Source organism: Haliotis cracherodii, unplaced genomic scaffold (genome assembly GCF_022045235.1).
Source record: "Haliotis cracherodii isolate W230 unplaced genomic scaffold, xgHalCrac1.p SCAF_11, whole genome shotgun sequence".
Lineage (NCBI taxonomy): Eukaryota > Metazoa > Mollusca > Gastropoda > Lepetellida > Haliotidae > Haliotis > Haliotis cracherodii.
In genome coordinates this window covers 20392021-20464109 of record NW_027266266.1, presented here as the reverse complement: position 1 = coordinate 20464109, position 72089 = coordinate 20392021, and the positions used below count along the sequence as shown (strand labels likewise).

The following is a 72089-nucleotide window of genomic DNA, read 5'->3' as shown; positions in this document are numbered from 1 at the left end:
CCAAGGGACGTAACTCTGCACAGCGAATCGCGACGCCTTAGATGACTGGGCCACCCGTGCCCCCTGTTACTCTGGAGGAGTCCTCAGATGTTGATGCAGGGAAGTATGGTATCGGAGATAAGGATGATATGGCTGGATGTCTATCTGGGCGACTGCTGTACAGACAGATCAATATGTCCTTGTACTCTCCCCTGCCCTGATGGTTTCTCACGAACTAGCCATTAATGAAAACATCTACAAATATGGTCATTGTTGACTGTAGCAAGCAGGCCCATCCTCATCAATATCAGGTCCTGACCGGGGGGAACTGTACTGTGTGGTTAGTATTGGGCGTGGTGTTGGGTGTGTGAGTTGAAGTCAGCGTTGATTGATAGGAGTATTGATGGGAGTGTAAATTAGGAGCGTGATTGTGAGTGTTGGGTGTGAGTGTTGGTGTGAGTGTTGGGTGTGAGTGTTTGGTGTGAGTGTTGGTGTGAGTGTTGGTGTGAGTGTTGGGTGTGAGTGTTTGGTGTGAGTGTTGGTGTGAGTGTTGGGTGTGAGTGTTGGGTGTGAGTGTTTGGTGTGAGTGTTGGCGTGAGTGTTGGGTGTGAGTGTTGGGTGTGAGTGTTGGATGTGAGTGTTGGGTGTGAGTGTTGGTGTGAGTGTTGGTGTGAGTGTTGGTGTGAGTGTTGGTGTGAGTGTTGGTGTGAGTGTTGGGTGTGAGTGTTGGTGTGAGTGTTGGGTGTGAGTGTTGGTGTGAGTGTTGGGTGTGAGTGTTGGTGTGAGTGTTGGATGTGAGTGTTGGTGTGAGTGTTGGGTGTGAGTGTTGGTGTGAGTGTTGGGTGTGAGTGTTGGATGTGAGTGTTGGTGTGAGTGTTGGGTGTGAGTGTTGGGTGTGAGTGTTGGTGTGAGTGTTGGGTGTGAGTGTTGGTGTGAGTGTTGGGTGTGAGTGTTGGTGTGAGTGTTGGGTGTGAGTGTTGGTGTGAGTGTTGGTGTGAGTGTTGGGTGTGAGTGTTGGTGTGAGTGTTGGGTGTGAGTGTTGGTGTGAGTGTTGGGTGTGAGTGTTGGGTGTGAGTGTTGGTGTGAGTGTTGGTGTGAGTGTTGGGTGTGAGTGTTGGTGTGAGTGTTGGTGTGAGTGTTGGGTGTGAGTGTTGGTGTGAGTGTTGGGTGTGAGTGTTGGTGTGAGTGTTGGATGGGAGTGTTGGTGTGAGTGTTGGGTGTGAGCGTTGGGTGTGAGCGTTGGGTGTGAGCGTTGGGTGTGAGTGTTGGTGTGAGTGTTGGTGTGAGTGTTGGTGTGATTGTTGGGTGTGAGTGTTGGTGTGAGTGTTGGGTGTGAGTGTTGGGTGTGAGTGTTGGTGTGAGTGTTGGTGTGAGTGTTGGGTGTGAGTGTTGGGTGTGAGTGTTGGGTGCGAGTGTTGGATGCGAGTGTTGGTGTGAGTGTTTGGTGTGAGTGTTGGTGTGAGTGTTGGTGTGAGTGTTGGTGTGAGCGTTGGTGTGAGTGTTGGGTGTGAGTGTTGGTGTGAGTGTTGGTGTGAGTGTTGTTGGTGTGAGTGTTGGTGTGAGCGTTGGGTGTGAGTGTTGGGTGTGAGTGTTGGTGTGAGTGTTGGTGTGAGTGTTGTTGGTGTGAGTGTTGGTGTGAGCGTTGGTGTGAGCGTTGGGTGTGAGTGTTGGTGTGAGTGTTGATGTGAGTATTGGTGTGAGTGTTGTTGGTGTGAGTGTTGGGTGTGAGTGTTGGTGTGAGTGTTGGGTGTGAGCGTTGGGTGTGAGTGTTGGTGTGAGTGTTGGGTGTGAGTGTTGGTGTGAGTGTTGGTGTGAGTGTTTGGTGTGAGTGTTTGGTGTGAGTGTTGGGTGTGAGTGTTGTTGGTGTGAGTGTTGGATGTGAGTGTTGGTGTGAGTGTTGGGTGTGAGTGTTGGTGTGAGTGTTGGTGTGAGTGTTTGGTGTGAGTGTTTGGTGTGAGTGTTGGGTGTGAGTGTTGTTGGTGTGAGTGTTGGGTGTGAGTGTTGGTGTGAGTGTTGGATGTGAGTATTGATAGGAGTGCGGATAGGAGTGTTGATAATAAAATGACATTTTCACTTAAACAGTTAAAGTTACATTGATATTTTCCCTAAAACAATACAGTTACATTGACATTGTGACTAAAACAGTTAAAGTTACATTGACATTTTGGCTAAAACAATACAGTTACATTGACATTTTCACTATAACAATACAGTTACATTGACATTTTCACTAAAACAATAGTTACATTGACATTTTCACTAAAACAATACAGTTACATTGACATTTTCACTTTAACAATACTGTTACATTGACCTTTTCACTGAAACAATACAGTTACACTGACATTTTCACTATAACAACGCTGTTACATTGACCTTTTAACTGAAACAATACATTTACATTGACATTTTGACTAAAGCAATACAGTTATATTGACATTTTGACTGAAGCAATACAGTTATATTGACATTTTGACTAAAGCAATACAGTTATATTGACATTTTGACTAAAGCAATACAGTTACATTGACATTTTGACTAAAGCAATACAGTTATATTGACATTTTGACTAAAGCAATACAGTTACATTGACATTTTGACTAAATCAATACAGTTACATTGACATTTTGACTAAAGCAATACAGTTATATTGACATTTTGACTAAAGCAATACAGTTATATTTACATTTTCACTGAAACAATACAGTTATACATTGACATTTTGACTAAAACAATACAGTAAGATTAACATTTTGACTAAAGCAATACAGTTACATTGACGTTTTGACTAAAGCAATACAGTTACATTGATGTTTTGACTGTGTTTGTTCCCTCCAACGTAGACTTCACCTGAAGTTAAAGGATATACCAAAACAAATTCCCTTCTGCCTTCAGGTATTTGGGGGATAATAATTGATAAAACAATTCATTATATTGATCAGTCCTAATGGACTTAGAATGTCTGTGGTCCTCTTAGTACCACTTGAATCATACATTTGTTTTGGGTCCCTGAAATTAGACAGAAGATAAAAACAACTTTTTAAAATCAAAAATTGGTCTGACTCTGTTTTACAATAAGGTGAAAAGAAGAAAAACCATGAGATTTTATCACTGCTGTTGATAAGAAATGTGGGATAATATACATGTATATTGAAATCTTGATTCTAACAAAAAAAAGATCAGTTATATTTTGGTATTGTTTCACAATCATACGAGGTTTTTTTTCATTATTTATTTTATTTGACAGTACTATTCTGAAAGTTAAATTTTGTAAACAAAATCTGACCATCTACATTTGATATTAGTCCAAATGTTTTATAATCCAGCTAATGAAAAATAAAGGCCATCTAAAAGGCGTATTCATGCTTATGATGTCACAACTAATGTTAGCACTTAACAACTAACAAACACAATAGACACAATAGACACCCCTGAACTCTGAATGGACTCACCCACTTGTTACCTATTTTACCGAGAGTAAACTGCCGATTCCATCCCTTTTTCCAATAATTTCGATGATGGATGATGCATTCAGTCAGGCAGAGAGGTCTTCGTAAACCAATCAATACGGTTTTGACAAGCAATATATGAGTCGAGCTTTGTGAAATGGATGTGTCTGTAAAGGAAATGGAGAAAAAGTTATCAAAAAGATTATCACCTTACAGGTAAATGACTTAAATAATTATATGGTTCAAGGTTATTATGTTCCAATAATGGTGTAATTGTTTACGATGTGTCTTCAAAGCTTACAAATCTCTGTTACAAATCTGTAATTATCAACATGCTATGTACGACTCGCACGTCCTGAAATGAACATGTTTGAATAAGAAACAGACAACACATAATCAGGTTAATACCTGTACCATATTTTCTTGAGAATTGGGCAAACCTTTCTTTTAAAAAAACACAGCTGTGTTGACAGGGGCGGCATAATACACGCCTACAATGACTTTTGATGTTTTTTCCCCCCAACGCAAATAAATTACTGTGAACGCGTAACACCGGAAATACCATGTCAACAAATCCATAATGTTTTGATGATGTCATTTAGGGTTTTATACCAATTAGTATATAGTTACAAGGTTTAGTATATCTGATGAGTCTTCAACACGAGCAAGTTTTAATTTAGTTTGTGTTATTTAAGTTGTATTATTAAATCTATATTATTTTGAATTAGTTACAGAAATTTGATAAGGTGAAGAAAAATGTATAGTACCTATGCTATATATAAGCTTTCAATTGTTTTTGCAATCAATCTTAGAATATTGTCATCTTCTAGCCCAGCTGGAGCCAGCTTGTAACAATTATCACCAGCTGTCACTCACCACTGGCCAAGCCAAACAGTGGAATGCCCTCCTGCTGAGTCCAAAGAAAACTCACATCACTTTTGAGAAAATCTTTTACCCTGTTCTCCATAATATTTAGTGGAAACAAACTACTTTATCTTGATTTGACATACAATTTAAACTAGTATGTGGCCCTATGAAATTGACACTCTATGGACAGTGCATGTCATTGAGATTTGTTTTCATGAATGCAGATAGGTTTGTTTGTAAGTGAGATTTATCATTTTGATTTTTAAATTGTAAAATAATACAATCTATTATTACAGTACACTTCTCAAACCTGGTGGAGTTAGAACTTGTTATTAATTTGCTTCCAGTAATACCGTATTCAACATAATAAGCGCCCTGCTCTAATAAGTGCCCAAGGCAATATTTACTAATATATTGGCTAGTGAACAATCCCAGTTAGCATCCCTTCCTAATGATCAATGTACCCAAGTCTTCTTTATATGTGTATAACACGCTACCCTTGAAGATTCCGGGGTAGAATAGGTCTTCAGCAACCCATACTTGCTGTTAAAGGCGACTATGCGTGTCGTAAAAGGTGACTAACGGGATAGGGTGGGCAGGCTCGCTGACTTTGTTGGTTCATTTCATCGATCCCAATTGCATGGATCGATGCTCATCATGTCAATCACTGGATTGTCTGGTCCAGACTCGATTATTTCACAGACCGCCGTCATATAGCTGGAATATTGCTGAGTGCAACACAAACAAACAAACAAGTATAACAGGCACTCGTGTGTTATATGCACCCTTAATTATGGGCTTTTAAATTCTGGAAACATATATCTGTTGTACATAAGGTACATACAGGAGGTCAGCATAAAGCACGAAATTTAACTTTTGCCATTGTTTTTTTTTCACCAAAATAATATTCCGATAAGAAACCCATATTTCTCATTTTGAGAGTGCCCTGGGCGCTCATTACGTCGAATACAGTAATTGTTGTCAGTACATTATTTTGATGAGCTTAGTAATTTGTATCCACAAGAATCAGTTAAAATATTTTGATTGAGGTTCGAGGATGATACAAAGTATATTGTATTTTAGTGACTTGGGACTCATATCTAGGTTCGAGATATTATGTGCATGTGAATCTTAAATTGTGAGATATATGTACAAATTTAATGAGAATTATATAAGGAAACATTTGAGACTTTAGGTTGGGTTTGTACTTATATGATAGTTTAACAAACAAGTGTGATTTTTATCACTATAATTAATAATATTTGCAAATAGTTTTATTGTTATTTCACTTATGCAGTCAATACACATATGTTTATTTAACAAATAAGTGTTGGAGGTGTTTGTGAGTTGTTCTATCATAGGATGTAAAACAGGTAAAAGGAGATTGACAACACAATTGTGACAGTTGCTGACAATTTGGTGATAAATAATGGATTTAATCTATAATACTGAATAATGCAACTTTTACCCTGATCAAACAAAAGAACAGTAAACTCTCACCCTGGAAGCCGGTTATGAAATGGTTAAATCTAGGTCTAGGTCTCAAAGGCTAGTTGTCATGGTAACTTCAATAACAGGATTGTCTGCATCAGTTATCAATGCTGTATGTGGAAACATTGATCATTTGATGGGCAAGTACTGAACAAACATCTTGTATTGGAAGGAAAGTGATTACTCGTCCCATGTTTGTTTGGCTTGGGATAATGTTTCACTTCACCCATGTTTGGTTTGTTTGTTATGATACACTAAGTCTTCATCAGCAGACCTCCAGTGAAGGGGCAGTATTTGTCCTGAGGTTGACGCATTAGGAAACACTAGAACTGATGTTACAGTCAACTCATGGATCTTAGGCCCCAGCTTGAAGCTTGGTCTACACAAAGTTTTCTTAGAGAGAGTGAGCTCAGGCAGAACTCTTGTCCTGGAAACTGTTAGTTAATACCTCCTCATTCTGGGCTTGTAGACATTCCTTAGGAGACTTTAGGCTTGGACTTGACTTACTGAGAGAGACTCTGAAGCAGGACAAACATTTCAAGAGAGACTTTGAAGCAAGACAAACATTTTGAGAGAGACTCTGAAGAAAGACAAACATTTTGAGAGAGACTCTGGAGCAATACAAACATTTTGAGAGAGACTCTGAAGCAAGACAAACATTTTGAGAGAGACTCTGAAGCAAGACAAACATTTTGAGAGAGACTCTGAAGCAAGACAAACATTTTGAGAGAGACTCTGAAGCAAGACAAACATTTTGAGAGACTCTCTGAAGCAAGACAAACATTTTGAGAGAGACTCTGAAGCAGGAAAAACATTTTGAGAGAGACTCTGGAGCAAGACAAACATTTCAAGAGAGACTCTGAAGCAAGACAAACATTTTGAGAGAGACTCTGAAGCAGGACAAACATTTCGAGAGAGACTCTGAAGCAAGGACAAATGTTCTGAGAGAGACCCTGAAGCAAGACAAACATTTTGAGAGACTCTGAAGCAGGACAAACATTTTGAGAGACTCTGAAGCAGGACAAACATTTCGAGGGAGACTCTGAATCAAGGACAAATGTTCTGAGAGAGACTCAAGAGAAGCTTTCCCTATAAGCTTCCCCATCAATCAATTCTGCTTCCAGGAAGGGATATGTATGTAGGAGAATTTGGTCCCCATTCCCAGTTTCCACTGATGCTCCTGTATAATCTAGCTAATGCAGCATTGTGGAAGCTGGCTATGCCATTAGGAAATATTACAGTGGAAGTTCATGGTTGACTGGTCTACTATTGTCTCATCTGTATGTGTAATGGACTTTTAGTAAATCTTTAGAATCCATTGAAGCATGTAGTTCTCTTGGGGACAGTGCTTGAATTAGATCCTCCACTCTTTTCACTTTTGGATGTGAATTGTGAATGATGTTGTTTGTTGTTTTCACATTGTTGTTTGGTCCCTTTGTGGATTCTGAAGTATAACAGAACCCAAGTAGGGATTCTGTGTTAGAAAAGGTCCACAGCAGCCTATGCTGGTTGTAAGAGGTGACGAAATGAGGTGGTCACACCGGGTGACTTGGTTGGTTGCGTGTCTTTGTACCTGATGGATTGTTACTCACAATCACTGGACTGTCTGGCTCAGACAGATTATGTACAGGGGGATATCCTATTCATAGAATATTGTTGAATATGGCGTTAATACAACAAAGACACGACCACTTTCATTCATTAGTTAGACCGCCTCTGTGGTCTAGTGGTAGAGCGTCCGCCCAGAGAGCGGAAGGTCCGGGGTTTGATCCCCGGCCGCGTCATACGAAATGACGTTAAAAGATGGTACTTGTTGTTACCCTGTCTGGCGCTCAGCTTTAATGGGATAAAACAAGGACTGGTCATACTGTGTCTGAGTGGGGTATTTATGTTAAACTGCGGCATGGTATCTCAGTGGGTTAGCACTATAAATCGGCATCAGTCCGGACTAGTACAAGCAGTCACACACACATGCATGCACGTCGCTATATAAGTGCAATAATCTTGGACGCGACGTTAAACCCAATTTCACCTCATCTCACCTCATCCACTAGTTGGCCTTGGTGTAATTGTACAAAACAACCTTACCGCCATGACTGTCATATGTGTATGCTATGGTATGGGAGTTATGATCACCTTAATGCTAAGATCATTTTGTACAATGGCACTCTGGTCAGAGTTGATTATTAACAGGCAGTCATGACATAGTATGAATATAACTGACTGCAGCAAAATCAACCTTGACTGAAGTGTGAGCAAAGCTTATTGATTACTCTAGTAATATGTATTGATATACAATATATCATATTTGTTTGTTTCACCATCTTCAGTTTACAGTTTTATTACAATACCGTATTCGACGTAATAAGCGCCTAGGGCGCTCTCGAAATTAGAGTGAGTGAGTGAGTGAGTATGATTTTACGCCGCTTTTAGCAATATTCCAGCAATATCACGGCGGGGGACACTAGAAATGGGCTTCACACATTGTACCCATGTCGGGAATCGAACCCGGGTCTTCGGCATGACGAGCGAACGCTTTAACCACTAGGCTACCCGACCGCCCCCTCAAAATTAGAAATAGGGGGCTCTTATTAGAATATTATTTTGGTGAAAAAAAACAGAGTTTAAAGGTAAATTTCGTGGTTTATGCTGACAGCCTGAAATGTTTATATACGACAGATATATTTTTCCAGAATTTAATTGCCCATAATTGAGGGTGCATATTACACACGAGTGTGTATTATACACAAATAAATACGTCTTGTGTACATTGATCAATCGGAAGGGGTGCTAATTGGGATTGTTCACTAGCCAATATATTAGCAGATATCGCCGTCGGCGCTTATTAGAGCGGGGCGCTTATTACGTCGAATACGGTATGTTTGAACTGCTTTGTGAATGCCATATTATTTGTACTAAACGCTCTCAGCCCCTGAGCAAATTAACAAAGGATGCACTTATTAAAACCATACATGATGATGTCAGAGATTGGGTGGGAAAAAATAGTTAGTTCAAACATTGATGAAAGTAAACCTTTTGCAATAATTAGTTAATGGACAAGGTGACTGACGATCTTCATATATTTCCTGTTATGGAAAGCATTTTTAAATGCTTTAATCAATATTGTTCTGTGTGATGTATTTGTATGATTACCAATAAATTGCAATAACACAAACATAATTTTCCCTTTTTGCTATTGTTTTCCCTATGCTCCTGTGCACTCCCGGCCATTCAGTAAACATTGTACAACATCATTACATGATTGACTGCTTTGTGCTCTAAACCCCATTGTACCACAAATAAAACTCTGGCTTGTTATTATTGTTGCTTTTTTTCAGCAATATGTATCAAAGACAGAAATACACCCCGGGGGCCTGTTCCACGAAACGATCTTAGTGCTAAAACTGCCATAAGCCTATGTTAAAGTGTGGGAATTAAGATCGTCTTAGAGCTAAGATTGCTGTTGTGGCATGGGGCTCAGGTTCAGGAGGTAGTACTTAGCATCATTGAGTAGTTTTCCAATATATGGAATAGTTTGACAAGTCACAGTTCAATATCGACCAATGAGTGCGTCATAGGAAATGCCCTGAAGTGACAGATTGATAAGATTTTTAAGTGATGATAATCATGACTCATTTTTTGTCTAATTTTAGAAATTAAGGTATTCAACTTCCAACAACTAATGTTCATTTCAAGGCATCTATAACGGTAGTCTGGTCAGTGTAGCTGTAAAACTATGGGTTGTAGTGATCGTCTGATTAGTTCCCACACTATTTTGATGGTAAATGAATTAAATATGTATATTTTCAATTTTGAAGGATACCAGTGTGATAATGAAATGGATCATAAATACTTAAAACGCAGACACACTGTTTACCAATTAATGTAATTGTGGAACTAATAGCGAACTTCAAAATTGACTGTCTGGTGATGACTTGTTTGTTTCGAGGCCATGTTTATGGCAGTGCTGGTGTGCAGTGTTTGTGGGTGCCTGGTGCTACAGGTAGAGCAGGACATGCTAACCCTTTTCACGAACACCTGGTGTCATCCAGTGTTCTAAATAGTTGCCTGCTCATAAGCCAAAATGCCACTTATGAATAGGGCTTGTAACAAAGCTGGCCCAAATGTCTTGTTGAATACTGTAGTCAATACATATTTATTTCCACAGATCATCAAGTCAGTTAAGGCGTAATTTATTGTCAAAGTCTGTTATGATTTTGTTTACAAATTTCTAGTTTATCGGAAGTGTTTTGTTTGAGTCAAATATGATGAGGGCTTACAATATTTTTTTCCTGGCCAGTAAACTTTCGAAACTAATACACAACTGGTGATTTTCCGTGATCCATAGTTTTCAATGATTTGTTTGTCTTTGTGCCCAGGGGTGGTCGGGTAGCCTAGTGGGTAAAGCGTTCGGTCGTCACGCTGAAGACCCGGGTTCTATTCCCGACATGGGTACAATGTGTGAAGTCCATTTCTGGTGTCCCCCGCTGTGATATTGCTGGAATATTGCTAAAAGAGGCGTAAAACCTCTAACTCACTCACACCATTTTGAAAATTGAATCTGTTTTGGCAGATAATCAAGACTGGTCATTCTCTGGCATTGACATTTTATATTGACTTGCTAGTTTTGGTGTTGACATGCCCGCGCTAATGTTCTGGTTTTGGAAATAGAGCAAATATAGCTCAATGTTTGTGTGTGTAACATACACCTTTTCAACTGCTGTATTTTCTGTAAAAACTGTATTATAAACAAGGAAATAAATGCACTTTCCTGTAAACTATCTGGCATACCGTAGTAATGGGTGCTTATAAAGATCATTTGCAGAGTGAACTAAAACTTGGTCGAATGGGGTGCTTAGCATGCGAATACTGTAATCAATAATTTTAACTGTTTTGTTTCATTAACAAACATCAGTCTTCTCTTATACCATTGTTATTTTTATGAAGAAAACAACCTGATGAAAGCCCTCCAAGTGAAAATAAACCCCACCAATACAATATTTTATTTTATTTGAATAACCAAAATTGATTAAATGACATTTTCCTTAAAAGAAATTTGTTTCATTTCAGTAACTCTCTCCTTCTGTGAGCTGATGAAATTGATTTGTTAGTATTGATTGACATAAGTTGTCAGGACACATTAGTGGGAGTGTTTGATGAAATCAACAATCAATCAGCCTTTTGATGTTAGCAGTGTTACATGGATCAATGTGAAATATACATGCACTCATTCCGGAAATCGATGAACCTGTTCGTTGTGGTTCTTCATGGGAAACAGCCGTCCAACTGTTGAGTGGGGAAACATGTTTTCATGACCTTTCGGAAATGTTTTCAGAAAAACATATTCCGTAGAATGTCACGATAAAAAAATTTTCTTGCATGTTTGTTTTTTAATATTTTGAAATATTAAAGGATCTCTTTATTGATTGTTTGATGAATATGTTGTATGAAAAAAGTCAAGAAAACATCTTCCAGATGTTGGCCTTTGATCTTCTTGTACAGTCGTGCCTCGTTTATATGGACACTTGCGTCATTTCACAATTCGTCCGTATAAACGAATTTCCGTATAACTGAAACCAGCCTCTTACTGGAAGAGTTACTTCCCTTCAATTATGCAACTCATGACAGATGACAGAGCACTCAATCTTTATACACGTTTAAAAAAATCTGTCTCTGACCTCCACAGACGCCATATTTATCGAATGGGATTACATGTACAATAAACAAGCTCGTCTCAAACGCAACTCAGTGTCACTCGGTTAATTGACTTCTCACGAATCAAAGGATTACCACCAACGGAAGTGTATTGTCCGGGTAAGTGAGACAATTTTGTGTGCATTCAGTGTTTTGTGTATGAAAATGACCATCTGGTTCCGGAAACTGAATTTCTGTATCTACGGGTAAATTTATGTAGTAATTATTTCGTTTTGAATGAAAATCGTCCGGGAACCGAGGTTTCCGGATATCTGAAGTCTGTATAAGCGGGGCATGACTGTACATGAAATGTAGGTTATGTTTGCAAACAGTTGGGAGAGTGTCGGTCGGTTACCCAGTAAGATACCTCTGTGTGAAGATCTGAGGGCACCTCCCTACAAGGTCACATCAGGTGAATCCTGAGCTAACTTTGACCCCATGAAAGATGTGTAGGTAATAACGTGTCAACTTCCTGAAATGATTTACCACCATTCAGGAATTTCTATTTTAACAGAACATCTTTCAAAAGCTTGGAAATTAACTGACTGTAAAAGTGCAGTTTTCACTTTGCCCAACTAGGCAGGAATTTCTGGTTTCAATCGCAGCCGCACCAGTGGCTATTGTGAGTTATGTCCCTTTTCTGTCCCTCTGCTTGACCAATCAGATTCAAACTCTCATATCACTTGCATTTGCTTCAAACAAAATGGGGACCACCTCCGTGGTCTAATGGTAGAGCGTCCGCCCGGAGAGCGGAAGGTCTGGGGTTCGATACCCAGACGCGTCATACCGACATTAAAAGAAGGTACTTGTTGTTATCCTGTCTGACCTTGGCATTAAGTCTGACACACTAATATCGGTCTGACACACATGCGATGTAATAATCTCTATAAATACCCATATTATATTTACCCAAAAAGTACAAAGTTGAAAAAAGGACAAATGTACGCAATTCAGGTCAAATATTACGAATAAAGAACTAAAAGTTACTTCTAAAGATCAAAATACAAAACAAACAGATGAGGGTTAAACATACAAAGTTGAAATAAATGTCAAAAGTACGCAATATTAATAGTCAAATGTTACGAAAAGTCGTCATAAGAAAAGAAAGAACAATGTGTACGAAAGAACGTCAGTGAGCACGAAAGGACGTTTTCAATAAAGAACGTCATAGTGCACGAAAGGACGTCGACAATAAAGAACGCCAGATGGCGCTGCAATTTGTAAAACATTCCGAGTTTAATCGGCTTGTTCCGCCGTGTATATGATAATTGGATGCCGAGGTGCACATTGTATTACGTCATTCCTCGTGCACTCACCGTCTGATGTCACACATATATATAAATGTATATATAATGTATAATGAACACATTGTGTATAAACATGTTGAGTTTAAGCTTTGTCACCGCTGAAGGGCCTTTTCATAAATACAGTATACTGTGTAATCCAACACCTGCCTCACATTAGTACATGTATTTATATAGGCCATATCTAGGCCCTCATAATAGCATGATAATGAATTTGGTGGCCTGAAAAGGCAAATGATACATTGATTGGATGGCAAAAAATGGCCAATAATGGTTATTGAAACAATGACTGGATGACCAACATATGTAGATGAAATAGGGTTTGAGTGGCCAGAAAAGACAATTAAAATATGTGGGTGGTCAATTAAGGCTACTTATTATAGATGTCGTTAAAAAATGGTACTTGTTACCCTGTCTGGCGCTCGGCAGAAAGGGGCTAAAACAAGGACTGGTCAACTCGGAGTCAGTATACTGTGTCTGAGTGGAGTATTCATGTTAAACTGCATCATGGTATCTCAGAGAGCTAGCACTATAAATCGGCATTAGTCAGAACTAGTACAAGCAGCCACACACACATGTGCATGCACATCGCTATATTTAAGTGCAATAATCTTGGACGAGATTTTAAACCCAATTTCACCTCACCTCACCTCACCGATTATAGATGTCCATGGCTGGTATGTAATTGTGACGGCCAGCTGGCCAAGCCAAGGACATTCCTCTTGACCGACTGGGAGAAATGTACTTATTTTCACATGCAGAGTTCTTTTCTTAGTGGAAACTCAGCGAGTTCACAGAATTTCTTTTTTTGTATACCTTTTGTTTGAAAAATAATTTAATTGTCAAGGGTTATATCGTTAATTACCATGGTTACAGCCTGGGTGATCTTATTCAGAGTTAATTGCAGTTTCATTGTATTCAAATGATGATTGTATATTTCATTAAAATGCAATTGGATAAACAACATGTTTATTGTCTTTTCCTTCCAGGGTACAATTCAATGGCATTCCCTGGCCCAAGCAAAGCCCTGTGTCCCGAGTGTACGATGTCCGCAACTCCAGCACCAAGATGATCCTTCTGAACAACAAATACACCAGGGTGAGCTATGTTCCTCTAGGATGGCCAAGTTGTCTCAGGCACTGCAATTAGCTGTGTAGAGTTGTGTCCCTTTGCCGTGCCAGGAACCTATGACCATGGGTTTGAATCCAAATTCACCCTGATTGTTTGTAGGTTGTTTGTAGGTGGGTGTGTGAGTGTGGGGGTGTGAGTGTGGGGGTGTGAGTGTGGGTGTGTGATTGTGTGTGTGTGGGTGTGTGAGGATGGGTGTTTGAGGGTGAATGTGTGAGGGTGGATGTGAGAGGGTTGGTGTGTGAGGGTGGATGTGTGAGGGTGGATGTGTGAGGGTGGGTGGGTGAGTGTGGGTTTGTGGGTGTGTGAGGGTGGATGTGTGAGGGTGGGTGTGTGAGGGTTGGTGTGTGAGGGTGGATGTGTGAGGGTGAATGTGTGAGGGTGGGTGGGTGAGTGTGGGTTTGTGAGTGTGGGTGTGAGAGGGTGGATGTGTGAGGGTGGGTGTGTGAGGGTGGGTGTGTGATGGTGAGTGTGTGAGGGTGAATGTATGAGGTTGGGTGTGTGAGGGTTGGTGTGTGAGGGTGGGTGTGTGAGGGTGAATGTGTGAGGGTTGGTGTGTGAGGGTGGATGTGTGAGGGTTGGTGTGTGAGGGTGAGTGTGTGAGGGTGAATGTATGAGGTTGGGTGTGTGAGGGTTGGTGTGTGAGGGTGGGTGTGTGAGGGTGAATGTGTGAGGGTTGGTGTGTGAGGGTGGATGTGTGATGGTGAGTGTGTGAGGGTGGATGTGTGAGGGTGGATGTGTGATGGTGAGTGTGTGAGGGTGAATGTGTGAGGGTTGGTGTATGAGGGTGGATGTGTGAGGGTGGATGTGTGAGGGTTGGTGTGTGAGGGTGGATGTGTGATGGTGAGTGTGTGAGGGTGAATGTGTGAGGGTTGGTGTGTGAGGGTGGGTGTGTGAGGGTGGATGTGTGAGGGTGGATGTGTGAGGGTGGATGTGTGAGGGTGGATGTGTGAGGGTTGGTGTGTGAGGGTGGATGTGAGAGGGTGAATGTGTGAGGGTGGGTGTGTGAGGGTGGATGTGTGAGGGTGGGTGTGTGAGGGTGGATGTGTGATGGTGAGTGTGTGAGTGTGTGAGGGTGAGGGTGGGTGTGTGAGGGTGAGGGCGGGTGTGTGAGGGTGAGGGTGTGTGTGTGAGGGTGGATGTGTGATGGTGAGTGTGTGATGGTGAGTGTGTGAGGGTTGGTGTGTTAGGGTGGATGTGAAAGGGTGAATGTGTGAGGGTGAATGTGTGAGGGTGAATGTGTGAGGATGGGTGTGTGATGGTGGATGTGTGAGGGTGGATGTGTGAGGGTGAGGGTGGGTGTGTGAGGGTGGATGTGTGAGGGTTGGAGGGTGAGGGTGGGTGTGTGAGGGTGAGGGTGGGTGTGTGAGGGTGGGTGTGTGAGGGTGAGGGTGGGTGTGTGAGGGTGGATGTGTGAGGGTGGGAGGGTGGGTGTGTGAGGGTGAGGGTGGGTGTGTGAGGGTGGATGTGTGAGGGTGGATGTGTGAGGGTGAGGGTGGGTGTGTGAGGGTGGATGTGTGACTGTTGAAGGGTGAGGGTGGGTGTGTGAGGGTGAGGGTGGGTGTGTGAGGGTGAGGGTGGATGTGTGAGGGTGGGAGGGTGGGTGTGTGAGGGTGAGGGTGGGTGTGTGAGGGTGGATGTGTGAGGGTGGGTGTGTGAGGGTGAGGGTGGGTGTGTAAGGGTGGATATGTGAGGGTGAATGTGTGAGGGTGAGGGTGGGTGTGTGAGGCTGGATGTGTGAGGGTGGGATGTGACTGGAACACTGTTTAAAGTGGTGTTAAACCAGACACACTCACTCTTCTCTTTGTCATATCACAAATACTAGTAACCCGCATACTTCGTGCATACATGTCAACAAACTGGATTATCAATCTGTCATGTGTCTGTGAACTTCAAACTGTATTTTCAGAAGAGTGGTCAAAGGGGAGACAATCGTGTTTCTGTGGTAGGGATATACTTAGAAGAAATATTTCTTAACTGTTTTTTGTGTGCAGTCTCCTTGATGTGACCTTCCTAGTTTATGCACACACTTTAGCTGCACATCCTTCAAATGTTGATGCACTTGATTCTTACTAAAAAACATAGTACTTTAACAATAACTGCAATAATGACTTGTTTATGTGTGAACAGTAGCTTTCCATGGCCTGTTACTTTTGTGTTCATCAATGAGCAGGCAGAATTGCCTCCCTTAGCCATGCCAGGACCCAATGATCACAGACTTGAATCTGTGTTTTGTCCAGGATATGACCCTTGTCATCACTGTGTGAGGGTTGATGGGGGTATTACATGTCAGTAGTCTGTACAGTTTGGGGGGCGGTCGGGTAGCCTAGTGGATAAAGCGTTCGCTTGTCACGCCGAAGACCTGGGTTCGATTCCTGACATGGGTACAATGTGTGAAGCCCATTTCTGGTGTCCCATGCCGTGATATTGCTGGAATATTGCCAAAAGCAGCGTAAAACCATACTCACTCACTCACTGTAAAGTTTGGGGCCTTTAGTCAGTAGTCAGTAGTCAGTATATTTCCAGCTTAGTCTGTAAAATCGTTGGATCGTCGGTGTGCCTGTAATTAAACATGGAGACAACTGGTTCTGCTTTTGTTTCATTACTGTACCATATTCGACATAATAAGCACCCAGGGTGCTCTCAAAATTAGAAATATGGGGCTCTTATTAGAATATTATTTTGGTGAAAAACAACAGAGTTGTGGTTTAGGCTGACAGGCTGAAATATTTATATACGACAGATATGTTTTTCCAGAATTTAATTTCCCATTATTAAGGATGCATATAAGACATGTATTATACAAGAATAGATAAGCCTTGTGTACATTGATCAATCGGAAGGGATGCTAATTGGGATTGTTCACTAGCCAATATGTTAGCAAATATCAGAACCCTCCTATGCTAAACAGTATACCCCATAAGACAAAACCCTCCTATGTTAAACAGTATGCCCCATCAGAACCCTCCTATGTTGAACAGTATGCCCCATCAGAACCCTCCTATGCTAAACAGTATACCCCATCAGAACCCTCCTATGTTGAACAGTAAACCCCATCAGATCCCTCCTACGCTAAACAGTATACCCAATCAGAACCCTCCTATGCTAAACAGTATACACCATCAGAACCCTCCTATGCTAAACAGTATACCCCATCAGAACCCTCCTATGCTATCCAGTATACCCCATCAGAACCCTCCTTTGCTAAACAGTATGCCCCATCAGAACCCTCCTATGCTAAACAGTATACACCATCAGAGCCCTCCTATGCTAAACAGTATACCCCATCAGAACCCTCATATGCTAAACAGTATACACCATCAGAACCCTCCTATGCTAAACAGAATACCCCATCAGAACCCTCCTATGCTAAACAGTATACCCCATCTGAACCCTCCTATGCTAAACAGTATACCTCATCAGAACCCTCCTATGCTAAACAGTATACCTCATCAGAACCCTCCAATGCTAAACAGTATACCTCATCAGAACCCTCCAATGCTAAACAGTATACCTCATCAGAACCCTCCTATGCTATTTCCACAGTATCGTCATCATCTTCCGCCTTAGTCCTAGGTTTGCTGTCATTTATTCCACAATCCTCCCATGACCCCACAATAGGTTTTCTGTCATTTATTCCACAATCCTCCCATGACCCCACAATAGGTTTTCTGTCATTGTTTCCACAATCTTCCCAAGCCCTCACAATAGGTTTTCTGTCATTGTTTCCACAACCCTCCCATGACCTCCCATGACCCCACAATAGGTTTTCTGTCATTGTTTCCACAATCCTTCCACGACCTCACAATAGGTTTGCTGTCATTGTTTCCACAATACTCCCATGGCCTCACAATAGGTTTGCTGTCATTGTTTCCTCAATACTCCCATGACCTCACAATAGGCTTGCTGTGACTGTTTCCACAATCCTTCCACGACCTCACAATAGGTTTTCTGTCATTGTTTCCACAATCCTTCCACGACCTCACAATAGGTTTGCTGTCATTGTTTCCACAATACTCCCATGGCCTCACAATAGGTTTGCTGTCATTGTTTCCTCAATACTCCCATGACCTCACAATAGGTTTGCTGTCATTGTTTCCACAATCCTCCCAAGCCCTCACAATAGGCTTGCTGTGACTGTTTCCACAATCCTCCCACGCCCTCACAATAGGCTTGCTGTGACTGTTACCACAATCCTTCCACGCCCTCACAATAGGCTTGCTGTGACTGTTACCACAACTCTCTCACGAGTTCTTTCGTCTTTCCGTCTGTCCTTCCACTTCTCAAAGGCAGAGACCATATATCGGTATATGGTCTCTGTCAAAGGGTACAAACTTTCTCAAAAACTATTCAAGTTAGAGAAATGAAATTTTACTCACTGATATTACTGGTCAAAGGGTACAAACTTTCTCAAAAACTATTCAAGTTAGAGAAATGAAATTTTACTCTCTGATATTACTGGTTGTGATCTTAAATGAGTTCAAAAATGGTATCTTAAATTTGTTTATTGCCCTTGCTCCGTGCTTTTCAACTTTGTGCATACTGCGTGAAATTGAGACAAGTTTTCTCAGAAACTACTGAAGTTAGCTTATCTGAGAGATACTTGGAGAATTGGTGCCATAAATTATTTTTTCCAGAGAAGGGGTATTTTGTGTGTATTAATTCCACATTTAATCATTTTTTCGGATGACCTAAAGTGACCCTAGTGCCTATCTCTTCTTAGTCTTTATAGGACTCTTTTTTTTATAGTTTATATTCACTAGTGTAATGTCCCCAATGGCAGGGGATAGTGATAATGCTGTTTTCTTGTTATAGTTGTTTTTATTTGCAAAATGAGGTTTTGTATCTATGTGTTCATTTATCCTAACATTGATAGCCATGTTGTTGTGTTATATGTGGTCATGTGTGTGCTGTCTATCCGGATTTCCCTGGACTTGTGTTCAAATAACTGAATGTTAAAGAGAGGCTGTGTGGTCGCATGTTGTCCATCCATCTGTTTTAACATCTCTGAAACAATAATGTCTGTGATGTTGTGACAACATAGTTTTGTGTATGGAATATCCTCACAGAATTTAGACAGACTTTGAACATGGCTGCCATATTGGAAAAGTGCTTCTGGACCATTTTCCGTCAATTTCTGCTTGTGTTATTGTGAAATTTCATATTCAGTGTAGTTGAAAAGAATTGTCTATGGATATCCCACGGCTTCTCCCAGAATATTGAATTTCTCAGAAATGCTTGAGATCCAGGTCGAGAATAGGTCTCCAGCAACCCATACTGTAAAAGGCAATTATGCTTGTCGTAAGAGATCGGGATCGGGTGGTAACGCTCGCTGACTTGGTTGATGCATGTCATCGTATCCAAATTGCGTAGATCGATGCTCATGATATCTCAATAACTGGATTGTCTAGTCCAAACTCAATTATTTACAGACCGTTGTCATGTAGCTTGAATATTGCTGAGTGTGGCATTAAACAGCAAGCTGTCTACCCGTCTAGGAGGATTTTTTTGGAAATCTGAACTTTATGATTTAATATTGCAAATATTTCAGGATAATCAGGTGAGCTTCAGAGCTAGCTTTACAATCATTAATGTCAGCTGTATTGATCATGTTCTGTTTATTTTTGGTTTCCTGCACTGCAATATGGATGAAAATGGATTAAATGACATTAGGAAATGTACGCAAACATCCTCACACAATTTTACCTGTGTATCTACTTGAAGAATTGATCCCAATGTTTCAAATGATCCCACAGAAACAGGGACATATAGGATTGTAAAATAATTTTGTTTGTTTGTTTGTTTCTTGTTCAACGCCGCACTCAGCAATATTCAAGACTCTGTAAATAATCTGGACTAGACAATCCAGTGATTGACATCATGAGCAAGCAGCAATCTACGTACTGGGATACAATGACATGCATCAACCAAGTCAGCGAGCCTGACCACCTGATCCTGTTATTCGCCTCCTACAACAAGCATAGGTTGCTGAAGACCTATTCTACCCCCGATCTTCACAGGTCCATAGTAAAATGAATGTGAATACTGTATACGACATAAAAAGCGCTCCGCTCTAATAAGCGCCCACGGTGATATATGCTGTTGTTTAATGGATACACGAGGGGCAAGATTATGGAAATCTGGTGACAATCTGTTTCATGTTTGTAATGATTTAAGAATGCTTCGGGAAATGCCACATGATGTTACAGTTATCTCCCTTGAGGTGTGGCCACAGGCAGTTATCACCCCTGAGGTAGCTCACTGTTAAAGGCCCAGTGGAGATTTCATGTTGGAAATGGTCACCTGCATGCCATGACAGATTAACTTTAGTCATGTGAAAGAATCAGGTGGTCCTTGACTTATTTTGAGTAGTATATAAGAAGATGGAAACATGGGTGGCCTAACTGTCTAAGATTCTGCTGTTCACTGTTCGGTGTTGTGTCCCAAAGGTGTGCCAGAATGCGATGACTGTGAGTTTGAATCCTGGATTGTCAATGGTTATGTTATATTCTTGGTTTGTCGGAACCATACTTGTTTTCATGGGTCTCTCAAAAGTGGTATAAGTCAAGGATTTGTATCACTTCGGGCTTTCCTCCCACATGGTAATAAAAGATCTGATTTTAATGAGATTAGACAGAACCCATCTTCAGTACTTAATTCACAGGCTTATATTCACTCATTCTCTGTATCTCCAGGGCTAGCATTTCGGTAAACCTACTCTACCCCCTGGATCCATGCCCTTGGTTCTCGCAATCTCAAATTACCTGCCCTTGATTTTCATTTCCATTTGATTGGCTATGCTACTAGGTCTAACTTACCAATCAGAATACGAGTTACAAACCAGCCCCAATGTTGGGTTGACCAGTCTTATTGATTATAATCAGGTTTATGAGAAATTCGACATTGAGAACTGACTGATATGCAAAAGAAAGCCCTAAAACCCTTTTGATCGAAAGGAGGTCTTCATGTCTATCAAACTGCGTTGACTTTGGTTTCTAGGTAATGAATTACCTCCCTTACCCTTTCCCTTATGTGGAGGTTTGATTGGCCGGCAAAATGTTAATGAAAATCAAGGGCGGGTAATTTGTGATCGCAAGAACCGTGGGAAGGGATCCAGGGAGTAGTGTAAGTTTACAGAAATGCGAGCCCAGGAGATACAGAGGATGATTAAACAAGGGTCCTCATTATAATTCATCACCTGTGATCTAGTGATGGTGGACTGAAGCCAGTGAATTGTACTGGTTGTGCCCACCCTCCATTCGTGTCAATTCTGTATACACTTTGTTTCAGGTTCGTGACATTTGGGCATATGAAAAGTGTAGTTCTTGTGAAAAAGTTTGTTTAGTCTGTGCTGGTGTTTGTTCCGATGTGTTGAGACAGATGTTTAATACGACCATCTTCTTTCTGCTGCAGAAGGGGTGTCGACTGAGGGGTCAGACGATGAACGATGGACAGATCAAGTATGTGCTGCTCATTTCGACAACTACAATTAATCTTCATCACAGATTGATAAACCATGTCTAGTAGTTAATGAAACAAATTAGTTGTAAATTTAATTGAACATTCCCATTGGGATTCTGGGTGAGGCTGGTCCCAAGCATCCCATAATTTTCATAAAAGTCAGCTGAATGAGGATTGGTTGGATACAATGGCCTGAAAAAAATAACTGGAAGAAAGAAATGATAAATATGGTGTCTATAGCATAAATGTATCTGCTGGTTGCTCTGCTGTATGAGAAAAGTCCAGTTTCCACCCTTGCCGAACTAGGCTGGTATTATGGAGTTAAATTTTGGCTGGACTAACAAGTCTATGCATATTCCAATCAAAATCGCGCACCGAAATCGAAATCCGGTTCGTAAAGTGTCATGCAGATTTCCGTCGATTGCAGGATTTGCAAAGCATGTGCACCGCCAACTCGTTGTCAGCAGATATTTTCCAAATCTTATCATGTTTTCAATCAAGGTGTCCACGTGATTTGATGCATTTCGCGATGTAAGACCCGTTTTATCACAATATAGATCTTGATTATCGATCAGATCGTCCTGACTGGGCGCCACCATGTTGTGTGAAGCAAACACAAGTGATACGAGAGGTGGAATCTGATTGATCTATAGGAGAGGCTTAGAAGGGACATAACTGGTAATAGCCACTGGTGGCGCTACGATCGAGCCCAGTAATTCCAGCCAAGTTCGGCAAGGGTGGAAACTGGACTTTTTAAGTCAGTTAACTCTCTTGCCTCGGGAAGATGAAATTTTATTGCTTTGGAACAATATGTTGATTTTGTAAATATTGATTAGTTACTTTTTGCAATTATGTTTTCGTCTTTTAATGTTCAATGCTAGCCTTATTATTTTCCATAATTTCAAACAAAGCATATTAACACAACATTCGTTGTCATTTTGTTGATGTTATTACATTAACTCTTCATTTAATTTCAGAGCACCAGACCCAACAAGACATTCAGGAGGTAATGTATACTAAGTAATGATAATGTTATAAATATCTTGTCTGTGGGGATTCTGAAACAGCATTGGTCTCAGCTCTTCTTGCTTGTCATAATGCCTGATACAGTGATGCTTTAATGCCGCTTTGAACAATATTCCTGTTGTATCACGGCATGTCAGCTTCATGTGGGAGGAAAGCCCGAAGTGATGAAGGCCTAAAAAGAGTACCACTTTGGCCAAACCAAAGAGACCCGTGAAGATTCCAGGGTAGAATAGGTCTAAAAGGTGACTATGCTTGTCGTAAAAGGCGACTAATGGGATCGGGTGGTCAGGCTCGCTGACTTGGTTGATGCATGTCATCGATCTCAATTGCGTGGATCGATGCACCTGATATCAATCACTGGATTGTCTGGTCCAGACTCGATTATTTACAGACCGCCGTCATATAGCTGGAATATTGCTGAGTGCGGCGTTAAAGAACAAACCAACCAACCAACCAAACCAGAGAGCCAGTGTATGGTGATGACACTGACTTGGTGAAGTTTGGTCAGTTGCAAAGTGTGACCTGGTTGATTTTACGTCAGCGTTCCCAATGTGGTAGCATGTGGTCCTGTGCACAGCACACACTGGTCACAAATCAGGTGAAGCTAAGTAACGTCAGTCTCGGAGAGTATTTGGTTGGGTGACCTCGTTCAGCAGTTTGACCCTGAGAGTTTCTAGGGCTTCAGTTCTGCCCCACACTGAAGCACATGAGGTGTCTCCTTGTGCAAGTGACTTTGTTCGAAATGTGCCTCTGTTTGCCCAGCAGTGAATGGGTACCTGGTAGGATGAGATGGTGGCTGTTAACCTTCTAGCGTCTCACAGGCAGCTTGGGTGGTATACTCCCCAGGGAGCTGAGAATGAAATCGAGTGAGCGCTGATTCATTGACCAGGATAATACTATGAGCATCCACTTGGTGAATGGAATTTGGTGTATTATAAATGCACATATTATTATTATTATTATTATTATTATTATTATTATTATTTGTCATTGACTGTTGCCTATGCTTCCAATCTTGACATTGTTGATGGCGTAAAAAAACAGTCACCCACCCCTTAAACAAAAAGTATCAAATGCTGATTTACACTTAGTTGTACTGATGTTTGTATTGTTAGTGTTGATATGATAAAGTCACCGTCAACATAATCAGTCAATTATGAATGTACAATTTTCTTCAGATACCCCCTATGTGAATCGCAAGAGTCACACGGATTGTCTGACCTCGACCACGCCCGTGTTCCAACCCGAGGTCAAGACCAGTCTCAAGTGGGCCAATAAAACACAGAGACCACCACTCAAATTTGAAGGTCAGTTTTGTAGTTTTGTGAAAACAAACAAATTTTGTGTTCGGGGCAGCTAGATTTAGCGCTGAACTGATTTATTAATTTTTGTAGTACTTTAGAGGTAAAAAGTTATCTCCCCTTACCTGAGTGAAATGTTTTTATTTTGACTGGCTGAAATTTAGATAAATTGTTTTGTGTACTTCAGCTTCGGGTAAACCAGCATAAGTTGAGCTGTGACCTGACAGTTAACCCTGTATGACTTGTAACGTTAACCCTGTATGACTTGTAACGTTAACCCTGTATGACTTAGTAAAGTTTAAGGTCCGCCCACTGGCGCGTACCATTGTCAAGAAAGGGGTAGCGGTAGATCGGCGACAAGTACTACGATGGATATGCCAAGTCCTGTCTTGGCTAACAAGTCCTAGTGGCGAGTTGAATACCACATAATAGTATGTGCTGATGTGAACTACCTGATGACTAAAACGGTGACAGCAAATTCTCGAGCCTGAGAATGTAGGTTTTAACATGTTTACAGTAAACTATGGTTATAACAAACTCAAAGGGACCACTAACTTTAGTTTGTCATAACCGTAGTTCGTTATAAACATACTTTACTGTATTTGTTTGTAATTAGTTTCTGTCAGACAACTTTTAGAGAATTCTGGTTTTGACTTGTCACACCGACCTCTCAGTAGTCTTTTAAGCAACATGTGTGTCCACAGGAGTGTAGTCGATTGCATAGTCATGATCTGCACGTGCACAACATACGTAAACCCTCACCCTCTCCACCTGTAACAAACCAAATGCGTTTGTCCAAATACTGTGCACCACCTACTTGTCTCAAACCATGTTTTGTGAGTTGATTCAACTTATGCTGGATCACCAGTAGTGTGTCGGGCTGGAATTTTAAGATGGTATGAATTACCTCCCTTGAACTCATGGACAATATGCAGTTTAGCTAACAAGAAATGGCCTCACACACACACCATCACAAACATACACATATCACCATTATCACACACACACACATAGCATCACACACACATACTATCACACCCAACAAGCTACCCACCATCACGCACAAACACACACACTTGGATTTTCATAAAGAATGTATGACCAAGTGTGACAATTATTATATTAATTTCTCACACTTTGCAAGAAAAAAAGAGACAAGAAATATATTTCAACATTGAAATATTGGCATCCGTGTACCATGAAAACATTTCATGGCATCCAGCTTACTGCACCACAGGGTTTGGGCATCCAGGGTTTGTCATCCAGGGTTTGTCATCCAGGGTTGTTTTACTGTAGCCCTGGCCAAAATAATTTAGATACATATATCAAACGATCAGACCATGCCTACACTGAAGTTGACTGAAGCTTTATATTTACGCAAACAAGAAAGAAATGCGAACATTAGCGACTTGTAGTGTAACCACTGAGCTATAGTGAGGTTTTGTCATCAAACAGTATATCATGTGACTAACCACGGGTCCGGGTAGTCCTGTGGGTACCGGGTCCTACTCAGGACCCACCTGACCCGAGTACCTAAATTACCCGTCCCAGCCCTAGTTACTTTGTGTTGCCTGGCTAAATGAATGTTATTGTGATGCTGTAGTGTTTTGCTCATGTTATTAACCACTAGTTCACCTTCGCACTGGGCAGTCAACCTGTGGGGATTCCTGGTGGATCAGATGGTCAGGCTATGTGTCAATACCCTGACGACCTCCTCCGTGGTCTAGGGTTCGATCCCCTGCCGCGTCATACCAAAAGATGTAAATAGACGGTACTTATTGTTAACCTGCCTGCAGCACACACACATGCACGTCGCTATACAATTGCAATAATCTTGGACGCGACCCAATTTCATCTCACCTCACCTCGATACCCTGAAGGCAGGGATTGTTGCTCAGAAGAGTCTGGTCCAGACTCGATTATTTACAGGCTGCTGTCATGTAGCTGGAATGTTGCTGAGTGCGACGTTAACCAACAAACAAACACTTACAGGGCATTGCAATATTGCTGATTATGACATAAAATCCATCACTCATAAAATTTTATTTCAGACGGCTCCAGCGTCAACTACAAGCGACACACAGCATGTATGACAACTGAGGATCTGCGCATGATGAACTGGCAACGACCTCGCCGCCCCTACAGCACGTCCATCGTGCGGGAGTCCCAGCAGTGCAACAACCCCCTGCTGGACGACCTCAACCCTGGGGAACGCCTGTACCTGTACAGCATAGCAAGGGTGTACAGTGTGGACAGCATGCGCCGACTCAAACAGAACCAGTACTGTCAGCTGCTGCAGAAAGAGGGCCAGAGAGGTCAGTCACGCTTTCATTAATCTACACAGTTATGTCCCTTTATCATACTTCCGCTGGGGCAGTCAAGTAGCCAAGTGGTTAAAACCCGGGTTCGATTCCTGACATGGGTACAATGTGTGAAGCCCATTTTAGGTGTCCCCCGCCGTGATATTGCTGTAATATTGCTAAAAGCGGGGTAAAACCATACTCACTCACTCACTCCCTCACTCACTCATACTTCCGCTGGTCATGTACACAGTTACGTCCCTTTACTATACTGCCACTGGTTATCTCCCTTAGTCTTACTTCAACTGGTCATCCACAGTTATGTCCCTTTACCAAACTGTCCCTGTCATCCACAGAGTTATGAATACACAATGCCATTTAGAAAGTGGTCAAATGTAACTAATGTTATATTTGGGATAACACTTTCTTAGTAAAGTATAGATTCTAGTACTTTTTTGGGTTGAGTCCCGTCCGGGATTCGAACCCACACCTGCCAGGGTGAGGCACCTAATCGCAAGCACTCAAAGTCAGCGATCTAACCCACTCAGCCACCGAGGCTTCCACAAAAATGGAAGTCCGACAACTGGTAGTCTAGATAACGTACTTTGAGTACCCCCCTGACAAGTGTAAATTGGCACCGCTCCCATGGCGGAAAGCTATGAATACACAATGCCATTTAGAAAGTGGTCAAATGTAACTAATGTTATATTTGATCTAGACACACCGTGTTCCTCAATGTTGCAGGAGGGTACTCGGCAGAGGAGTACAGGCGCTACATGAAGTACCTGAGCAGCCAGAGGAAGACCCAGCATGGTGCAACCGACACATACCAGCGACGGCGTATCCGCTCTGCACCTTCAAATCGGGACACACAGACAGACAAGACTGGGACGCCGTCAGAACAATCACAGTCAAGACCTGCCTCCACAAAGTAAGGAACTGACAGTGGGAAAAGGATTGATTCACATTGAGTCATAGTTACATTTAGTCTTTGAACTTTTTCATGAAAGGGGGTTAAATTCACCTTAAATTATACAGTTAGGAATGGGGGCACGGGTGGCCCAGTCGTCTAAGGCGCCACAATTTGCTGTGCAGAGTTGCGTCCCTTGGGCACACCAGAAACCTATGGTTGTAGGTTTGAATCTTGAATATGTTTCTAGGTGATCTGCATCACTTCGGGCTTTCGTCCCACATTAAGCTGACACACTGCGATATAACTGGTGTTAAACCCAACTAACTCACTCACTCACTACAGTTAGGAAAAGTAAGGAAACAGACAGGAAGTAGTAAATAACAGCTGACTAAACTTCATGAGGATTCAGGGCGGGACCCTAGTGGTTAAAGCGTTCACTTGTCACGCCGAAGACCTGGGTTTGATTCCCGACATGGGTACAATGTCTGAAGCTAATTTCTGGTGTCCCCCACCATGATATTGTTGGAATAGTGCTAAAAGCGGCGTAAATAACATAATCACTCACTCACTCACTCACTCATGCGGATTCTATCACCATAGTAAGACACAGGCTCATTCATGGCATTGACATAAGGCCAGTTTGTTACATATTTTTGTTTCTTTTGTCAAAACAGAATGGGTAGGGAGGGAGGATTTGATTTGATTATTTTTAGCTCGCCTCACTAAAAGTGAGCTTACATTGTGTATTGTCTGTCCATTGTTAACTATTACATATTTGACATCACTTCTGAAACTACAAGGCCTATGTAGCTGTAAATTAGTATAAATGATCTCAGCAATGGTGTCTCTAAAAACTGCTCTCAGAATTCTGATCCAAATATAAACATGGCCATCATTGCAGCCATATTGAAAATGTTGTTTTTACTTATTACCCAGCTATATCTTCATGTGTGATTATGGATTTTGTTATGCAGCAAATATGTGGGATACAGAATAACACATGATATGATTTGGAGCACATTTATGATTTGCTCAGTCTACAGCCTTTGACCTTCACTTACCCCCATTTTATGAGTGTTTTTGTATTTTTGACATCTCCTCGGAAACTTTGGATGAATGATCCCTGGTATAGTGTCTCTAGATTGTACTCAAAATTCTAAACCAACTTTAGACACGGCCGCCATTATTTCCTCACAAATGAGGTGAGCTACAGAGCCACAAGACTCTATTTTAGTTTAGTATGTTACAAATCTATCAAGGATATGTGATTCTAATTTATCAGGGGGCACGGGTGGCCCAGTCGTCTTAGGCGCCGCGATTCGCTGCAGAGAGTTGCGTCCCTTGGGCATGCCAGAAACCTGTGATTGTTGGTTCAAATCCAGGTTCGCCCCGATTATGTTTCAAGGTTTGTCAACACCATACCCGTGCTCGTGGCTTTTACCGAAGTCGTAAACATCTGATACCTGCATCACTTTGGGCTTTCCTCTCACATTAAGCTGACACGTCCGCAATATTACTGTAATACTGTTAAAAGCGGTGTTAAACCCTACTCACTCACTCTAATTTATCACATGAGCCTATTTAACCACACACCTGACACACCATAAATGGTATAATATGTGCAAAATTTTGGAATCTGGAGCAAAACCATTTGTGTTTTAAAAATCATTACTTTTATTGTAAGGAGGGAGAATTGTGAAACAGAAATTCTTGTTTGTTATTGAATGTCACTCATCTATATAACAGCAGTCTGTAAATAACAGAATCTGGACCAGACAATCCAGTGATTGATTTTATGACCATCGTTCCATGCCGCCTAGTACAATGTCAGGCCATCAACCAAGTCACCCATTCTTTTGGTCGCCTCTACATTAGGTTGCTGGGGGCCTATTCCATCCCAGGAATCTCTGTGGGGATTATCCCTACCTCATCAAGATACAAGTATAAAACTTGGTCTTCAGATTTTGTGATGTTTATCCTTTTGATATAAGATTTCGTTTTTTAAGTTTAAACTTGTTCTCTTAACTGACTTTACAGATCAAAATCTAGATCAACCTCCCGCCCACTGTCAAGAGCATCTCCAGCTTCCAATAAGTCTAGTAAGAAGAAAGCACAGGAGACGCCAACAAAGTCCAAATCTGACACCAAACCATCCAAACAGGCAAGTGATGGGGCAACTGCAACAAACAAGAAGTCTCCAGACACCAAAACATCAAAAGTATCAACTAATAAAACCGCTGCAACCAGCAAAACATCTTCAGAGCATACAAAACCACATAAAAACACTCCAGAGCATCAGAAGTCCAAAACAAATGCTTCTGATAATTCCAAAACGGCGGAAACAGAAAATACTGACAAGAAGGTATCAGTTATCCAGATACAAGAACAGAACCAGGATGAAGAACCAGATGAAGATGAGGCTCAGGTCAGAGGTGAAGACATGGTCAAGGACAGTGATGACGCTGACTATATGAGGGCTCACCAACACAGAGGGAATAGTCATAAGGAGGGTGTGGACAGGCCTAAGTCTCGACTCGGTGAACGTCCACGTGCTAAGGGTAGGTCGGCCATACATTTGTAATTTTTACTTGTCCTGTCTCAAATATTGCATTTTGTCCCAGGATATATTATGGGGGAACATAGTCGACCCTCATCTGTCTGTCTGTCTGTCAATCTGTCCGAACATGCGTAATCATTTCGTTTTCAGAAACCGTTCAATTTTTTTTTTTTAAATGGCAGATATATCAAACAGTTCCTGAAGTGGTGTATTTCGCTATTTGGGTTTTTTGGGGCATTTTTATTTTTCACATTTTCCATGGAATCAGTTTGGACTTAGTCTCAGAAGGGTGGGGGTAGGTGTGTTTCCGGAATACGACTTAAAAAACTGTGAAAGACTTTTTTCATCTAAACCAGAAGTGGCACCTGTTGCTATTTGGGAATTTTTCAACATCAAGATTTTTCCCTGTTTCCATGGAAACAAGTTAGACTTAGCTGAAATGGAGGTAGGTGTTGTCTCCGGAGCAGAACTGAAAAACTATTCAACACTTTTCATCCAAGCTTGGTACATGTATTAAACATGGGGTGAAGTGGTGCCTATTGCTATTTAGGAATTTACACACACATATACACAAAAATCCTGGTTCCATGGCAACAAGTTTGACTTTGACGCTGTTCATAATGGTGTGTTTGTCCAGACCATATCTCTAAAAATAATAGTTACGCTTTCTTAAACTGTGCACACACGAAGACCAGGTTGTCAACTGGTGCCTTTTGCTATTGAGGTTTTTTTAGAATTTATATTTTTTTCTGTTTCCATGGCAACAAGTTTGATTTTGATTCTGTTCATAATGGTGTGTACCTGACATAGAAATACAAAGTTCCGAATCCTAATTCCATGGTATTGTTTTGATAGCTCAGTAACTACTCTTGTATATGGACAGACAGATTAGATAGAAATTCTCTCATCAAGTTCGACTTAAAGTAACAGTCAGATGATTTGTTCTTTCAAATTTGTTGAGACCTGGGGTATCTGTCATCTTCTGATGACTCTTGATTGTTTTTGTTTGAGTCAGTTGGGTTATATGGTGGGAAAAAAGAATGCTTTTGTTTCAAGTGCAAGAGGTGTATGTTTACAGTATATGTATTTATTGAAGGCCAGTTTATCTTGATAAGGGGACTGCAGTGGCAAGACAGAACATACAATGTTTTTGATGAATTATTATTGAAAAAGTTAATACTTTCATTTTGGATTACCGGTAATTTTCAAATCATGGAAATAAAGTTAAACTGAAACTATTTTGTTAATTGTGTCTTTGGCTGTCTTGGTTGAATTAGAAATAACCACATGTCACCAATTAATCACTTAGGTTGCGATGTGAAGGTTTAAAGATTTTGAGTTTAGGTTATTAAATGCAAGGCATTCTTTTCTTTTCTTTGTCTAAGTCAAACAATACAATCAGTCTCAAAATTGTTTATTCAAAATGAAAGGCCATAGGCCCATAGGTCAACGTGTTTATAAGGTATGCGTGTGTCTTCTAACTAACAATGCATGATGTATGTACAATGCAATATTTTGTAATAAAGTAATATTTGAGGTTGACATGAGTATGTAAAACAAATGGATATTTGGATAAGATGTAAACTCCTTTGGAATATACTTGTTTTCTTTTCTTTTTTGGGGTCAAACCACACAATCAGTCACACTAATAATGATTACTCTTTGGTTCATAATCTTGAAATTAACATTAAACCCCATTTCACCTCACTCACAGACCACAAGTTATCCCAGATATTCCTTATTACCAGGCTTGGGATTGCCAATTCTGCAGACTGATGGCTGTTAGTGTATTTTTGTGATGTTAATACATGTATTCATGATTAATCATTAACCAGTGACACCTTCTTCAACAGACAATAGTGACGATGACTACAGCTCCGACAGCGAGACTGACAGCAGCAGCAGTGATGAGTCGGAAGCTGAAACAAGCAAGTCTCTATCAAAATCAGAACCAACAGAGTCTCAGACAAGATCAGAACCATCTAAGACCTCAAGCTCTTCTCAGAAAGCAGGCTCTGAAGCAGCATCGCCGGGTTCCCCTCCCAAACCCAAGGTGGTGACAACCCCAAGTACTCCACCAAGATCCGAGATCTCCAAGACAGAGGGTTCTCCCCCAAAGGATGGCGACCATGATGCCTCATACTCTGAAGATTTCTCCGAAGCTTCCCAGAGTGTGAGTAAGTCCCAAGCAAGTAAAACGGACGACAACAAGAGACAGTCAGACAGTTCAACTAGTGAAAAATCGTCAGACAAAAGCCAATTAAAACCTGCCCCTGTGTCTGAGTCCAAAGGACAGTCATCTTCTGGTTCTGAAAGTGACACAAGCTCTTCACTTAAACCAGCACAACAGGCAACACTATCATCTGACACACCCACAACAGACGATACTTCCACATCTACTTCAGTACCACAGGTCAAGGTCAGTCAAGATGACACCAAGGTCAATCAAGGAGACACCAATGTCAGTCAAGATAAAGACAAGGTCAGTGATGAATCCTACTCTGAAGATTTCACAGAAACTTCATCCAAAAGTCAAAGTGGTGACAGAGTAAAAGGTGAAAAGTCACCAGAGGTCAAGGTCAAGGGTGAAAGGCCAGAGGTCACATTCAAGGAGGAAGTCCATAACAGTTCACAGAACACAACTGAACAGAATGAAGATACAGGCAATAAATCTAATCGTGAAAGAAGAGACTCCATTGAGATGGATCGGGAAGGAAGGGTGAAAGACTGGGATAAGATAGAATATTGATGAATTTTAGGGATTGTTTTTGTAATTCCCATAATAATATTTTTCCTGGAGTCTTGTGATAGAATACTTTTTGACATTTGGGACAACATTGCTTCTTACATGCATTAACTCCTGAGCCCATACATGACATTTGAATAACAATCATTGAAAACAAATTAAATGTCAATCATCAAAAATCCTTTTGTATGCAAAACATTATCTCTGCTCAATGCTTCCAAATGATTTGTAAATATCATTATTTCCATGCAAGTGAGAGCAATATTTTATGGGAGGGCTTAACATCAAGCTGATCACCGTCATAAAACAGTTCGCTGTGCAGAGTTGTGTCCCTTTGGCATGCCAGAAACCTATGATGATCTGTGATACGTTTGAATCCCAGAGTCACCCTGATTATCTTATCAGCACCATACTCTAACTCATGAGTTTCACAAACGTGGTAAATATCACGTCTAAGACATCACGTCAGGCTTTCAACTCACATCAAACTGACATGCCACAATGTAACTGAAATGATTATGAAATCGAGTGGGGAGATCAATCATTACTTTGTCAGCACCATACCCGTGCTCTTGATTTTCAAGTGGTCAAGGTCTTGACCTACACCATGCCTTGTTTTCCTCCCCCACACACTGATATGTTGGTAACTGAGCCACTGCTCAGAATGGTGATAAAACCCAACTCATTTCACCATATTATGATACAAAGGATTGAAGTAAAATGTATCGCTCCTTTATATTGTTGTAAACATATTATCATTACTGTCTTCGACGTAATAAGCACCCAGGGCCCTCTCAAAACTAGAAATAGGGGGGTGCTTATTAGAATATAATTTGGGTGTGAAAAAAAACAGAGTTGAAAGATTGTAAGTTTTGTGGCTTATGCTGACAGCCTGAAATGATACAAAAGAAGAATCTGTGCGTATTATACATGATAGATATATATTCAAGAATTTAATTGCCCATAATTAAGGGTGCGTATAACACACAAATGCGTATTATACATAAATAAATAAGTCTTGTGTACATTGATCAATCGGAAGGGGTGCTAATTGGAATTGTTCACTAGCCAATATATTAGCAAAAATCGCCGTGGGCACTTATTAGAGAGGGGTGCTTATTACATCGAATACAGTAATACTAACGGTAAAGGAATACTGATCAGCATTGGTAGCCATAATGGAATTCAATCGTTATCGCATGTATATTTATATTGATCATGTCTTTTATTGATGTTTTATTGTTATTAGAGTTGTTTTATATGCATGTTGACTGGTGAGAAACTGTGATTTTGACTGTGATAAATTGTACATACAATAAATATAATAAATGTACATATGAATATGAAGGTCTTAAGATGCACCTGTGTGTTGACTGAACTTAGGATGTTTTGGTCTCTCTTGACTGGACCAGTATTTAAAAAGATAAAATTAAATCAATCAAACCAACATACTGCAACCAAATATGGAAGAGGGTTTTTCATGCTTTCAGAACATCTCAGAATGAGAATTAACATATTTATCTCCAAAGTAGACAATATTTATGGATAACAACTTCTTTAATACTGTAAAGGCGACGTTTCGGTATAGATACTTATACCGTTGTCAAGCAAGACTGAATGAGGAACATTGTACAGAATATATACAGTAGTTGAGGATAACAGTAACAACAATTGCATACATGTGTGGGATAAAATGACTAAGTAATGACAACAGAAGGATGATACTGTCACAACACAATGGACAGAGAACCGAAATGTCGCCTTGACAGTATTAAAGAAGTTGGTTATATAATATCCATAAATTGCGTCTACTTTGTCATCAACTTCTAAGTAATGCCTATTAAACAATTCATATTTATTTTCCAATGTAATTGAAATAAGATATAAGGCCTTGCTACCACCAAACAAAGACAAGAGGACATCTTATTACTGGACTTGTCAGAATGACCTTTCATGAACTTTGCCTGACCAATGAAATGACTAACAAGAACTCAACATTTGTTTATCAGAAAACAGCTTTCTCGGGCAATACGGTACTATTTTTAAACTGGCGACTTCCATTCTAGCCGACGCTTTGAAAAATATTATGACAAAGTTCTTGATTAAAAAGTTTAAAACTGAACAAAAGGACATTCTGGAATGTCTAATAGATGGTCTAGATTGTATGTCAGTACTTCCCATGGGCTATGCAAATTCTCTTCCATTGAAATGTTTAACCATTTGAAGTGAGAGACAGATGAAGATTTGGACAGATTCAGTCATTCAACCTGTAACTGTCGTTTGGATACCTTTTTGAGGTTGCATAAGAAAACACATTCTGTCTGTTCCTGATCTGGTAATCATTGCTCTGATTGGTCAGATGAAAGGCTGCTCTCACGTGACCTGTAATGGGATGTCTCCAGATCTTTGTGTAGAGGCAGCAAGAAATTAGGTCTGATTTTAATCAGATTGATTTATCTTGGAAACAGAGCCTCGTTCCAGTCTATCTTTAATGTTTACTTGTTTACTTTCAGTGTTCATCTGTGAAAACAAAATAATTAGTTCTCAAGTATGAATGTTTTGGGTTTTTACCAAAACCAGCTTGGGTTTTACTGATGCGGATGGTGTCTCAATCAGATTGTTTTTTCTTAGTTTAATAGCATATTTGTATCAATTGTTCTTATGTATTACAATAATGTTTGTAATTTGAGTAAAGTTTTACACTCAACCCAGCAATGGGTTCCTGCCTGTCTCAAATATTGCACTTTGATAATAAATATTTTTTCAAGACACAAAAGTTTCTCTTGTGTTTAAAACTATGAAGGTGTTTGCATTGCATGCAAAGACAGAAGCAGCCCCATCCCCACCTTTCCTGAATGCCCTAAAATATCTGATCAGACACATACTGTAAATCTTGATATTAACTCGAGCGTGAATTAAATGCGAAAAATGCGAGTGGTCTTGGCTCGCATTATTAAACATCGCATTTATATCAACAATAAGACATTTTGGATAGCAGAAATACCAACTTAGACATACACTGAAAACAAACAACTATGTATTCCACACCACTGTTTATTGAGCAGCACTTGTAACAAGTATATAAACAATGTCATTCAAACACTAATTACATCCTGTGAATTGTCACTGCTGGGTTCAAGACAAGCGTTCTACTTACTCATGTCATCACTGATCACACCTGCAAGTCCAGACAGACGCCACCCAACACAGTGCCTTTGCTCTTTGCGACTGCATCAAAGGCCGACACGAGCCAGTGCGCACATATTGTTTTAGCTGAAGTACTCTACTCAGCGCTAATAAGCGGTGCTATTTGGTGTGTGATTGGATTAATGTAAGGTTGGATTAAGGTGAGGATTCTGTAAACCTGACAGAGGACATTTTGTTTAGATATAAATCCACTGATGCTTGACAGGAGGGGGTGTCGCATTCATATTGAGTCGCATTTTTGGCTAGGGTCCAGCAGTCGCATTCTTTTGGAGATGCATTAATTTCACGTTTTACAGTATATCCTGAACCATTTTAACTTCACGTAGGTAGTGAGTTAACTTAACATATGTCCAATGCAGTACAGCTTTGCTGCCTTGATAAACTGATAGGCACCTTAAATAACATGACTTCTGGTTCGGGACAATGCATGCCCAATGCATGGAACTATCTTAAAGTTATTAGCATTTCCGGGTTAATTACCTTCACCTACAATCTTCGCCATGTACTCGCTGATATTCCAATGCGCAAGACATTGTGCAGACAAGCCCCTTGGGACAAATATTGCACGGAGTGACCTTGACCTTCAATGTCATCCAATCACATGAACAAGTTATGTTCCAATTGCGTAGATCGATGCTCATGATGTCAATCACTGGACTGTCTGGTCCAGACTCAAATATTTATAGACTGCTGTCATATAGCTGGAATATTGCTGAGTGTGGCGTTAATCAACAAATTAGATGCCTTCGGCTCCTAAGCCACCCAGGTAACTTATCATCCTTCAAGTACAACTGATGTTTCAACATAATATTAGTTGTCTCCAGGGGAATATGGTGTGATGTACCCTGTGTGTGAGTCTATGTACCCCAGGGTCGTATGGTGTAATGTACCCTGTGTGTGAGCCTATGGGGCACATGGTGTGATGTACTCCGTGTGTGAGCCTATGTACCCCAGGGGCACATGGTGTGATGTACCCTGTGTGAGAGTCTATGTACCCCAGGGGCACTTGGTGTGATGTACCCTGTGTGTGAGCCTGTGTACCCCAGGGGCATATGGTGTGATGTACCCTGTGTGTGAGCCTGTGTACCCCAGGGGCACTTGGTGTGATGTACCCTGTGTGTGAGCCTGTGTACCCCAGGGGCACTTGGTGTGATGTACCCTGTGTGTGAGCCTGTGTACCCCAGGGGCATATGGTGTGAAATTCCCTGTGTGTGAGCCTATGTACCCCAGGGGAATATGGTGTGATGTACCCTGTGTGTGAGCCTATGTACCCCAGGGGAATATGGTGTGATGTACCCTGTGTGTGAGCCTATGTACCCCAGGGGAATATGGTGTGATGTACCCTGTGTGTGAGCCTATGTACCCCAGGGGAATATGGTGTGATGTACCCTGTGTGTGAGCCTATGTACCCAGGGGCATACGGTGTGATGTACCCTGTGTGCGAGCCCTATGTATCCTGCGTAGTGGGAGACCATTTGACAAAGAATTCATCTCACCATAATAATTTTTGCCCGTTTATTGAAAATGTCGTTTTCAGTATGGCTAGCGAACCATTTCACGGATATCATGACAGCCCACAGAAAACATATTCACTCTCCAATAGGAAATGCACAGTTAAGTTTGTTAATCTGCATGTGATAGGTGTTCAGTTTGAAACTAATATGCTCATATCACTGTATATGCTTTTGTAATAAGTTTGGCATTTCCCATTTGGACTATAAAGTTTTTACCTTAATTGCCAGCAGGGTACATCAGAGTGAGTGAGTTGGGTTTAACGCCGCTTTTAACTTTATTCCAGTTATATCACGGCATGTCAGCTTAATGTGGGAGGAAAGCCCCCGAAGTGATGCAGGTCTCAGACGTTTACCACTTTGATGAAACCCACGAGCACGGGTATGGTGCTGACAAACCTAGAAACATAATCGGGGCGAACCGCGATTCGAACCCACAATCATAGGTTACTGGCATGCCCAAGGGAGGCAACTCTGCACAGTGAATTGCAGCGCCTTAGACGACTGGGCCACCTGTGCCCCCAGGTACATCAGAAAAAATGTCCAGTCAACATGGTCAGTAACCAATGAGAAAAACGTATTATACACAAGGTAATATAAACATAATAAATCAGTTATCAACTTACCCATTAACAAAAAATATCAAGTTTTTAGGTTTAGTAAATATTTATTAATTATTCAGCTGATATAACAATCAAGAAACACATAACTTTACATTTGGAAATGTACACAACATATAATCAACAGATGGGACTTGGTCTCATCATACAGTCAACAGCTCATGTCTGAAAGGTTAATCAGAATTGAGACTATGTATCTGTTAACACAAGAGTGAGTTGTGTCCGACACCGCTCCGAACAGTATTTCAGTTAAACCACGGCTTGTCAGCTTCAGGTTGGAGGAACGCCAAAAGTGATGCAGGTCTTGGATTTTTACGACTTTGCTGAAACCCAGGAGTACAGGTTATAATGCTGACCTGCTGACCCATGACAGGATCATAATCAGGGAGGTTTGGGATTCGAAACAAGAATCATCTGATTCTGTCACTCCCAAGGGAAGTAACTCTGCCAATTGTGGCGCCAGAAAATTATGCATGACAGAAATATGTACATCTTTGTTCAACAGTTACCAAGCACAAACACCCATAGGTTGATGACTCAACTCATGTGAGGGTAATGGAACAGATTTAAAATATACGTCACAAACTTAAGTGTCATAAACTACAAGCCAGTAAGATTTCTAATAACTCCTTCAACATTACGAGCACAATTGACTGGGGTTGGGCAACTAACAGTGCAAGCCTTGATTATCCATCTTGTCACCCTTCTGTTATGATCGATATTCACCACCATGGCTTCGTTTCGATAGTGAGTGAGTGAAGTTGGAGAACCCGGCTTTTTTACAGTATTCCAGTTATAAGCGTGTCAGCTTAATGTGGGAGAAAAGTCAAAGTGATGCAAGTCTCAGAAATTTACCACTTTGGTGAAACCCACAAGTATGGTGCTAAAAAAACTAGAAACACAATCGGAGCGAATCGGGATTTGAACCCATGATTATAGGTTTCTGGAATGCCCAAGGGACGCAACTCTGGACAGTTAACTGCAGTGCCTTAGATGACTGGGCCACCTGGGCCTCCTCATTTCTAGTGATGTGGCCATACAACCGACCTCAAGACGAAGTCAAGGTGCTGAATGGGTCCAGGTCATACATAATAACAGAATGGAGGTATGACATACTGGATAATTGAAGATGCAACATTGGTCTCTTAAAAGAAAATCTGCACTGATCTTTGTCCCCTGAATTAAGATGAATAATATCGTGTAGCCATGGTAACAATGTTATTTGTATTAACCATGTTAACCACTGCTGAAGCAGACAGCTATCAAGGCAAGACATCATTAAAATATCTACACATCGTACACGTGTCATCTATAACTCACAAGACAATACTATACCTATGACCTTAGTTGGCCAGTAACATCACTGAGCTTGTAAGAAATTGATAAGTAAAGAGGCCCAAGATTGAATGAGCCTCGGACCTAATGACTATGCTAAGTCTATGTTAAAGTAAGGGACATACGATAGTCGTAGCACTATGACTGTCACAAGTCTATGCTAAAGTATAGGACATATGATAGTCGTAGCGCTATGACTGTCAAAAGTCTATGCCAAAGTAAGGGACATAAGTCTATGTCATAGCATAGGAGGTATGACAGCCGTAGCTTTACAATTACTTTATAAAATGGACCCAAGGCTCTGTTACATAAAGTGATCTTAGCACTACAATTGAAGAAAGTCAATGTTACAGTATGAAAGTTACGATTGTCTATGGGCTAAGATTGCTTTGTGGAACGTGGCCCTGGTTTGTAACAGTTTGCCTTGGACCACAGTTTGAGTAACTCAGGACACATATTTAGAAACGTCTGAAATGAAACACAAAAGTCATAATACAAGATCTATCATGATACACATTTTTGGAACAAACCCGTGTGAATAAACAGAGACAAACAAAAGCTGATCTTATTTCAAAATAACATGGATTTAGTACACATGGTACCAACATTTCCTGTATACTTTGAGCTGAAAATCAACCTCCGAGGATGTCCCGATAAATCCCTGGTACCATACGATTACATCTAATATTGCAGTGTACTGGTGAAACAGTGATTGGCTTCGGGCCAAACTGTAAAAATACAAAGGATGTCGTGGAGAAACCATCAGCATCTGTTGATCGGAGTGATTTCTCCTACATAGACCATTTTATGGTTGATATCTAATTTCTAATTTTTATAATGCCCTCATATAGTGTCAGTTTTACTTGCTACAATGACGTACAAAAGGACCAGTGAATTCCTGGCTCAGAATCAACTGCAACAACATAGCAAGACATCATCACGATGGTTTAAGGTTTTGTTAGCTAATCTGTTGAGGATGAGACTCCAGTGATTCACAATGATGGAGTTATTGAGATTTGGGCATCACGCCCAAACATACTATCATGACAGGTATCGTATTGTGGCAAAGTGCTTATCTACGTCTCACAGTGGTCCTGGGCTTATCTGTCCGACCACAGAGGACATCGCTCCCTGGTTTTGTCATCTTAAATATCATTGGAGCAATAAACAAAGTGTCTTTATGACTTCCTGTATTCTATCCTCTCGACCTTGACATCGTCGTTCATGAGTTTGTAGACGTACGCCACTACATTGGACTGCTGGATGTCCAAGATGACGAAAGATGGAGTTACATTACTGAAACACACAATTATATTATATGTATATTACTTGTTACAACAGGTAAAACATGTTGGTGAATATTGAGTTACATTACCATCATTACTGAAACACACAATTATATTATATATACAATACTTGTTATAACAGTAGTGAGTGAGTAAGTTGGTTTTAACACCGCTTTTAACAGTATTCCAGTTACATCACAAAGTGTCAGCTTAATGTGGGAGGAAAGCCCGGAATGATGCAGGTCTTGGAGGTTTACCACTTCGGTGAAACCCAAGAGCACGGGTATGGTGCTGACAAGCTTGAAACATAATCAGGGCGAACCGGGATTCGAAACCCACAATCATAGGTTTCTGGCATGCCCAAGGGACGCAACTCTGCACAGCAAATCGCTGTGCCTTAAACAACTGGGCCCTTCGTGCCCCCTGTTATAACAGTAATACCTGTTGGTAAATCTACACTCACTGTAGAGGTTTTCATATCGAGGAATATTTGGTTCATATTTTCCAAAATTAGCAGTATCTTATCATTGCATTCAAAGCAAAAACAAAGCTAAGCATCAAAGCCTCTTCCTCTGTACTGGTCCTGAAAGGTGAAATACAAGTCACCTCGGACATGTCTACAGAGACGAAACAGAAGCCTGATAGCAAATGTAGCATTTTGAATAAACTCAAGTTTTACAGTGACATAATGTTTCTGCATTTGCAAAAAAAACATTTTTAGCTGATCACAAGCCCATAACACCAGAAATAAATCTGAACTGAAGATCACAATATAATCCCATTATTATACCATCTGGTTATAAAAGCATGTTTATTGTATATCTGAACTTATGTTTGTTTTAGCTTTCATAACTACAAATCACAATATGTTTGGTAAATACCAGAATATGTGTTTTTCAAAATCATGTATATTTTCATCTTGTTGGTAAAGACAAGTCAAATCAAATTATGATATAGAGAAATTAGCAATTGATCCCTATGATCGAAGAAGCAAAACTACTTGCAACCAGTTTCCTGTATAATATGGCAATTACACATGATTTGAGACAATAACAACCTCTTACAAAATGGTGGACGATTACTAAGTTGTCAAAAATGTGCAGGGAAATATGTGCTAACTATATTTATCATCCAAAACTGGCTCTCACAAGAGATATTGCTTGGAGGAGATGCTGCAATGAAATTACATCACAATGCTTTGCAGACCATTGTGACGTCAGTGGTTACCATGACGTCACAATCAAATGACATCACTAATGGCTCTGCTACTGAAGCAGTTTGCTGTACTTTTTACACTGAAGACACTGCTAATTACTGTCTACAAATTGAAAAAGTTGAAAGAATGATGTTGGATGATAAATAAAATCTCACCCTTATGTCTTTTGATATCAAATATATCAACACTCATTGATAAAAGTGACAAAAATTCTCAGCAAGCCTCGAAACTTTTCCACTTTTATCAACTCGTGTTGATATATTTGATATCAATGACACTCGGGTGAGATTCTCTATGTGTCTGAGGAGGTCTAGAAACATCCCTGTTGTGACTGTGGCAACACTCACCAGTCTAGTGCATTGTAAGCCCCTGTAGCTGATCCAGGGTTGATGTAGAACTTTCCCTCATGTTCAAATGCTTCAAACTTGTGTGTCTGACCTGAGATGAGGATGTCAACGTCCAGTTGTCGCTGGACCATTGCAAGCGCTTCTGTGTCTCCCCATGGCACCACCTGGTGGCCATGACACAAACCAATCCTGAACTGCCCAACTGTTACAACCTTCTGTTCAGGGTAATTTATATTCTGGAGAAAAAAACATATGTATATTTATTTATATATCACATAACAGAAAAAGTGCCTTTTATCATGATTTGTTTGTTTGTTTGTTTTTAAACGCTGCACTCAGCAATATTTCAGTTATCTGACAGTGGTCTGTAAATAATCGAGTCTGGACCAGACATTCCAGTGATTGACATCAAGAGCATTGATCTATGCAATTGGGATACAATTACATTCATCAAGCCTGACCATCCAATCATGTAAGTCACTACATATGTTAAGCATGGTAGCCTTTTATAGCAAGCATGTGTTGCTGAAGACTTATTCTAACCAAGATTTTCCCCGGGGGTGGGGGGAGACAAGCATGGGTTGCTGAAGACCTATAACCCAGATCTTCACAGGTTTCTTTTACTATGAATGTACAAGGACATGGGAAGTGTCATCCAAAAATAAATTGATATACACACATTAGTCGGGGGGCATTATTTTCAGTATATTACTTCATCAAAAACCTCTACTTTCATGACTATAGTATTATAACCAAGTGACCCCAAAACATATATTATCAAACATACACAGCGTCATGTCCATTAATGTTCATGTTTAATTTCAAACACTGTCATCATGGTCATTGCAAATAGAAGATTAAAGACTTGCTGCTGATAGGTCGGTGTAGCTAGGAAAAGACATACACATCCACTGTCTCAGTCTTTATGAGTTAGATCAATACATGAATAAATAATTATCGAAACATGAATAAATAATTATCGAAAAAACATAGAAACAATATAGAAACAATGCCCCAATTTCACACAGCGCACAAATTACAACCTGCAGGGCAAACCGTGAAGTATATATAGCTATGAGAGTGTATCTTAATGCATCCTCAAGTTAAAAGAACATCGTGGCTATACTTGATGGTGCAGCAATGTTTACCTCATCAAAATCTCCTTTGACGACATGCACATCACTGGCTAGTGTCTTGAGATAATCGAAGGAATCCTTAGTACAGAGATTTCCTGTACACAAGATGTGCTGGATCTTTCCTGGCACAAGAAGTTTCTTGAAACGAGCAGGGAGATTGTTACACCTGTGTGGAATGTGCAGGTCTCCTAATACAAGGACCAACTAGAACAGAGAAACAATATCATTTAGAATGATGATAAAATGGTGATGATTAATATTTTAGTAAGCAGTTATGACCTGTTTGTGATAAGGCAAGATTTCAGAATGAATATAGTAACGCAATGACCTAGTAACAACTAACATATACAGAAAATGATGATAATAATCACAACAATATCATGCAATGTAATTAGACATCAATTTCTGACAACCCAGACACTCCCCCTTTACTATCCAGAACATATCAGACGTACGCTCTTTGACGTACAAACAATGCGACAAAAGCGTGCACAAAATAGATTATAATGTTCATATGGATGCAAAGATGAAAAAATCGTTTTAAACTAAGCCTTTTATGTACCATTTTCGTGTGTGAATAGTTCCTTCTGCTCACAGAGAAATACTATTTCCTCTCATGTGACAAGCGGCCTATAGCTAAAACGGCACCTCACGAAAACGGCATTTGGCGAAAACGGCAAATTCTCGTTCTTCCAAGTTCACCTAATACAGCAGCATTTGAAGATTTGTATCCTATTTTCAAAGTGTATTTACAAAGATTTAGCATGTATAATTTCAGCGTTTAGCGTTTGTACCATATTTCCGCATTATATAGCAAAATGTTGAAATGTTATAACAAGTTTACATTTGAAATTAGACCCCCCACTCGCCGACTCTGATTGGGAGGCGCAACTAACGTATTGTGAAAACATGATATGCTTTGAAGTGAAATAAATTAAATTAAACTCACATCGTTTCTTACAAACAAAAATAATTGTGAAATGTTAAAACAAGTTTACATTATAAAATAGCATGTAAATACATCAAATAGCATGTAAATAAATCATATAATGCTACTACATAAATCGTTCTTATCGTTATTGAAAATAGAGGTGCCGTTTTCGCCCATCACATAGTAACCGTTTTCGCGAAATGCGGTGCCGTTTTCGCCAGAGATATCGGTGACGTTTTGCTGAGGTGCCGTTTTAGCCTGCACTCCGACATGCAAGTGCTCTTTCTGTAAACCTAACGCTGATTGGTCCATGGAACAATTCTGGCCAATGAAATGACCAGTTACAAACGCTGTCCATATGGTCAACATGGCGGACAAAATGAATTTTGCGGGAATTTGCAAAATAATAAAATACTTAACTGATTCAGTTTCATTTTGATATTAACGAAACTTTCAGAAAAGGCTACAATGAAATGTGTGATACCTGGACTAAACTTAAAAGGTATTATCTTATCGTCTCTTGAGAGTTTTCATTCGTACACTAACTCGCAAGCCTAACGTTTGATGTAGCAATAGACCAGCTGGGACAATTCTTCTCACGCGAGTCAGATATTAGTAGAGTGTAATATATTGGGGCCGACATATTACATCAGAGATACAACGAGGAAGACCAGACAAATGTCGAATACCATGACAGCGTTAGAAATTGGCACTAGCCTAATCCTATAGTCCTTGCCAAACTGCCCAATAGTTAAGGTATTCTAGGACTAGTACTATTTCAAGGGTTTTGCTATGTCTTACCATTATAAGGACTCGTGGACTAAAAATGTTAGTTTCTACCTCTGCATTGTCCCTTAGAGTTAAAGGAACACAGATAATAACTAGCCTCCCCCTCTAGTCTGTGTTCATTGCTCCCATTCCACACTCATATAGTCACTGTTCACTCTTAGACCCTGTAAAGACTCCAAGTCGTAGAAGGCAAATAAATAAGTAGGGGTTGTCAAAGTCTGTGACTTTGTTGGTGTGTGCCTTGTACACTGCCCATAATATACAAGGTTTCAATTAGGGCTGAGATGAGACCAAATTTACTACCCGGGTACCCACACCCCTATTACCCGACCCTACCCGGGTAACCGCTGTTGGTGTCAAGAGATAGGTACAAAATGTCTAATTGGGAATATTTTGACAGTAGCCCTGGCAAAATAAATTAGATACACGTATAAAACGATGTGGTCATGCATACACTGAAGTTTGCTGAAGTTTTAGCTTTGTTCAAACACACATAAGTCAGGAGGAACGTGTTCATAGTCATGAAGAAATGCAAACATTAGAGACTTAAAATTGTCGTGTAACCATGTAGTTATACAGTGATTTTTTTGTCATGAAACAATATATCACGTGACTTACCACGGGTCCGGGTAGTCATGTGGGTACCCGGTTCCTACTCGGTACCCATCCGACACGGGTACCCGAATTGCCCGTCCCAGCTCTAGTTTCAATGGCATGGTTAAAGTAAGTTCCTGCTCCCTGAAGGGCATGCCTTGAATCATATTTTATAAGGCTACCTTGTGATTAGGGATGGGATGAGTCCAAATTTACTACCCCAGTACCCAACCCCCGATTACCCGACCCTACCCGGGTACCCACTGTATGTATTAAGAGTTGGCAACACAATGTCTAATTGGGAATAGTCTCTTATGAAACGATCAAATCATGCATACACTGAAGTTGACTGAAGCTTTATCTTTACTCAGACATATACAAGTCAAAAGGAATGTGTGCATCATCATAAAGAAATGGGAACATTAGCGACTTGTAGTGTAACCACTGAGCAATAGTGAGTTTTTGTCATTAAACATTATATCATGTGACTAACCACAGGTCCAGGTAGCACTGTGGGTACCCAGGTTCTACTCAGGACCCACCCAACCCGAGTTACCTGTCCCAGCCCTACTTGTGATAATGTTCTTTGTATAAAAAGACCTACTAAATCTGACAAGTATTGAAAATGATGAACATATGAACACTTGCACAGTATAATTCACACTGTAATGTTAAGGTAGTCAGGGTGTTATCAATCTCAGTTAAAGGAAAGGGGGAAAACTAGCAACATTACAACTGCATATTATATTGCCTTGTCCCTGTACATGTGTAATATCGGCTTGATCGGTCACTGGATTAGCTACACTGTAGATCCTGGCCACCTACAGCATGTACATTACAACACTAAAATATTCTTTTGTAGACATGGTACGTTACTAGTAGAGTGGGTTTATATATATTCAGTATATCACATAATTATTGATACTCAAAGCTGTTAATTAATCACATTCTCAACCTATATTGTTTTCTCTTTGTTTACAGTGTTTGGAAGAGCTATCCACTCCTTGTCCAAGATTGGAGATGAACTCTATATTGAACCCCAGGAAGATGGAGTAGGTTTTATAAATCAAATCAAAGTGATGTGTTATTACATTAGCTTTCACAATGATCCAGTAAGAAATAACCTGTAGGGGGAGTAGGGCTGGGACGAGTCCAAATTTATTACCCGGGTACCCAACCCGCTATTACCCGACCCTACCCGGGTACCCACCGTAGGTCTCAAGAGTTGGGAACACAATGTCTAATTGAGAATAGTTTAACTGTAGCCCTGGCAAAAACTGTTTAGATACATGTATGAAACCAGAGACCATATAATAGATATATGGTCTCTTATGAAACGATTGAATCATGCTTACACTGAAGTTGACTGAAGCTTTATCTTTACTCAAACATATACAAGTCAAAAGGAATGTGTACATCATCATAAAGAAACAGGAACATTAGCGACTTGTAGTGTAACCACTGAGCAATAGTGAGTTTTTGTCATTCAACAATATGTCATGTGACTAACCACAGGTCCGGGTAGTACTTTGGGTACCCGAGTCCTACTCAGGACCCACCCAACCCGAGTACCCGAGTACCCGAGTTACCTGTCCCAGCCCTAAGGGGAATGTAGACATTTGTCAACATGGTCAGCTTGCTAGTCGTTCATGAATTTTTTCAGGGATTCTGTGTTAGAATTGGTCCCCAGCAACTTTAGATGCTGGCCATAGGAGGATAGGGTGGTCAGGCTCTGTGACTTGGTCAACTGCATGTCATCCTCATGATTACAGGGGGCAGCGGGGTAGCCTAGTGGTTAAAGTGTTTGCTCATCACGCCAGAGACCCGGGTTCGATTCCCGACGTGGGTACTATGTGTGAAGCCCATTTCTGGTGTCCCCTGCCGTGATATTGCTGGAATATTGCTAAAAGTGGCGTAAAACCATACTCACTCATGATTACAGAAAATTGAGATCTATATTTGATCAATTTTAGACGACTTTGTTTTATACATGTATGCATGCTTACATAAACAATGCTGTTGTCTCCAAGTTAGATTTCCTTATTTTTCGGGTGATGTCCTATAGGACAGGAACATATCACGAAGCTAGGGAACCGCAGGCAAGATGTTGCACCTTACCCAAATACAAGTCCATCAACTGTACCCACTTGTACCATATTTTGACTTACTCCTGTCTTCCACATGGTCATTATATTAATCAGATTATTTGTTCTGAATGTTGCGCTAATCATTTTGTTAATCATGCTAATTTTTTATACTACATTTTAACGAAAAAGTAAGAAGTTCAAAACCCTATTCTGTATGCTGTGTGCAGTGTGTACCCAAAACATTTGAGACTACTAACCCAAACATGGCCCAAGCATCATTTTCAGTAGAACTTCGTGTCATTATGGAGGCAGTGGGGTAGTTAATGGTTAAAGCGTTCTCTTGTCACGCCAAAGACCTGGGTTCAATGTGTGAAGCCCATTCCTTGTGTCCCTCCACTGTGATATTGCTGGAATATTCCTATAAGCAGCGTAAAACCATACTCACTCACTCACTCACTCACTCACTCACTCACTTGGGTCATTATGCAATGTTATAGGGACTATTTTCAGCAGTGCACACAGATCAAACTAAATTTTACACGACAAGGGCAGCAGACTAGTGGCTAAACTTGCAGACTAATGTATATGTTTAATCTTCATTTCTATACAAATATGGCAATGGACATGATGAATAGTTTTTAAAGAAATTCTTGAACTAATCAACAACAGCTTTTCCAGTTAAATCTCACAGCCACTGTGACAATTGTTATTTGTTCCCTCCTACAGCATGTGGAAACATCACAGGCTCATTCAGCGTTCTGTTTCAGCTGGCTCTCCGCACGGTCAACTCGTCCCGGTCAGCGTATGCTTGTTTCCTGTTTTCACCCAGCTTCTTCCAGCATTACGATGACGGCTCTGGCCTCACCAGCTCGGAGGACAGCGATGAGGAGGGGTTCCGCTGTAAGCTGGGCATGAAGGTGTGTACGAATTTTAACAGATTACACGTCAGATTGTACGTAGGTCTAACATATAGTCTTATTAACCTAGCAGGTTTTCAAAATTCCTTACATACTAGTGCCAATGGATCCATTCTGTTCTTGCCTGCTTCATGTGTTTTGTCTTAAAATTGCTTTTTTAGAAAATGTGGATATATATTTTTAGATGTTCTAACTTTTACGTATCCACAAATGGGTATGTTCAATGATTCAAGGAATGTAACAGCCAGTGGTAACGCATATTGCCCCCCAAAAGGTGTATAGTACATTGATCTACTGATACTAGTAGAAACAGTGCTATGTACGTCACTAGGGTTGAACAGCTCTGGCCTTGTAGAATGTCATAAAACATAAGACCGCCTCCGTGGTCTAGTGGTAGAGCGTCCGCCCAGTGAGCGGAAGGTCCGGGGTTCGATCCCCGACCGCTTCATACCAAAAGACGTTAAAAGATGGTACTTGTTGTTACCCTGTCTGGCGCTCGGCATTAATGGGGTAATACAAGGACTGGTCAGCTCGGAGTCAGTATACTGTGTCTGAGTGGGGTATTCATGTTAAACTGTGGCATGGTATCTCAGTGAGCTAGCACTATAAATCGACATCAGTCCGCACTAGTACAAGCAGACACACACACACACACACACACACACACACACACACACACACGTGCATGCATCTTGCTATATAAGTGCAATAATCTTGGAAGCGACGTTAAACCCCATTTCACCTCACCTCACCTCACCTCACCTCACCTCACCTCACCTCACCATAAAACTTGATAATTTATGTATCCAACAGACCCGCGGTAGAAGGACTTTGTACTGTTGCGCTAACTCTGCCACTGAGCATGCTCTTACTGAGGCGGGTTTGGTTCATGCAACAAAGTAGGGCAGTATCTGTTGTCTACAAGATGATGGAGTCGCCTTTGATCTTACCGCCAATCATGGTAGAATTGTGCCCCAAAATGGAAATTACCTCTAGCAAACTGCCTTTGGCATCAAATGTTAATTCCTGGTTATTTCCATGGCATTTCAATGTATTTAGATCATTGTTATCTTCCTGTTGTTCCAGTCCATTCTAACAGTGTTCCGCTCCCTGTACACGATAGAGAAGACTGTTGAGAGGTGTAAGATCCATCTGGACAGCGAGGAGTCACGCCTGGTCTTTCAGCTGCACTGTCGGCACGGTGGGTCTTAGTTGATCTGTTGACACGGTGGGTCTTAGTTGATCTGTTGACATGGTGGGTCTTAGTTGATCTGTTGACATGGTGGGTCTTAGTTGAACTGTTGACATGAGGGGTCTTAGTTGATCTGTTGACGGTGGGTCTTAGTTGAACTGTTGACAAGGTGGGTCTTAGTTGATCTGTTGACACGGTGGGTCTTAGTTGAACTGTTGACACGGTGGGTCTTAGTTGATCTGTTGACACGGTGGGTCTTAGTTGAACTGTTGACACGGTGGGTCTTAGCTGATCTGTTGACACGGTGGGTCTTAGTTGATCTGTTGACATGGTGGGTCTTAGTTGATCTGTTGACACGGTGGGACTTAGTTGATCTGTTGACATGGTGGGTCTTAGTTGATCTGTTGACACGGTGGGTCTTAGTTGATCTGTTGACATGGTGGGTCTTAGTTGATCTGTTGACATGGTGGGTCTTAGTTGATCTGTTGAAACGGTGGGTCTTAGTTGATCTGTTCACAAGGTGGGTCTTAGTTGAACTGTTGACATGGTGGGTCTTAGTTGAACTGTTGACACGGTGGGTCTTAGTTGATCTGATGACATGGTGGGTCTAAGTCAAGGGCATGCACAGTCATGACAACAGGGGTAGAAAAATCGGCAGGTCCAAGACCAGAAACATTTCATGTGGGACCAGGGGCGGTCGAGTAGCCTAGTGGTTAACGCGTTCGCTTGTCACACCGAAGACCCGGGTTCGATTCCTGACATGAGTACACTGTGTGAAGCCCATTTCTGCTGTCCCCCTCCGTGATTTTGCTGGAATATTGCTAAAAGTGGCGTAAAACCATACTCACTCACTCACTCTTGTGGGACCAAGCATTTTATTGGTCAGTTGTTTCTAGGGACTGGCTCAATATCAATTTCAAACTAATAACAATTATTTAAGATATACTTATCTACATTAAAAAATCAACTTTGTCCAAAAATATTGCAAAAAACAGTATTGTTTGTCTACCTCTATCTGTGTTTCATAACATCAGTTAAGAGTGAGTGAGTATGGTTTTACGCCGTTTTTAGCAATATTCCAGCAACATCATGGCGGGGGACACCAGAAATGGGCCTCACACGTTGTACCCATGTCGGGAATCAAACCAAGGTCTTCGGCATGACGAGCGAACGCTTTAACCACTAGGCTACCCAACCGCCCCTATCAATTAAGAAACATTGTAAAGCTAGTTGTAGAAATGTAAAGAAATGCTGTTGATACTTATCTCGTGTAATTTCATTTCAGGTATTGTGAAGACTCACAATTTAGCTTTCATAGAATGTGAGCAACTGCAGGCTGTGTTCTCTAAAGACCTCTGTCCAAACAGGCTTACAGCTCCCTCAAAGTAAGCAACTTTCACATCCAATCATCAAATGTAATCATTTGTTTGTTGTTTAACACGGCACTCAGCAATATTCCAGCTATATGATAGTGATCTGTAAATAATCAAGTCTGGACCAGACAATCCAGTGATTGATGTGACGAGCATCGATCCACACAATTGGGATCGATGACATGCATCAACCAAGTCCGCGATCCTGACCACCTGATCCCGTTATTCGCCTCTAATGACAAGCATAGTCGCCTTTTAAGGCAAGCATGGGTTGCTGAAGACTTATTCTACTCCATTGAAAAGTCCATGAATCCTTTATTATAACTGTAATCCGGTAATCTTTTTGGAATAATTGTAACATTAGACGTGTCGTAAATGGCTTTATAATAAAATCCACATGTTACCTTTCAGACTTCTTTGTGATGTAGTTGTGAATTTTCAACACAACCAGGAGGAGATAACTCTGATTGTGAATCCTAACAAAGTAGCTCTGAAGAACTATACCGATGATGAGCAAGGTATGTTACAGTTCAAATCTGAATGTTGTGAAACTGCTGAACATTGTTCTGCCCCTGCTTGAAAAAACAGGGGGATGTTCACCATCTGTATTCCGTTTGAACCTTTGAACACTTCTTGTTGAAACAAGGGATGAAGCTTACTATACAGATCAGTTTGGTGATGAACTGGCAAGACTGGTGCCTTTTGATGATTTGGGAATTTTATCATTTTATTTATTTATTTTTCAAGAAAATGAGGGCAGTGCTCATTCCAAACCATTGAATATTACTTGATGAAACATGTTATACAGATCAGTCTAGTTGTGAACTAGTGTCTTTTGATGACTTAGGGTATTTTAAAATGCTGAACAGCATGATGTTTTTCTTCACTGAACTGAAGGTATCCAATGGCAATGAACCCAAATGGAGAACAAGTGTGACTCTTGTTTTTAGTTTTCATTGTCCGGAAAGTCTTTATTATTAAATTTCTTTATAAAAATTCACTTGAAATTGTAATCATGGTAATGAATAGAGTGGTTACAATAAATTAATTATCGTCGAGTTGTATGTTTTCCATCTTGTCTATACAATGGTAAAATCTTTATTGACACACGACTTGCTTTTCTAGTTAGTGTCAAAATAAGTTTTAATTTATGTTTTTATCAGTTTATCAGCATGACATTACTAGGTGAATAGAGACACACTCCACCTCTCTTTTACTGTTACATCTCTCCTCAGACCAGGCCAAGGTCGTACACACAGAGCTGACCTTGACTCCAGAGGAATTTGACAACTGTCAGGTCGGGGTTGACACGGAGATCACATTCTGCCTGAAGGAACTCCGGGTGAGTGGGGTGAAGTGAAGTGTCCAGCAATAGTCTCAGTCAGCACTACTCCAGCCACCTGTCAATAATCAAGTCTGGCCCACCACTGTGTCATAGCAATGATCCATGATGACATAGTCAGGACAGGAAGGTCACACACTGTAAACCGCCTCTGTGGTCTAGTGAAAAGAGCATCTGCCCAGAGAACAGCTGATCAGTTGGTCCATCCCTTGGCGTGTTACTAAAAGATGTTATAGGTGGTGCTTATTACATGTGTTACCCTGCCTGCGCTCCACATTAAGGGGATGATAAAAAGGACTGGTCATCTGGAGTCCCAACGTTAGAAACTGGCACTTGGTATCTTAAAGGGCAAGTTCACACGGAAATGAACCATTTTTTCTTGTACTTTTTCCACATTAAAAGTGTTAACATAGAAGTGTCATAGACAAAAATATAAAAAACATCATATTTAATTAACATATTTATTGCACTAAAACGATTTATATTTTTCACATTTACCAAGTGTTCTATTTCCATAACAAAAACACCATGGCTTATGCCCCTTGCAATATGACGTCATTGGTGCCAATTGATAAACATTATGACGTCATTATGCTTTGTTAGAGCCGCTTCACGTGGTGTAGGTACAGTTTTGTGATTCTAGCATCTGAGATGCCAGCCAGAATTGTGTTATGCTGAGTCACCACTGCGCCGCAGTGTGTCGCAGACCATGTTGTTTTACCGCAAACTGGTCCTTGATATCTTTTGCGTTGAGAATAGACAGGGACCCAGTTGAATTGGCACCAATTACGTCATAATCTAAGGGGGATAACTCAGGCCTATTTCGCTCGTAAAACGAAGGCCTCATAACGGCATATCACTTTCACACTATTGTGAGCTTCCTACTTTCACTGTGAAAAAAAATGAGTGTATATTTTCAAACACAGATACTAACTAATTCTAAAATTGCGTTTTGTTTAGAAAAAGAAAGAAAGTGATTTTTGCGTGTACACTTCCCCTTTAAGGACTCGTACAAATTTTCACTCTTTAAGAGTTTTGCTATGTGATAGCATTACAGTAAACTACGGTTATAACGAACACACTTATAACGAACTAACGGATATAACGAACTAACTTTTTAGTCCCGACTATATGCTGTAGTTATGCTGCATATATGCTTATAACGAATTACTGTTACAACAAACTAAAATTAGTAGTCCCTTTGAGTTCGTTTTAACCATAGTTTACTGTATAAGGACTAGTGGCCTAAAACTGTTAGTTTCTATTGCTGAGTCTGTATACTGTGTCGGAGTGGAGTACCCATGTTAAGCAGCGACATCTAGCACTATAAAGCGGGCAGTATTCCAGCCAAGTACAAGCAGCCATGCACATACATGTGCATGCACGTTGCTGTATAAGTGCAATAATCTTGAACGTAACGTTAAACCCCATTTCACTTCACCTCACAGACTGTTAATATCTGACATTTTTGGGATCTTACCACAAGCATGGGAAGTATTCTGAACCTGAAACCCGTCAGGAGAAGACAAGACAGGTGAAATAAATACTTAACTGATAATTGATAAAGCCATCGAAGGATATGAAGACAGACCTAAATATTAACAATCATCTCTTGCCTCATAGACTTGTGATCCAGGTTAGAAGACATCTTCAGCAACCTATGCTTGCCGTAAAAGGCGATTATGCTTGTTGTAAGAGGCTACTAACAGGATCGGGTGGTCAGGCTCACTGATTTGGTTGATGCATGTCATCGATCCCAATTGCGTGGATTGATGCTCATGATGTCAATCACTGGATTGGCTGGTCCAGACTCGATTATTTAATGCCTGCTGTCATATAGTTGGAATATATTGCTGAGTGCGGCGTTAAACTACAAACAAACAAACTAAATTATTTTCTTGTTTCTTGAGTTTGCAGGATTCTAATGTGAATTTTCATCCCTCTTTCTTCCCCAGGCTATTCTGGCTTTTACAGAGGTGACCAACTTACCTTTGAACATCCATTTTGAGACGCCAGGGAGGTAGGAACATACATGTCCATCGTCATAAAGAACTTGAACATTGTAATATATATGGTGTGGGTACAGTTTACTATGCATCCTGGTTTTGAAATATATCTGTAAAAAGTACAAATATGGATGCCTCTTTTGAAGTTATGAAATATTTCATAGGACACTTCAGTCACAGTAACATGAAATACTTGTTCTGTTATGATACCTTTCTGCTTGAAGATCTGACAACTTACGAGGTCACATCTGGTGACCTTTCTAATCAGCCAGTCAGCGTCAAGGCTTTTAAGTTTCTGCAAGCCAAGCATATCTATTCAAACTGCTGCTTACAGAGGCTTTAATTGGTTGGTGTCAGTGTTTTAGAGGTCTACCCTACCCTACCCTACCCTACCCTACCCTACCCTACCCTACCCTACCTACCTACTCACTCACTCATTCACCTAGTTCTCCATGTTTCTTCACAGACCAGTAGTGTTCACAGTAGACAGTGATCTGACGTTCATTCATTCTCACCTACCCACTCACTCACTCACTCACTCACTCACTCACTTCTCCATGTTTCTTCACAGACCAGTAGTGTTCACTATAGACAGTGATCAGACATTCGAGGCCAGCTTTGTTCTGGCGACGCTTGCGGAATCAGAAATCGGAGCATCACAGCAGCCGTCTCAAGTCCGGGGAAAGAAACAGACAAGACACAACAACAGGTCTGAGAAACACAGGGATTCACTCACTCCTTCAAAATATTCCAAAGTTCAAACCTAGTTAATAATATTGTCATAACATCAACATTGTTTGATGTTAAATCCCAACTTTTGACATATTGCATGCTGTCAACAATACAGAGTATGAATGACATTCACTGACTGAAAATATTTTCAATGACAGCAGTTGATACCTGTAGAAGGGGAGATAACTCTGGATAGACTACTACGCAAACAAGAGGGTTGACAATTGTTGAAATCGTTTCAGTGAACCAGCAATATTGGCAGCTTCCAGGTGTGATATTTCAATAGAACACATCCGAGAAAGTTGGAAATTGTACTAGCACTCAAGGTGTCTTAAATATGATATAACTGATCAGGCTAATGCTAATTTGTATCCTTGGTAATGACAAGGCTGCAGGAGATGGGTGACAGATAGTGCTATATTGAGTACTGAAAAGTTGGAACCAGACCCAGTGTTACCACTGGCTTTTGAAACTGCCAGTCCTTGTGGACTGGCAACTCTAAAAATTACCAGTACCCCTAATTTTTGCAAGTCCCAACTTTCAACAAATAAAAAACACGTATAAAAATTATTTGGTTTTAATTCATTTAACTTCATGCTCAGTGCAAAGATGGCATCTCTGAAGTAACTTTGTTAGATCTGTACGTCATTCACACAAACTTCAGTCACAATTTTCTCTTTATTTTTTAATATTTCGAGAAAAAGCCGCTACAACTGGATATTTAACCTAGAAATAGACAAGGGGAAACCCTGATGGTAACAGAAAAGCTGACTTTGTTCGAAAAATGTACTCATATGAATATCACCGATGTTTTGTTCAACAAGATTTAAAAGTACCTTATTTGCCAGTCCACAGGGACTGGCAGGCACATGAATTACCGGTCCAAGCCTAATTTTACCGGTAAAAAACTGGTAATTACCGGTATACGGGAACACTCAGACCGTGCTGGTATTGTGGGATATCATAAACATAGCAGGGATGTTTTTACATACAAATACAAAAAACCGAAATTAAGATTTGGTTTAATTAATCATGTTAATGGTGAAATTGACAATTCAGCACGGAGCCTTTAGAAGGGTTATGTCCCTTGGACTAATACATTTGGTGTGGACTCATCTACAGTGGTGTTATTTTGTCTGCCAGGAGTTGGTTGTTGGGTAGCAAACTACTCGTATTTTTAAAAACTTTGTCAACCCATGCTTGTCATAAGAGGCGAGTAATGGGATCGGGTGGTCAGGCTCGCTGACTTGGTTGATGCATGTCATCGATCCCCATTGCGTGGATCGATGCCCGTCACATCAATCACTGGATTGTCTAGTCTAGACATGATTTTTCATAGACCACCGTCATATAGCTGGAATATTGCTGAGAGTGGCAAACAAACAAACAACTTGTATGACTGATTTACATGCAGCAGAAGCTTACACAATGTGTGAAGACCATTTCTGGTGTCCCCCACCATGCTAAAACAATCTCACTCACTATCTGAAATAAAAGTCCACTGAGTCCACAATATATAATTTTGAAAAGTGTCAAACATTTGTCATTTTGATGTGATGACCTGGGTAGCAGGAAATTTGAACAAAGATTTTTTTTTTTTTAGTAGCAAGAGGTCATATGCAAGTCAGAGTCAAACCCATAAAGGAGGTCGGAGCAGGCTGACACAGAGTACCGCCTCTGTGTCCAGGCTAACCAATGGCATGTCACATCACAGGTAAGTTGTGTTGTCAAGTCATCGAGTCGATAGTTGCGGCGACGTTGATACATATGGAATTCTGAAGTTAGGAATTTAAAGGACAAGGTATGAGAAGGCCCTTTTTGACCCCTAGGTTTTGCATAGTGTACAGAAATAGCAAGCTTTCACAATTCTTGCCATTTATCTGATATTTCCATGTGCAGAATACACATGACGAACTGACGGATATAACGAAATGTGTTTTGATCCTGTCCATTAGCTGTATATTTGCTGTATATATGCTTATGACGAACTACGGTTATAACGAACTAAAATTACTGTTCCCTTTGAGTTTGTTATCATGGTTATAAATGTAATTTACTGTATATGTTTTTATGTTATGTATATGTTTTTATGTTATCTGGTTTAGTGATCCTGTGAACCCATATTTACTATTTGAGGACTCTTGTTCTCTTCCTAAAAACGAAATGGAAAAAAAGTGAACATAGGTCATAGGTCACTTTTATAACATTATAAAACTCATTATTTTATTTCCTGTTCCCTTTATATCATCCAAACCACTTTTATAAGATCAATTATTAAAAAACTTTTGAAATTTTATTACTGTATGTTTATTTCAATGATGACGATATAAATTTGTTCCAAAAGATTGTAATCAAATTAGTTTTTTAAAAAGAGGCCTAAGAAGTGACTAGGTAAGCAAGGATATACCTTGTAGCCTGGCGATATACCATTACTGTATTCGACGTAATAAGCGCCCCGCTCCAATAAGTGCCCACGGCGGTATTTGCTAATATAATGGCAAGTGAACAATCCCAATTAGCACCCCGATCGATCCGATTGATCAATGTTCACAAGACTTATTTAGTTGCGTACAATACGCACTCGCATGTTATATGTACCCTTAATTATGGGCAATTAAATTGTAGAAAAATATATCTGTCGTACATAAACATTTCAGGCTGTCAGCATAACCCACGAAATTTACCTTTTTTTTCACCAAAATAATATTCTAATAAGCGCCCCCTATTTCTAATTTTGACAACGCCCTGAGCACTTATTACACCGAATACGGTATTCTAACCTGGAATCCCTACTGATATTAAGACATCACCTAATACAATCATCTGGAACACTGACAAGCAACAGGTCACGGTATGGCATTTATGATACATGTATCCATTCTATGTCAACTAAAGTTTGTTTCAAGGCATCAATAGTGGTAATCTGACCGTGGTTGCGGTTAATAACAATGAGTTGTGCGATCTTCCGATCGTTTCACACACGATTTTGTAGAAATTAATTTATAACAATATTAAAAGGAATTTTGAACAAAATTTATGAAATATGTTACAAACAGATATATAAAGAATATAACCATGACATTACATGATTAATTTGCGCACTTCAGTATGGATTTGTTGACATGTATTCCGGTGTTACATGCTTCACAATAATGTCTTTCCGTTGGGGGAAAAAACATCATGCTTGAGACTAATACCATTATATGCATTACATCATGCAGACCCAACACCAGCTCAGACCGAGGAGTTGCAGCAGATCTGGATAACACAGTGGAGGCGGAGGTAGAAATTAATGAAGCAACTATCCATCATGGTGATGCCATGGAAACAGAACAGCCTGTCACAGATGAAGGTGGTCGACTGCAGGGGTCAAGGTCACCTAAACCTTCAGGGTCAACCGTGAGCGACCCCAGTCCTGTAATCACAGTGCAGAGTGATAGACCTACAGTGAGTTGTTTGTCTGCAGTGTCCTCGAATCTTTTGTGATAGGGAGTCAATAGTGACACACAGAGAGTGAGTGAGTGAATTGGGTTTAATGCTGCTTTGAACAGTATTCCAGTTATATCACAGTGTTCAGCAACCCATGCTTGCCGTAAAAGGTGACTATGCTTGTCGTAAAAGGCGACTAACGGGATCGGGTGTTCAGGCTCACTGACTTGGTTGGTGCATGTCATCGTATCCCAATAGCGTGGATCGATGCTCATGATGTAAATTGCTGGATTGTCTGGTCCAGATTCGATTATTTACAGACCGCCATCATATAGCTGGAATATTGCTGAGTGCGGCGTTAAACAACAAACCAAACCAAAACTGAGTAAGAACATGTTGTTTCAGGACACAAGGGTTCCAGCAGAGGAGTCGGTACTACAAGATGTGGGAGAAGACGAGGAGGAGGAGGAGCTGGTCCCAGGCACTCCCCCCAGCAAGAAGGTAGATGGGGGGGGAGGGGTTCCTGGAACGGCTTTCGATCGTTTTTTAAGACGTAAAATAGAAAGAATATTTAGAACTTAAATAGTGCCTGATAAATTAGATTTCACTTGTGCATTAAGTTTTCTTTTTGGCTTATATTTGCACATCAGTTTTTTATTTCTACATGGCCATGTTGAGACCATGGTGAATCATCTGTTTGTCATAAACATCAATGTTTCAATGCCAAGAATGTGTAACTACAAACTTCTATTTGCGTTAGTATTATGATAAAATATATTTTTGTTGTATGTGCAGAGTTACTTCCCTTCCACAAAGTCATCACTATGTTTATACAGATAAGTTTTGATACACATCACGAAACAGTCACTTTATGTCACTATATATCGGATATAACAACGTATCACAATATGATTCCAATGGAAGAGTGTGCAGCAATCTGATTGGTTGTAAAAAGTTAAATTACATTAAAAGACCAGAAGTCTTCTTATTTCCGTACTTATTTAAAACAATACAGCAAAACATGGTTATCGCGAATTCAAGGGTTTGTTGTATCCGTAATTTTGTAAACCATGTCCACCATTTTGCAATCCCTGATATCATTCACGATTTCATCTAGGATTTAATATAAAGACTCAGTATTTCTGAGTAGTTCAACAAGTGCTGGACATTGTGGTCATGTTTGGTACTCAATTCATATAAACTTTTTACTGTTTTCATAAAAAAGCTTTAACAAAAACTTCAGCAATCTAAAACCAAAATTTTAAAACTTTTCCTATCTCACACTATGCATTTCTTGTTGTTCTTTGATCCTGGTGTGAAACGTCCTAGAACAAAGTTTCCAGCTTCAAAAACACAACTCACCCCAACACATCACTAAGTCACTGTGATTATTGGTCACGCACTGCTGCAAACCCATGTGAGTGTGAGTTGGGTTTAACGCCGCTTTAACAGTATTCCAGTTATATCACGGCGTGTCAACTTAATGTGGGAGGAAAGCCCGAAGTGATGCAGGTCTAAGACGTTTACCACTTCGGTGAAACCCACGAGCACGGGTATGGTGCTTACAAAGCTAGAAACATAATCGGGGCGAACCGGGATTCAAACCCACAATCATAGCGTGTGAGTGTGAGATAGGATTAGTATATACAAAAAAAAATACGATATTGCAGCACTAGAAATCAGCAGGGCTGAGAGAAGACTTCTGTAAGATTGGTATAAGCATGTCATATCCATGTTCATTATTACCATGTTATATCACCCTGGTTTAACAAAAAGCTCCACTGTATTTCCACAGTTCCGCTCCCTGTTCTTCGGCCTGTCTCAGTCCCAGTCTACACAGAGTCAAGCCCCGCCCCAGCCCACCAGTGTCCTGGCGGCAGACACAGACGAGGAGGATTAGGACGTCCAGCAGCAGTTTTAACCCCAGACTGTCATCAGCACATGAAATTATTGAGAATTTTACACTCTGTACATAGTTGTACAAAGTCATTGTTAATATATGGATTCATGTTGTACAGGCTCATTAAACTATTGCATCAGTCGACCATGTCTTTGGTTGGTTCTGTTGAGTAGATCCACATGACCAGCACTGTGACTGTTGTAGGTCTGTGTTAAGGTATGGGAGTATGATCACCTTAGCGTTAAGATCACTTTGTACATGGCAACTAGGGTTTAAAGTAACATCTTGAGAGCCATCCTCAATTATCCAGAGAACCATATCTGCATTCTGCTATATACCGTGGAACCATTTACCATCAAAGCTTGTTTTGGAAACAATGTTACCATCTTCATCACTAAGAAAATTTCTCTCACTCGTGAATAATTTGATTTGACAGCTATTTTTAGCATCTGAGCTGGCTTGAACGAAACTATTTTATCAAATGGGTCCACAATATCTATCATAATATATACATATACATATACCCTGGATAATCAAGGATGCAAGACAGCCCATCACAGTTGACCATATTAGGAAGTTCTAAAGTAACCACGCTGCAAGTTGTAGGTTCTCATTACAATAAAACCTCATGACTCCTGAAAATCACCTTGCAGACAGCTACTGTTTTGTGTTTCTTGTTTAACTCAGCAATATTCCCACATTATGACAGCTGTCTGTAAATATCGAGCCTGAACCAGACAATCCAGTGATTGACATCATGGGCATCAATCTACGCAATTGGGATACGAAGACATGCATCAACCAAGCCTGTGAGCCTGACCACCCGATCCATAGTCGTCTTTTAGGACAAGTATGAGTTGCTGAAGACCAGTTCTAACCCGGATCTTCACGGGTAAGTTGTGGTTGGTAACATCCATTCATATATATTCTGTACCCATGATCATTCATTATCTGATAAATAACATCCGGCTTTCCTACATTGCTGCATCCAAGTGTAAAGTACAGTGAATATATTGAGCTCTACTTCGGAGGTCAAATCAGAAGTGAAAACATCCAACACCATTACTTCCGAGGTCTGTGTACTCTACATTCCTCTGTCACCCTTGAAGGCCTGCAGCTGCAGTGTGGTGTTACTATTGTTTTAACAGTTTACTTTTGATTCAAGCAAAGGCCTTGTCCCAGCAAGTGCTTGGACGAATGCCAAGATTATAGTGCTAGCCCAATGAGGTACCATGCCGCAGTTTAACATGAAAACCCAACTTGGACGAATGCCAAGTTTATAGTGCTAGCCCAATGAGGTACCATGCCGCAGTTTAACATGAAAACCCAACTCCAAGCCAACCAGTCCTTGTTTTAAGCCCCTTAATGCCGAGTGCCAGGAAGGGTAATAAGAAGTACCATCTTTTATTGCATTTTTGCATGATGTGTCCAGTGACACTACCACTAGACCACGGAGGCGAACTCATGTACTCTGAAACATATCCTCTACATAGTGGCGGTCTGCAAATATTCAAATCTAGACAAGACAATCCAGTGATTGACATTATGAGCAAGGATCCATGCCATTAGTATTTAATGAAATGCTATCAACCAAGTCACCGTGCCTGACCAGCAGCCTCATACAACAAGCATAGGTTGCCGGGACAACTTCTAACCCAAAAACAGGGGCATGGGTGGCCCAGTCATCTAAGGCGCCGCGATTTGCTGTGCAGAGTTGCGTCCCTTGGGCACGCCACAAACCTATGATTGTGGGTTCGAATCTCGGTTCGCCCCAATAATGTTTCTAGGTTTGTCAGCACCATACCCGTGCTCGCAGGTTTCAGGGAAGTGGTAAACGTCTGAGACCTGCATCACTTCAGGCTTTCCTCCCATATTAAGCTGACACGCCATGATATAACTGGAATAGTGTTAAAAGCGGCGTTAAACCCAACTCACTCATTCACACCCAGAAACCCCCAATGCACAATGTAGTCCCACTGTCACCCCCAGCATTTAAAGACAAAGACAAGGATATCCACGACTGAAAAATCTGGTTTATTTGATATCAACATTCACCTAAACAATCCAAGCACACCAAACTGATTGTAAATAAAGTACAGGGTAGCATTCACAAAGTCTGAAAACGATATTAATAGTTGAAGTCCAGCAAAACCATTCGGTCTGTGACTCATTATGAGGTTATGAACACAAACATGTATCTCGCATATTTACACAAGGCATGATGAGAATGAGGATGAGTATATTCATGTTCATTGCTATTTACAAGCTGAAAGGCTCGACTTGTTCAGTGTTTGTAACCATTGCAATCAAGGTTCTCTCACCTGTAAAATCTATCACAAATATTCACTATTTTGAAAAGGATGAAATCGTAAATACAGGATAATAACCCCTTGTTAATAATACGGCATTAATTTATCATGAAGTGGGAAAATAACCAGGACGGTGATTTCGTTAGGCGACACTTTTTTTCAATATGGTTTACAGATTTATAGGCCATGCTACCAATTAACTTGGGTCTGTCAAAATGAAAATAGAAATAGATTTCTATGCGTATATTTTTTATTTTGTTAGTATGAAAATGTTCTGTGGGTCAATTTACTGAACAAAAACTAATGGGTATAAAGTGGAGCTTGATCTAACAACACATTTGATCTTTAATTATTTCAGAAGTTAACAGTGACTTTTGACTTGTATGATTTTGGCAGTTTTATTAATATAATTTCCATCATATATACATGTAATGTGATCAGGAAAAAGAAAATGTTCAAACAATTATTTTCTGTTTGTTGCTAATGGCTCCGGTCACTCAAATCAGTCAACCAATTATAAAAAAATGTGTCGCCTCAACTTGATCCAATACCTATCAGCCATAATCATCTCACATGGGGAATCCATCTCTGCAGGGACCAGCCTCTCTTGGACACATTACCAGAACATGTGAATCAGAGAAAAGTATTCAATCATTTTATCCTTTGGAAATTGCTTTTATTTTGGTGTGCAGGTACAGTGTTCAAACAAATGGCCCTTCTTCTGGGAGTTCAATCTCATTAAAATCAATTACCGCTATAGAAAGATCTGAGGACATCCCATTACGGGTCACGTCAGACTGACCTTGCGCAAACTTTGACCGACCAACAGATTGACCAATCAGAAGGGAGCTTTCTCTTGCTTATGCATTTCGTGCTTATGCATTTATGCATTTCGAGGTAGAAATCACATTCTGACTGTCACTTTCATAATCTGGTCAGCGATGCTCTGATTAGTCGGATGAAAGGTCGTTCTGACGTGACCATTTATGGGATGTCTTCAGTTCAGCGAGAACTAAGGTCTGATTTTACTGAGATTGGATGGGAGTTAGGAAGATGGTTGTTTTCCAGTGGGTTTCTCAACATGTACTTCATCCGTGGATAAAGGAGCTCCATACAGTGCATTTATCATCCTTCAACTGCAAGCATTGACATGTGCCAGCACTGTCCCAAGTTTTTGTGTGACAGTTTTGACGGTCCCACTAGAATTTGGTCCTCCTCCTTTCAATTTGTGCAGGAAATGTTCACAAAGCAATCTTAACGCAACAAACGTAATTCATCCTTGCGAGAGCCTTGTTGCTAAGATCGCTTATGAAACAGTTCCCAGGGTTCCATTCCACAAAGCGGTCTTCACATTATGACTATCATAAGCCCTATGTTAATAGTGATAGGAGTTATTATCATCTTAGCACTAAGATCGCTTTGTAGAACAGAGCCCAAGTTTTAAACTTTTGATACTCAATTTCAAACATTGCAGGTATTTTAGATATGAATTAAGGACATTTTCTTACATATTACAATTGAAACTTATTAAGTTTCCATGTCCACTTCCTCTCCTGGTTAGTGAGATGTTACACGCCATGATGACATCATCAGTTTCAATGGCAACTCATCAACTGATGAACTAGACTACTGACACAACTGTGTCCAGCTCCACAGCATCAATCCTGGATACAACATGATTATTGGACATCTTAATTGCATTGGACTGCATAGTGAAGGAACCTTGCATTCAAAATCAGATTCATCCAATTCTTTCAAACATTTTTATAAATATTTCAAACAGTATAGCTATTGAATTCATCATTTAATTTCTTGTCACAGCCAACATGCCAAAAATCAAACAATTCTTTTAAATGGTAGGTTAAGTCGAGGTTAATTCCTGAGAATACCCTCTTCAAATAAAAGATTGATAAAATATGCTTAGATGGATATCTCTTTTCATCTTATGCCCAATTTACGGTAGACTCTGAACTGAACTTGAGACAGAACGTTTCTATATAATTGCAGTAAAATAATTTTTGAAAAAACCCATTTAGCTTCAGAGTTTGACCATATGCATGTAAAATGCAGATTTGGGTGGAAACAATTTGATGAGGGACAAAATAATTTAGCACTATCCATCTTTTGACTGAAAACAAGTATCACATAAGTGCAAATACAAAATTTATATTCAACATCAATCACACCTACAAAAGCTTTCTCACAATTCACAAACCTCAAGAGTACTTGTTTGATTTATGTCAAAGTTTGTTTCAATTCAGCTTTGAATCTAAACGAGATGATATAAAAATAACTAATCACCCTTCCAAAAGGAAACCAATCTTTTATTTCAATGCGCCTCTCTGCATGAAGATCTGAAGATACCTCCTCAGACGACTGGGCCCCCTGTGCCCCCTGATATGACAATAAACTCTAATATGTCCATAGTTTGTGTAAGTACTAATTAGGCTACTTAGGAGATGTCAGTTCGAGGGAACACCACTCCAAATGAATACTACTCACAATAATATATTCAGAGGTATTTCTAGTTTTTCTAATATCGCAATTTATACAAAATTTGAACCTTACTAATTCTTTTTTATACATTTAAAGCTGAGGGTGTTTCATGGTTAAGCGATCAGACAGATAGAGGTTTTCTGCCATTGCCTGTGCAAGGAATTTGATTGGTTGATTAGAAACTTGTACTGTCAGGGAAAAACATCATCTCATTTAGATCCATGGCCAAATGAAAACAGCAAACAAAGATCAAATAGACGAATGAGGATCTCCATTCTGATTGGTCATGAAAAAATATACACTTTGACATTGGAAAAGACAAGGCATGATAAGGGCCCATTTTGGTCCGTGTGATCTGCATAATTTAAGAAATTGGCAAATCCTTTGGAAATTACACGGTCAATTTTTCTAACAACTATAAATGTATAGGTGAGGATAACATGTGTCAAAGAGGCTCGTTTAGATGTTTTCAGAAAATGTTTTTTCTAATATTTGAACAAAGAGATGTAGATAAAATCAGTACCATAATATCGTACAAAATTCATCAGTAATATTAATTTTGACATTTCTAGTGGCAAGAATGGCCCTTATCCTACCTCGTCCTCTCCTCCAAATATATCCAACTAAGAATTTTCACATGCACATTGGTACTTCTGTGTATGAGAATCTGCGAATACTGCAATATCTACAACCTTGCTAACTATAAATAAACAAGGGCCGAGTTCCACAAAGCAATCTAGGTGCTAAGATGATCGTAACTCCAATACTTACGACAGTCGTAGCGCTAAGATTGGTTTGTAGAACACGGTCCTGGTTAGACATCGGTAATGAAAATAAACATTTGAAAGACAACGATATATATGACATGCTACACATTTAAACAGATGAAACTGAAATGAACCTGTCTATGTATGGCTGTGTATGAGGTGTGAAAACAGGGTGCTGATGTGACAACTCCTGGGGCCACATGCACAAAGGGATCTTAGCGCTAAGGTCACGTTGTACATGTAGGCCCTAGGAGCCAGAGACAACACTGCTGCCTTTAACAACAAAAATCGACATGACAGATATTTTCCTGATGAACTAGAGTATGGTCACATTTCAAGGAATCACAATGTTGAAATTATGTGAGTTTGATTTCGCCCTGCTTTGAGTGAGTGAGTGAGAATGGTTTTACGCCGTTTTAGCAATATTCCAGCAATATCACAGCGGGGGACACCAGAAATGGGCTTCACACATTGTACCCATGTCGGGAATCGAACCCGGGTCTTCGTTGTGACGACCGCCCCACGCCGCTTTGAACAGTATTTCAGTCATGTAACGGCATGTCAGCTTAATGTGGGAGGAAAGCCAGAAATAATGCAGGTATTAGATGTTTAACACTTTGGTGAAACAACCATGCATGGGTTCAATGCTGACAAACCTAGGACCAATCAGATTCAAACTGACAATCACATGTTTCAGGCACTGCTAAGGGACGAAAGTCTGCACAGCAAACCACGGCACCTGGGCCCCACCAAAAATTGAGGCGGGTTAAAGCATTTATTTAAATTAAACAGTTTGAATGTTTTGTCTTATGTGACAACCCCAATGGTCGCACTACTGGTAACAAACACTTCATATTGAAAACATTATTTGATGAAAAGGACGTTAGCATACATTAAGTTGTAAGAATATTTACATTCCTGATCTGTTATTGCAGCTGAGTATTAGTCTTGAACAAGAAAATCCTGTATATGGGATAATGAAATATGGTTTTTTTTCATTTATTATCGACACTTCCACCATGTGACCATGACACCTGAGGATCAGGCAAACACTTGATACAGCTTTTCTGGAGTAGACTAAAACAGTCCTATGAGATTCTATTTGGAAAAGAGAATGAATAATCTAAAAAGAAAATTAAATGGTTGATTTCCAGCACATTCAAAAAATGAAGAAAAAGAAATTATATAGAAAATTTCATTGTTACACTTTCAAATAATAATCTGAAACACAATTGGCATGCTGCACTTCACAACTCCTTACATTGGGTACACGCATCAACATACTGACCAGATAAAGCAACCACTGAATGACCCATGACATGTGGACATGACCCATGACAGGTGGACATGACCCATGACAGGTGGACATGATATGTGATCATGACCCATGACATGTGGATGTGACCCATGACATGTGGGTGTGACCCATGATATTTAGGCATGACATGATGTATGGTCGTGAGGCTTGACGTGTGGGTGTGATCCACGACATGTGGGCATGACCCATGACATGCAGATGTGACCCTTGACAAGTGGGTGTGACCCATGACATGATGTATGGGCGTGACCCATGACAAGTGGACATGACACTTGACATGTGGCCATGATCCATGACCGATGACATGTGGCCATGTGGACGTGACCCTTGACATGTGACCATGATCCATGACCTATGACATGTGGCCATGACCCATGACCTATGACATGAGAATGTGAACCCTGACATGTGGACATGACCTATGACACAATGTATGGGTGTTACCAATGACGTATGCATTAAAAATGGACACACCCAAGTACCAATGAGAAACAGAAAAGATTACACAGCATCTGGTGTTTGTCAAACATGACCTAACAAGATATGAATCGAGGATCTTATCCAAGGTCAAACATTATAGTAGTAATAGCTGGTTCCACAAAACCATCCTAAAGCAACAAAGCTTATACCTTATTGTGCTACAGACAGAAAATAGCGAGTAAGTTTGGGTTTAATGCTGCTCTGAACAGTACTTCAGTTTCAGTGAGTGAGTTTGGTTTTACGCCGCTTTCAGCAATATTCCAGCAATATCATGGCAGGGGACACCAGAAATGGGCTTCACACATTGTACAGATGTCGGGAATCGAACCCGGACCTTCAGCGTGACGAGCGAACGCTTTAACCACTAGGCTACCCCATCACCTCACTTCAGTTATAAGCAGCTTGATTTGGCCAGTTATATTTTTTATCTGTGGTCAGCTGTAAATATTTGACCTCATTCTAACCAATTCACCTGGAAAAAGACAGTCCAGTGCTGAGATTGTTTTGTGAAGCGTGCCTTGTATTAAACATTTAACATTAGAATTTAGTTATTCGTTAAAAACAGACAAGTTACATTGTAGCATAACATATCCCCAAGCATGTCTGAGCATTTTGAGCAAAAACAAATGATTAATGACTGTGACAAATATGTGGAAACAACATATGTCGCGATGGCATGGTGTATAATAATGAAGGCTAAATACTCCTTGTCAAGACTGATGCAATTTTCAAAAGTGTCCAAGCAGTAATTTTCACGTTCATTTCAGAAAGATTTGAATAATATCTACAATGTGAATCTGATAATATGAAAGCTGATTGATTTCATGTGTTTTCTTGTTACCATCGTAACTCATGATAAAGTGACAGTTATTATCATAACACTACCAACACAAACATTATAAACTAAGAACTTGAGTTTTTTAAGCTGGACAAATAGCTAGAAAATCAAGAAATGCATGTCAGGATTAAATTCAAGATTATATGAATGTTGTCTTATGCTGCGTTGGCAATATTCAAGCAATATGATGGCAGTATTTTACATGATTACAGCAAAATATATAATAAATATAGGAACTTGTATGTTATAAGATTATTTAATCATTGTAAAGAACTTTCATTTACGATTGGCGAGGTTGACACAAATATAATTTAGGTAAATAATTTAAGAAAACCATCAACATTACATTGATACACAAATTTATCTTAATAAATGTGGTATCAATTTCTACTTAAACTCAGTTAACCAATTCACAAATCCTCTAGATATGGAAAAGTATAAAGATATTCAATTCCAAATGAAACTAGAGATCAGATTATGCAAAGTGATCAATGAATTGCATATTTTTCTATGGAATTCTAACAAGTAATCTCCTTTGGGAATATTTAATAGCACCTAACATTCACAGCTGTTACTCATGTGGGGAATCAAACCCAGACATCAGAGCAGTGGCACTTTCAGCTGGGCCACCTTACATAAGCATAACCTCTGACAACACAAAACTGCCGATTTCAGACCATGTGTTAACTGAGAAATGAATCTCTAAAAACTTAATCAGGTTTATGTGCATGTTTTGTCCAGCATATGGACCAATATAACATTATTACCGTATTCAATGTATTACTAGCCCTCATAAACTATCAGCCCACAACACATTTTGAAAACAAATATTCAACTAATCTTTATAAAGATAAGACCTCGACATTTTCTTTTATTCGTGTAATTACCTTTACGATGAAATGAATATATACTGTTCAATGTTTGATAGGGATACCAAACTAATGTATGTTAAGGAACTCATGAAGAAATGCTGAGTGGTATACAAATGGTATGTTAAAAACTTATAAACTTATAAACAAAAGTTACATAACAATCAGCCCTACTTATAAACAATTTGTGTTTGCTGGGTGAGGATTAATACATCAAATATGATAATTATGATAATGAAACTGAAATAAAGGAATACTGTGTGGGAGAAACAATACATGTATCTTACAACTGATTACGATTAAGTACAAAATGTTGCTGTGCTGTTTATTTGTGCATTTACTCCAATATTGATGATATGAAATCAAAAGAATCATAATTCAAACGTGTCATCACTTCACAAGACACTACTCATGCCTATCTTGTACTTGCCTGGTATTTTCGTTTTGTTTTTGGCACAAAATCTCTACCTTGCGAAACTGAAGGTAAACAGGTCATGACCCAAAAAGGTCATAGTCAGATCTATAGCAGCCAATCAGATTACACATACTATAACCTAATTTGTTACATGGAATGCTATTGGCTCACTCTGCTCTATCTCTCAACTACAAACACACACCACACAAACTCCTGACATAACTGACAGTGTACGGAGCCCACCGCTAGGTTTCACCCAGACTTGTCACCCTTGCTACTATCACTGTGATATCGTCGGGCTTTCCACCTGTAAACAGAAAACAGAGGTTAAAACTAACAGTTTTAGCCCACTAGCCCTTATAATGGTAACATATAGCAAAACCCCTAAAAAGGGCAAATTTCTACTTGTCCTTATGATACCTTAACTATTGTGCAGATTGTCAAGTTTCGCAAGGACTACAGGACTAGTGCTAATTTCTAACCCTGACAGGTAATACATGTTGGTAAAGATGGAGTAACATTACCATCATTACTGAAACACACAATTATATTTTTAATGCTGTAAAACATTTTAGTTCTACCAGTAAATTGACAACAAGCAGCTCAAATGTATAAATCTTGTTGATCTATCGATATATTTCTTATTTAGTCTTGTTAATGGTTTACAGCTGTTTTTCTGGTTATTTCATTTGACATGACATGATTGTTGGTATGATGATTGTGTGAGTGAGTGAGTTGGGTTTAACGCCGCTTTTAACACTATTCCAGTTATATCAGCTTAATGTGGGAGGAAAGCCTGAAGTGATGCAGGTCTCAGACGTTTACCACTTCGGTGAAACCCACGAGCACGGGTATGGTGCTGACAAACCTAGAAACATAATCAGGGCGAACCGGGATTCGAACCCACAATCATAGGTTTCAGGCGTTCCCAAGGGACGCAACTCTGCACAGCGAATCGCGGCCCCTTAGACGACTGGGCCACCCATGCCCTGGTATGATGATTGAGTGAGTAAATGAGTTTGATAGAACGCCGATTTGTACAGTATTTCATTTATATCACAGCGTGTCAGCTAGAGCTGGGAGAAAATCCCAAAGTGATGCAGGTCTTAGACGTTTACCACAATGGTCAAACCCACCAACTCAGGTATGTGCTGACAAATGAAGAAACACAATCACTAATTGCATCACCTTAGACAAATGGACCCCATTCCACAAACTCCTTCAACATGCATTGTTCAACATTAAAAGCACAATTAAGTGGGGTTGGGCAACTAACAGTGCAAGCCTTGATAATCCATCTTGTTTCCCTTCTGTTATGATAGATATTCACCATCATGGCTTCATTATGTTAGTGAGTGAAGTCGGTTAAATGCCGTTTTGTACAGCATTCCAGTTATAAGCGTGTCAGCTTAATGTGGGAGGAAAGCCCTAAGTGATGCAGGTCTCCGACGTTTACTACTTTGGTGACACCCACGAGCACGGGTATGGTGCTGACAAATGAAGGAACACAATCACTACAAAGCTAATTGCAGCACGTTAGACAACTGGACCCCATTCCACAAAGCGATCATGGGACTACGATGATTGTGAGCCTATGTTAAAAAATGGGAGTTACAACCACCTTAGCACTAAAATTGCTTTGTGGAACAGGGCCCTGGGACACATGTACCCATGTTTTATGGGATTTGGGGCTAAAAACATGATCCGGAACAAAATAATACCTCTGAATTCTATCCCAGCATCCATTGCCGACATAGCAAATGGTGACATGTACTCGGGGTCGAAGGACAGCTGGTAGGCCTTCTCAGCTATATTACTGGCAGTGGTCTGTACGGTCTCCTCCTTGTGATCCTGGAAAAATAAATACATGGGAGATAATTCAGTAGTCACACCAAGCACATACCACAAGAAAATAAAACTTTTTCAGGTTATAATTTTGTTTGTTTATTCTGCTGTCAGCAATATTCAAGTTCTAAGGCAGCCTGTAAGCAATGAAGTCTGAGCCTGATATATTGGGTCTTAGACAACTGATATGCTGGGTCAATGATATCAATATACTAAGTCGTAGACAGCTGATATACTGGGTCAATGACATCGATATACTGAGTCATAGACAGCTGATATACTGGGTCTTAGACAACTGATATACTGGGTCCCAGACAACTCATATACTGGGTCTTAGACAGCTGATATACTGAGTCATAGACAGCTGATATACTGGGTCTTAGACAGCTGATATACTGAGTCATAGACAGCTGATATACTGGGTCTTAGACAGCTGATATACTTAGTCATAGACAGCTGATATACTGTGTCTTAGACAGCTGATATACTGAGTCATAGACAGCTGATATACTGGGTCTTAGACAGCTGATATACTGGGTCTTAGACAGCTGATATACTGGTCTTAGACAACAAAGATACTGGGTCC

General features: G+C 40.2%; 4 protein-coding genes across 5 annotated transcripts in view; 2 read left to right on the top strand and 2 right to left on the bottom strand.

Annotated features, from left to right (window-relative positions):
- The first annotated feature begins 13798 nt into the window (after positions 1-13798).
- On the top strand, positions 13799-33863 carry LOC139455551 (uncharacterized). Of its 2 annotated transcripts, XM_071237102.1 has the most exons (9): positions 13835-13882; positions 15822-15857; positions 21326-21372; positions 22351-22379; positions 23578-23706; positions 25752-26015; positions 26745-26931; positions 28951-29471; positions 31324-33863. In XM_071237102.1, the coding sequence occupies exons 1-9, from the start codon at positions 13853-13855 to the stop codon at positions 32217-32219; spliced, it is 2139 nt and encodes a 712-aa protein (XP_071093203.1). In that variant the 5' UTR covers positions 13835-13852; the 3' UTR covers positions 32220-33863. The 2 variants fall into 2 exon arrangements, with proteins under 2 accessions (XP_071093204.1, XP_071093203.1); XM_071237103.1 differs by lacking the exon at positions 15822-15857 and having other exon boundaries at positions 13799-13882.
- Positions 33864-37594: 3731 nt separating this feature from the next.
- On the bottom strand, positions 37595-43510 carry LOC139456314 (vacuolar protein sorting-associated protein 29). Its single transcript, XM_071237942.1, has 4 exons — positions 43437-43510; positions 42887-43078; positions 41739-41974; positions 37595-40185 (listed from the first exon to the last, which is right to left on the bottom strand). The coding sequence occupies exons 1-4, from the start codon at positions 43437-43439 to the stop codon at positions 40068-40070; spliced, it is 549 nt and encodes a 182-aa protein (XP_071094043.1). The 5' UTR covers positions 43440-43510; the 3' UTR covers positions 37595-40067.
- A 662-nt stretch (positions 43511-44172) lies between these two features.
- Positions 44173-60270, top strand: LOC139455550 (cell cycle checkpoint control protein RAD9A-like). Its single transcript, XM_071237100.1, has 13 exons — positions 44173-44307; positions 46170-46240; positions 48043-48192; positions 49279-49393; positions 50670-50769; positions 51169-51275; positions 51993-52099; positions 54055-54119; positions 54677-54814; positions 56441-56551; positions 58059-58284; positions 58672-58767; positions 60062-60270. The coding sequence occupies exons 1-13, from the start codon at positions 44274-44276 to the stop codon at positions 60164-60166; spliced, it is 1425 nt and encodes a 474-aa protein (XP_071093201.1). The 5' UTR covers positions 44173-44273; the 3' UTR covers positions 60167-60270.
- Positions 60271-65478: 5208 nt separating this feature from the next.
- The window catches only part of LOC139456312 (protein phosphatase PTC7 homolog), a 23553-nt gene continuing 16942 nt past the window's right edge, over positions 65479-72089 (bottom strand). Inside the window, exons 5-6 of the mRNA XM_071237941.1 lie at positions 71380-71509; positions 65479-69965 (exon numbers count right to left, since the gene is read on the bottom strand). Of these exons, the coding sequence (XP_071094042.1) occupies positions 69904-69965; positions 71380-71509 (192 nt within the window). The 3' untranslated portion in view covers positions 65479-69903. The remainder of the gene's footprint in view (positions 69966-71379; positions 71510-72089) is intronic.

Excerpts from the sequence above, each read along its gene's own strand:
- LOC139456314 (XM_071237942.1), bottom strand. Across the intron at positions 41,975-42,886 it reads TCAAAGGAGATTTTGATGAG|AATATAAATTACCCTGAACA; the intron begins GTAAACATTGCT and ends TTTTTTCTCCAG. Across the intron at positions 40,186-41,738 it reads GCTTACAATGCACTAGACTG|TAATGTAACTCCATCTTTCG; the intron begins GTGAGTGTTGCC and ends TGTGTGTTTCAG.
- LOC139455551 (XM_071237102.1), top strand. The coding sequence starts at position 13,853 with ATGATCCTTCTGAACAACAAATACACCAGG. Across the intron at positions 22,380-23,577 it reads CCCAACAAGACATTCAGGAG|ATACCCCCTATGTGAATCGC; the intron begins GTAATGTATACT and ends AATTTTCTTCAG. Across the intron at positions 29,472-31,323 it reads TGAACGTCCACGTGCTAAGG|ACAATAGTGACGATGACTAC; the intron begins GTAGGTCGGCCA and ends CTTCTTCAACAG.
- LOC139455550 (XM_071237100.1), top strand. The coding sequence starts at position 44,274 with ATGAAATGTGTGATACCTGGACTAAACTTAAAAG. Across the intron at positions 49,394-50,669 it reads TCAGCTGCACTGTCGGCACG|GTATTGTGAAGACTCACAAT; the intron begins GTGGGTCTTAGT and ends ATTTCATTTCAG. Across the intron at positions 52,100-54,054 it reads TCTGCCTGAAGGAACTCCGG|GCTATTCTGGCTTTTACAGA; the intron begins GTGAGTGGGGTG and ends TTTCTTCCCCAG.